The sequence below is a fragment of the Beta vulgaris genome, chromosome 6 (genome assembly GCF_026745355.1).
Source record: "Beta vulgaris subsp. vulgaris cultivar EL10 chromosome 6, EL10.2, whole genome shotgun sequence".
Taxonomy (NCBI): domain Eukaryota; kingdom Viridiplantae; phylum Streptophyta; class Magnoliopsida; order Caryophyllales; family Amaranthaceae; genus Beta; species Beta vulgaris.
In genome coordinates, this window is record NC_079207.1 from 59,642,248 (window position 1) to 59,695,935 (window position 53,688).

Genomic DNA, 53,688 nt, shown 5'->3' on the forward strand with positions numbered 1-53,688 from the left:
ACATTACAACTGCTATATGAACCTACGTTATCTCACATCCTTTAATCTTTCATTATTTGGCATCGAACGGGCACCGTCATCTTACTAGAATCATACGGGCTACTGAATCCTTAATAGACAACTTGGTCTATTAGATGAAATGCAAATACGGTTTTGTTCCGTCTCACACCCATCACCTTAGTATGCATACCCCCAAGATCGAACGGAACCTTCCGCCTACTTGAGTTATCAAAATATAAGGACACTACTGTCGTCACAGTAGGCCTGCGTAGGAGTGTAGGACAAGTCCACACTCCCCCCATTGTTCTATACTTGTAGGGAATCCAACTACAAGTATCGCCATGATCTTCTTTTATTACCAATCATTCTTTTATAACTTTAAGGAGTCATTTACATACTCTCTTAATTACCAAACTCAATCTTACCCTAGTAACACTCTTGTTACTCTATAGATCAGATTAATAATGCTGATGTTACACTACGATAGAACTTCGCATTTCAATGCAACATATTTCAATGCATCATATGATTTCACGTTATAACGTCTAACAAACAATCACAATCAAATGTTCCCTATCATGGTACTAGGTTCCAATAACATGAACTGCAACCTAAACATGATACTAAGCTTTGAAAGTAAACTGGTACGCGTACGTACCTTGTAGCGGAGAATTTTCGCTACTTAATAGAACGAGCCGCTTATGAAATTGGGACCTAAATCGTTAAAACAAAGCTTTAGTGTTACGTCCTTGATAACACTAACAACTACTACGTCTAAGACCATAACGATCTAACGATTCGAATTACGCAATAGTTAAAACCTTATTCCAGAACTTTCGTTATAATTCTAATCTAGTGAATTTAACGTCTTTTAGAAGTCAGAGTTAGTGAGTAACTAAGTTAATTAGTAACATTAGTCCACTGTTTTACCCATCCAAAATGTCATAAGTCCAGCCTGTCTTATGTCCAAAAGTCAAGTCATATGTCCAAAGTAAGTCATATGTCCAAGAGTAAGTCATATGTCCAAGAGTAAGTCATATGTCCAAAAGGTAAGTTCCATGTCCAAAAGTAAGTCAATAGTCCAAAAGGTAAGTTCCATAAATAAGTCACCATGAAACGATAATAATTGTAACTAATAATAGACACACTTTTCCTACTTTCACTTATTCCAATTACAAACCTAACCAGAATTTTACTTAAACAGAACAATAACTTAATAGTTAACAATCTAATAAATTACTAAACACTCTAATTATAATTATTAATTACAAACCTTTCTTAACTACGAAAACAGTAAATATAAGAATAATTAATAAACTGACATACTAAGTTAGGTACAAAATTATACCACTGACTTTCGCCGGCACAAAATTCCGGCGACGGAACTCCGGTGGCCTTCGCTCGCCACACAGCCCCACTCGAGGCCCTCTTTGGTTCGCTGGCGCGCACAGCAGCGACGCACCCTTCGCTCGCTCGCACAACAACACACGCACACGACCCACAACCACTCTTCGCAACACGGTTTCGCACGACACCTTCGGCTTTTCCGCACCGCTCGAACACCGCCCAGCACTCGCACACCCTCAGCTTTGTCGCGCGGCTACACTCGCACGACCCCGACCCTTCACGCACTCGAACCACGAACACTCTTCGCACCAAACTCGAACAAAACCTCGGTACACCCGCACACCTTTCGCACCAAAACCCTCGAACAAAACTCCTTCGTCAGAATACCAACACCGGCGACGAGAGGGAGGAGGCGAGAGTTTGAGAGAATCCGAGAGAGAGAGAGATCTGAGAGAGAGAGAAGAAAATTCGAAAGAGAGAGAAGGAGAGATATGAAAAATCGGCTAAGGAGAGAGAGTGAAAGGGAAGGTCGGCTGGGAGAGGGAGAAGAAGAGGGTTTAGGGTTTTCTGAAATTCCCTTCCTTTTCTTTTTATACTCCCTTCAAAAGATAGTCACCGTAGGTCAAGTGAAGATTAGTTTATTCTTTTAAAACTCCGAAAATTCCTAACAAATTCATACTAACAATAATTTATTCCTATAAATTTGTAAATAGATTAAAATACCACTTTATTAATTTTTTTATATTTTCTTAATTAGTACGAAATTAGTATTAAAAATACGGAGTATTACAAAATCCATTTATATATGTAGAGATATGTGGATTCAAAAAACTCAGTCTTATGTCATTTTCACAAGATTTCAAGTCACAAATAACAAAAAGGACTTTTAAAGCCAAAACTCTTTAACACAACGAAATTTGCCCTCTAGCCACAACATGAGTTCCACTCAAATTGATTGATTTGTTTGAATATTTGAAGAGAGAAATCAATGAAATTGATGTGTTGACTTGAAAATGCAAATATTGGAGCAATTATGTTAATAAGTAACTAGGTTTAATTTGTGTTGAGATTTTATTCTTTCAGCCGAGGCTTATATATGAGTACAAAAGATGCAGTCCATTAAGAAATTTAACAAGGAAATAATTAAGGCTAAGTTAGAGTTTCCTAAAATACATTGGTACCCCCCTTAAGTTAGAGCACGGGGATTATCAATGCCCAACTTGCTTAGAAGAGAGTTAAACTATAGGTTCCCAAGAGTTTAGTGAAGATGTCAGCAAGGTGGTCCGTAGTAGGAATGTAAGATGAAGCAATGAGTCCATTAGTTATGGCCTGGCATCATGAACAAAATGAAAGTTTACCTCAATATGTTTGGTACGATCATGAAATACAGGATTTTTGGCTATGTGTAAAGCAGACTGACTGTCACAAATGAGTTAGATATCTTGGGGGGGTAGTGCATACCCAAGCTGATGAGAAGACCTTTTAACCACTTCAACTAAAAATTGATAGCGGCCTTGGAGCGATATTGAAATATTTTAGGAAACTCTACCTTAGCCTTCTTTGTTTCATTGTTGAACTCCTTGATGCACTGCATTTCTTGCACCCATATATAAGCCGTGGCTAAGGGAATAAAATCTCAACACAAATTAAACCTAATTGCTTCTTCGCCTTCTTTGCGCTCCATAAATTGTTGTTTGATCACTTCTACTTGGCCTCTAGAAGTAACTATGTCTTCTACGTTGACATCATCTTTAGGACATGTTCCACATTCAAATTACTCCACTTCCATTGGAGCCTCGAATTCACTATAATTTGCAATTGAGCGCTCTCGTCCTTCTTGGGTTGTAAACTTAGTGTCAAGAAGCAATCAGGTTTATTTTGTTTTGAGATTTTATTCTTTCAGCCAAGGCTTAAATATGAGTATAAGAGATGCAGTCCATTAAGGACTTTAACAAGGAAACAAATAAGGCTAAGCTATTTACCTTAAATATCTCAATAAATTCCATTGTTGAGAATTCGAGACGAAAAATGGAATTCTTTTTTAGGGTTTATATGTGGACGAAAAAATAATAACAAAGAACAAAGATATATACATAATAAGTCCTAAGTTTTGAGAGAAGCACACAATTTGCATGATAGATGGCATCATCCCACCATTTACCTATTGGGGCATAGGTGTCGGATTCCTTCAAATAAGGTAACACGCATACTTTATCCACATAAGCACACATTCACATCATCACATTTAATTTTTTAATAAAATTCTTATAAATATATATATCGTTATTCCTTATTTTTGAAATCCAAAATACTTAATTATAAAGTTCTTAAAACGTTTGCTCTAACACTAAGTTAACAACCCTCCCTTAATAGCAGTTTAATCAGGTTTAACTATAATTAATTAAAGAGTTAAGCTGCTAATTAGAGATGATGTTAATACAGATTTCCAAAGTACCCTACCCTTGGGAGGTTAGGAAATCTGGAAGTATCCAAGCATATTTATGAAAACAACTTAATTATTTAATTATTACATCATAGTCTAAGTATTTAGATATTCGAGTTCAAAATATAAGTTACATAACATAATCCATTTTATACAATAAACACAACACAATGACGATACACAACACCAACATTCCAGACTAAGCTAATCTTTGATCTTTAGTTTATTCCTGCAAAACAGCTGATTCTGCCCCTACAAGGACATGTTCAAGAGAAAAAACATACAGTCAGCTTATGCTGGTACACAAGTTCCACCAGTTTCAAAATAGTAAGGTGGCTAAAAATTATATTTTTATTTTGAAGTAATAACATAATCGATTCCTCAAACACTGTTATTCGCTTAATGACAAAGTTTCTTCTTCCTTTTAATAAAGTAAAAATAATAACAACAACATAAACATATCGAGTATCTTTCTGTGAATAGCATTTATACTCTTTTCAGCATTTACTTAAACATTTTTATACAACACTCAAAATATTTCTAATTCTAGAAAGGAACACGAATGGAGGGCAAAGCCAAATCTCCAGACATTTGAGGGACCTTTCCCGACCTTTCTTAATTTCTGCTTGTAATACTTTCTAGGTCATGACCCTACAAAATGAAGCAATACCTGCTCCAAATACTTAAAGAGTAAACCCGCTATGCAAGTTTTTTCCATCATTGCTTGTGCAGCTACTTCCTTTCTAAGACTAGTCTTTTAATACTTAGAAAACCTATACTTAAATATACAAAAACTTTAGTCTTCAACCAGAATTTCCAAGGCTTTTAACTTGGGTTCCTTCCTCAGTTACATCATAATCCTTAATTATTCTTAGCTAAATTCCTCCAAAGTATATTATATACCTTAATGGAAGTATCTTTACTTAATTAATCTTTAATCTGACTTCCCCAAAAAACAAAATGATATCAATAACTTCTACAAATCTCATAACTCTGAATCGATACTTAACTTTTCTAACATAGTTTATGAATTACTCAATTACCACATAGCTCATGTCGTTATTAGTTAGGTAATAACACATAATATCCACATTGGCAATAAAATTCAAATAACAGTCATTTCAACTCTTAGATTTGAAAACGTAACGGTCACAACTAAATTAATCATCGTTAGCATAATGATTGTGGATTATCGATCTAATCTTAGCTTAATAAGTTAGGCTATTACAAAGCCGATAATAGATAGGCTCAAATCTGGCTTGAATTATTGTTTCATGTAAGATCCAACCCCATATTTATTATTAATTTGTTCAATCTCATCATGCCATGGAGTGTGATGTTAGGTATGAAAAGGAAGGAGAGTGAGATTGGTGACTTAGAAACACAAGGCTATCAAAAAGGAGTATTGGTCTGAACAACTGGATGGCTCTAGATCCCTAGGCAAAATAATACTATGCTTTGCTTTGTCCTGTTAACAATTTTCTTTTTCTTTTTCATTGGGGATATCCTATTAAGTATTATCACTTACAAATATGCTTTTATGAGCTTAATTTACCTTTTATGAACTTTTAATGATGGTAAAGACTACCATGAATTCCGATTTTCTGCTAATATTGACACTTAAGATAGATTAATTGCAATTTGTAGGTTAACCCAAATGAAATTGCAATATTTGCTGCTCAATATATTTTTGATAAAGTTTTTTAATTATCGTTCTTTATGATGAAGTTTATGGGTTTATATAGGCATCAATCATGTCTCCTATTTCCGCATAAAAAATTTAAAAATAATGATAAATATTGATCATTTCATCTTCGTGAGATATTAAAAAAAGTATTTTAAATGAACATGTTACTACTCATAGCAAGTTTTGAAACTACTCTTTATCCCAAGATAAGGATGCAAATGGATTTTCAAATTTATTATGAAGTTTTGGATGCAAATGAATTTTCAAGTTGAAAACAGACAAATGGAAACATTAGTGTTTTCAAAGCAAGGTTGGTGGCGAAAGGTTTCAAGCAAATTCATCATATTGACTATGATGAAACCTTCTCACCCGTAGCTATGCTAAAGTCTATTAGGATAATCCTTGCGACTGCTGCCTTTCATGACTATGAACTAGGCAGATGGATGTCAAAATTGCTTTCTAGAATGAGTTCTTGAAAGAGGATATGTACATGACACAATCTCAAGGGTTTGAAGATCTAGAAAATCTATGGAGGGTATGTTAGCTTAAGAAGTCCATTTATAGACTAAAGTAAGCATTAAGGAGTTGGAACCTCATATTTGATGAGGCAGTCAAGAAGTTTGGCTTTCTCAGAAATGAAGAGGAATATTGTGTATACAAGAAGTTAAGTGGGAGTAGTATCACTTTTCTTGTCTTGTATGTGGATGACATACTTTTCATAGGAAATGATAAAACCATGCTTGAGTCTGTCAAGAAATGACTTAAAAATTATCTCTCTATTAAAGACCTAGGAGAGGCAGAGTACATATTGGGAATAAAGATCTATATAGATAGATCGAAAAGGTTAAATGGGATCAGTCAAGAAACTTATATTGGTAAGGTTCTTGCAAGGTACAAGGTGGAAAAGTCCAAAAGAGGTTTCATTCCCATGCAACATGGCATTGCACTTAACAAGAGTCAGTGTCCTTCGAGTCATGATGAGGCCAAGCGAATGAGTTATATTCCATATGCTTTTGCAGTAGGATCCATTATGTATGTCATGATATGCACTCGATCGAATGTTCCATATGCTTTGAGTATATGCAGCAGATACTAGTCAAATCCAGGAGATGCGCAATACTGAATTGTAGCGAAAAACCTCCTTATGTACTTGCGAAGGACTAAGGATAATTTTTTAGTTATGGTAGAGATGATGAGTTGTTTGTTACTGGATACACCGATGCAAGCTTCTAGAGTGACAATAAAGGTTGAGTATATTGCAGCGGTTGATGCAACAAAGGAAGATGTTTGGATCAAAAAGTTCATCAATGAACTTGGTGTGTTTCCTAGTATAATAATGGCATTGAGTTGTATTGTGACAATAATGGTGCTAGTTATCAATCCAAGGAACCTAGACCGCACCAGAGATCCAAACATGTGCTCAAGAAATTCCATCTTATTCGAGAGATCGTTGCAAGAGAGGATGTGAAAGAAAGCAAGGTTTATACCCAGGATAATGTAGCAGATCCTCTCACTAAACCGCTTGCTCAACCTAAGGATGAGTGTCATACTAGGTCTATGGGAATTAAGCATATGGAGAATGGCTTTAGGTTGTTTACTTCATGTTTACAATAGTAAATACATTTATTATGTTGTGAATGTTTATCAAGAAAATTCTATTTCTTATTTAATTGTTTGGTTTAGTATTAAATAAATGTCCAAATAATTTATGTTTTTAAATAGGATTCTCGAAAACGTTTTGATAATTGAACCCTATAAAGTGAACTGAAATCACAATTTATTTGAAGTCCCTTATATAATTGCCCTTGATATATGATGTACTAGCGTGAGTCTCTTTTTTCTGCCTTTGCAATTGTCTGGTCGTCGGGCATCAATATTGAAAGAATTTCATAGGTTTTTCCTGACTTTGTTCGTGTCAACAAACAATTCCAAATACCTCGACTTTCTTAGAACATGTTTGAGTCAAATAGCAATGATCCGAAGCACTTGTTTTTACACTATTTCGGAACCCAAAGGACTCAATCGATCATATGGATATGGAAAATACAGGATTTCCAATACTAGCAGGAAAAGGAGGGAATAATATCAAGCAACACCCGGATTTGAACTAGGGAACAAGGATTTGAAGTCCTCCGCCTTACCACTCGGCCATGCCGCCAAAACGATATATCACTAAATTGGATATCCGTGATTTATTTAATAGACTGATGTATAATTAATTGATAGCGTAGTTCCATGGGCCTTAAGGACATAGAGATGTATAATTGATTGTATGGATGTATATTTGATACATTGAGACTTATCTGATTAGATTCAAAAAGTAGAAGGAAACTACTATATTTAGGGGATTCCATAGACATGAGTATGTCATAATAACCAGAATATGACTAGTTTAACCTTGACTCTGTTAAATATTGTGCCGTAAAAGGAGGTTATTAAGGCAGTGATCATGTGGGTTAAGAATTAAGTAGGAGTTATGTTCATACGAGAGTGGATAAGTCCTCCTATTAAATAGGAATGGTGTATGGGCCTCTTGATGAGTGAGAACTGGAAAAATACATGGCCACGCAGAATAGAATTAAAGTTGTTAATCCTTGTTTGAATAGTTCGACCTCAGCAATCAACGAACAAAATTTGAAAATGACATCGAGTTAAAGGAATATGTCCTTAGACATTTCCCCAATCACTAAATATAAAAGGAATTATAATAGAGATAATAAATTATGTTAGTTTACTAATCACATTTACTTGCTAGAGAATAGATATTGGTTAGTGGGATAATATTGATTGAACCTACAACTATGTTAACCTAATCCTATGAGGTCACACATTGTAGTAACTAATTGAAGTAAGAAAACCGACTAATAGGAGAAATTAGGGTTAAATTAGCTCTCTCTCTAAACCTATTCTTCTATTATTATAAAAGGTCATAATATGAGAGTGGAATAGAGCGTACCTTTTGTCAATAACTTTCAAACTCAAAAAGAGAGAAACAAATCCTATTATTTACCTTTGGAAAATCCGGCCACCCTCCTTATTATATATAGGTGCAAGAGAGTGACATTTGTTCATCCTCTTCCGTTCTAGCAAATGTGGGAATTCAATTGGTGCTCGTGAACTAAGTAGAGCGAGGGACATCAATTGATGTTATTTGATCTCTAACACTTGCAATCCGGTGAAAAACACGCTACAAAGTTTACATTCTTTTTCTTATAATATGATTCATATTTATGTTATGCATGCGATCTTGTGATAGATGTTAGGAAATTTGTTTCCTGAAGTCCATATATGTCATCGATATTCCACGTACACTATCTGCTTGTCGTACTTTCTGAGTTTTTTCTGCTGGTCAACAACGCCTAAGGCCTAGGTTTACCGAAAAGGAGGTGGAGGCGGCGCCGTTGGCTAAATGATAAGGAGAGTGAGTAGTTTACAAAAAGGGAGAGTGAGGGTGCAAGGGAGGAGGAGGAGCGGTGGTTTCTTAATGGTTTGGTTGTTTCGGATTGGGTCCACCGCGACCCAGACTCGTTTATTTTTTACAGACCCAAACCCGCCCCAGATCCGTTGGGTATAGATTTTTCAGATCTAGACCGAGATCCGCTAAGTCTATCGGGTTCACGGGTCATAAATGAGCCCTTATTAGTTTTAAGTGTTCATCACATTTTTGAATATATGTATAAAAAATTTCTACCATATTATATATAGGTCATGCATCTATGGTTAAAGCTAGAGGTGGAAAACAGGTCAGCTACGGGTCGGGTCATAACGAGTAGGGTCATTTTCAGGTCAATTTTGTGTCCAGGTTATGTTTGAGTCGGGTTCCATCGAGTAAGAGTTCATCTCGAGTCCATGAAATTTCTGGACATATGGGGTCGGGCAAAAACGGATTTGGTTGGATCGTGTCGGGTTAAATCGGGTTTTCATTCTCGCAAATAAATGAAACACATGTAAGACTAATGAGAGTAATTAAAATAATTAATGGACAATGGCTAAATTTTATATAGTATTTGATGACAATTTTTTCCTTTTAAATTTGTATTAAAAGTAACTAATATGACAACTTTCGGGTCGGGTTCGGATTCGAGTCATCATTATCGAGTAAATTCGGGTCGGGTCACTTTCGAGTCGGCTAAATTTAGGTTCACGTCATATTGGGGTCTATTTTACTTTCGGGTCGGGTTATTATAAGTTTCGGTTCTATTTCGGGTCATTATTTTTCGGGTGGGAAACGGGTCTCATTCGGATATTTCGGGTAAGGTCAACGGCTAGAGGTCTATTTTGCCGGCTATACTTAAGCCATTATCTAAGCAAAATTTTAAAATTAACTCATAGAATTTGAAATGTTACAACTTACAAAGTTACAAGTCTTAGAAAGAGTTACAACACTAGCAAGTTTACAAAATCACAACTCATGTAAATATTGGGTTTAGGTAAAAGAAAATTTCTATTATGTAAATGGTTCTGCGGGTCGGGTCTAGGTCTAGCATATGTAGACCCGGACCCAGTCTCGAATCATTCTCTTCGGGATGCAGACGCGATCTGGACCCATTGGCGCTAAAATATGTGGGTCCAAACCCTTTACATGGGTCGGGTCCTAGCGGGTTTGGGATGGGTCCAAGATCCATTGCCATCTCTAATTGTTCCTGATAAGTTATGGTGTAACTGTTGCACTCAATAATATTTATACTTATTAACCTCTTCCTTTTTATACTAGTGACATATTACCGTTTCTAAAAAGCTGTTGTTCCTTAATTTGAGAAAATTCAATTCAACAACTTTTCAATATCATTGATCATGATCGGCGGTCTATAATTGTCAAGAAGAATGGATAGGGAATATATGGGATATCATATAAAATTGATAGGCGTGCTTGTTTTCATACTTTGAGAATCAACGAAGTTATGTGCTGAAAAATGATGCCAAGTAGCCAAACACTTAGACGCAAAGTCACTATGCATGCTACTGTGTCGACTCTATTCTTATTGTGATGAAGATATGAATTTAACATCTGTAAGTTAGATGTATTAAAACTGAAACTAGCCAACACTTATAATTGGATATTTGGATAAAATGAAACTGCCAGAACAATTATCTACAAGTTCCATGGATGTGCATGTCAATAAAAAATATTCGAATAATACCCGACTTAAGGGGTCAATATCGTTCATATCAATACATATGAAGAATACAAGTAAAGAATAACTGTCCTGACCTAACATTTGACCCTCGCTTAAGAGATACTCATCAAATAGTATTCACTATTTGAATCTCATAACTGTCATTCGGAGATTGGACCATTGAGGAGTAACTTCCATTTGTTGATTTTGAGTTCATATTTGATGAATCTGTACTTGAAACTAAATTATCCTGCAAATGACCAAATGGATTAGGTGGTGAATCAATCTCAACCTCTCCTTCCAACATCTTGATGATAGAACACATTGGAGGTCTTGAATTAGGCAAGTATTGAACACACCAAAGAGCCACTTTCACCATTATATCTGCTTTTTTCTTATCTTCCTCATGAACACCAACAAGCGACATCATCTCCGTTAACTCTCCTTTGTCGAACCTCTCATATGCCCACCTTGGAAGCCACTCTTGGCTTTTCCCACTAAGATTAATGTCATGGTTTCGTCTTCTCCCTACAATCTCGAATAAAAGCATTCCAAAGCTGTAAACATCACTCTTGTAAGTTACCGGGTATGGGGACCATAGCTCTGGAGCCGCGTACCCTGGTGTTCCTCGACATCCTGACATAACAATGTGCGTAATATCTCGATGACATAGCTTCGCTAGCCCAAAATCGGCTACCTTTGGATTTAATCTTGCATCTAATAGCACATTTCCAGGCTTAATGTCATAGTGAATGATTCTTTGTTCGCACTCTTCATGCAAATATGCTATGCCTCTTGCAGTCCCAATTGCAATTTCATGTAGCTTTTCAAATGGGATTGAGGGATTGTTTTGTTGGCCGAATAATAATTGATCAAGAGATCCTTTCTCCATGTATTCATAAACCAGAGCTCGCATTGCTGGATCGAAACAAAAACCATAAAGTCTCACCAGATTAATATGATATGTTTTACACATTGTGCTAACTTCTGCCATGAACTGTTCTTCAACCCTTTTACTAATATCCCCTTTTAGCACTTTCACCGCAACATGAATTCCATTTGGAAACTCTCCTTTGTACACCACACCAAATCCACCAGATCCTAACACCTGCTCAAAATATTAATAACATTTATCAATTCTCTCCCCTTACGTTTCGTGAGAATATGTTAGTTAGAATATAGTTCCTTGCATACACTAAGAAAAATGTCCCACAATTAATTATTCACAAAAGTACTATTCCCTTCACCAAATAATCAACTGTTCCATTTGCAGGAAAAACAATCAACAGTTTCCTTTCGGGTGAAAACAATGAACTGACTGTAGCAAAATGGTTTTGAGGAATGGAGATTGACTACAAAATGTATTAGAAAGATCAACTATGAATACCTTGGAAAAGTTGTTCGTAGATTGAGCTAACTCGTTCGGTGAGAACCGTATAGGCTTCTCTCGCGCAATGTCACTAAGAAATCGCTCCATGGTAGCCTTGGGCATGTTTGGGTTATTTATCATTTCATGAGATTGCATATGATTTATAGTGTATTTTTGTTGATCAATAGAGTTATTGCTTCCAAGGGTTATATGAGCTTCTGCATATCCTGGTATTGCGTCCCCTGTCCTTTTTAAGCAGTAGATTATTGCAATCACTATTGCTATTGTAGCAATGACACTCACAACGATCGAGACTGCAATTGTTTGAAGATTCAATTTAGGTACATATATATATACACATGTAGCATAACACCATATAGTTCTTTGAAATATATATCCTTTATACTTTGATGGAGTCTAATAAATATTCTCTAACAAATTTCCAGTTTTACACTTCATGTACTCTCTCAAATCCTTTTTTGACCCGTTGAGATTTTTTTCTATAGATAGACGAGCGAATAATAGGGGAGTCGTATTTTAGGAGAACAAATAATCCCCAAACATAAGCAATTACACTCGAGAAACGTTGCCTTAACTCAATGCTTTTTTTTCCGGTGAAGATAGAGTCATATTTACTTATTTAGCATTATTATTTTAGTTGTAATAATATTTTTCAATCATCTCAAAACTTAACAATCAATTCCAAATGGGAATCCGACATGTGTGGACCTGGTTCACAGTATAATAAGTGTGCACCAAGCTCACGCACGTAACTCGAGACACACACTACTATAATACCACATAAACTCACTATATCATAAACAAATACATTATATAAGATATGAATACACTATATCATAAACAAATACAATATAACACAAAGAAACACTATAGCACACAAAAACACACTATACCACATACAAACACACTATATAGAAACTGATAATATTAACCATATCTTCTATAAGAGGTTCAATTGTACAACCAACTATAATACACATAAACACATTATATCACAAACAGATACACTATATCAGAAAGAAATATACTATATAACAAACAAAATATAGCACAAAGAAATACTATCACAATTAAACACACTATATATAGTATAGAGAGATACATTATACCACACCCAAGCACACTATATCGAAATCGATGATATAATCTTAATTTTCTATAATGGGTTCAATTGTACAATCAATTATATGACAAAACCTGAAAATTAGAGTAAGAACTTAAAGAGGGAGAAAATGAAGTAATTATGAGAGAGAAAGACAAATAGTAGAAGTTATAATCATTACAACTTATATAACATCTATTGGGTGCACAATAATTAGTGCGCACCGATTTCATACGAGCTTTTTTTTGGGCCAACAATTGTTGTGTTTTATTATGTCTCATTGTCTAAAAGACTAAAACTTAATGGCAATGTTATTGGATGTTATCATTGTTAATTTAGATTTGTGATTTGTGAATGTAATGTGAGTTAATCTAGCAGCTGGAAAAAGCAAGTTGTTACAGATGGAATATTATTCTTAATAGCCAGTAACTCTAATATCTTTGATTTTAATTAGAGCCGATCATTTTGGCCCGGCCTGCGGGCTCGGCCCGATTTTGGATCGGGTTTTGGGCAGAATTTTTCGGTCCGCGGTGGGGCCTGGCCCGAATCTATTTTGGCTTTGGGCGGGCTTTGGGCAAGCCAAAAACGACTTTTTAGTCTTTTTTTTTTTACCCGGCCCGATTTTGGCCCGAAAAGCCCGCTAATTTTAGCCCAACCAATGGGCAATTTTTTTTTGCCGCGGCCCGGCCCATAATCACCTCTAATTTTAATTCAAGTTATTTGATGAAACAACTGTTTGGGAGTAGATATATGATTCCTAGTACTAGCAGTAGCTGGAGTGTGGGATACCATTACTCCCTCCGTTTAAAAATATAAGACACGCACGATATTCTAGGTCGAACTTTAATCGTTAATTACTCTCATTATGTTGATAGAAAATTTTTAAAATCATGTTATTATAGTATTTTTCAAGACGAATCCAAGGGTATAATTTTTTTTAATTTTTATTTATCGTATTTGAGATATTTGTAATCAAAGCAAATTTTCGTAAAGCGTGAATGTCTTATGTTTGAAACAGGTGGAGTATATGATTAGTTTATATATATACTAGCAATTTTTGCACGCGATGAAAATAAATTCTACTTTTTTTAGCATTAGCAAGGGTAAAATTTGAACATTAGATATTCTTGTTTTTTTGGCTAGCTAGATTTCATTGGTTAATCCTATATCACTTAACCTGTTAACCCGTCTTTTATTTTTTTATTTTACTTATACTTTCTTTAAGGTTTTAAAATTTAAAAGTGATGAGCAATAAAACAATGTTACCTAGATTTATTTAGGATTTCTTACATTTTTATCGACAAAGTATTAGTTAAATCGTTTCACTTTGCTAATTAATTGTATTTTTTTTAATGTAATACTTGATTGTGTATTGATTGATCAAATATTTGATTGATATAATTTTCTTTTTTACTTTTTTCAGCAAGAATATATTAAGTCTTGTGCCTCGTCCAAAAAACTGTACTAATTCTTGTGCTTAATTTTTTTTGTGGCTTAATTATAACTTGGTTGCATCCAACATTTTAGTTACTTTTTTTTTTATATATTTGAGTTTGACTTTCTTTTATCCTTTTATTGGTAGAGTAGCTGATTTACTAATAATCTAATGGGCAATTACATAAATTTATAGAAAAACAACATATCTTATCCCTTCCTTAATATAATAGAGATAATTGTATTTCCGACAGTTGTTTTTTGAAGTCGCGTTTCGGTTGAAATTGGTCGTGTAATTTTGAAAGAGAAGGGGGTAAAACAGTTTATTCAAATGGGGACACCATATCTACCCCTTTCCCTTATATAATAGACATAGTCCTTAAATATGATAATAATTTATGATATAATAAGTACATCCAAGAATTTATGTCAAGGTGTTCTAATATTTAGGGAGATATTAACTTAATAATGACTGATAGTTATAAAGTAAAGAAAGATCATGTTTAATAAGGAAAGCAAAACTTGTGCTTCTATCATGCTGTATACTATGAACACATTGCTATGCAGATTTATACTTTTGGGTTTGGGCTTTGGGCTATGAATTTTGGGCTTTGGGCTGGTTTCGTCATGAACATATTCCTTTATTGCATGTTTTACTTGGGTCCATGATGCTTAATTGCATAGGCCCGTATATTTGATGTATTATCATATTTTTGAATTAAGCATTTGGGCTAACTCTTTGGACCAGGCCTAAGTTTCAGTACTTCTTTTAGATTATTTGATGGGCTTTTGGCACCAAAAAAAAGGCGGGTTTTAGGTTGTTAGTTTTTAAACAAAGTGTGGGTAATTCGTTTACGCTTTAGGAAGTCCCATATCAGACATAAACCGACGAGAAAAAGAATTGCACTTAAATATAAAAAATTGGCAATAAATCAATCTTATTTTATAGGAAGATATAAAATTTACATTAAAAATACAAATTAAATATAAATTCAATTACTCAATCACTTTTCTTGTAAGTATACAAATTTATTGTAATTAATTTGTGCATTTGCAATTTCTATCAAATTCTTGAAACCAAATTTAGTTATGATGTCTAGTAAACACTCTCATAGAGAAAACTTTTGATACAATAAGCATCCAACCAAAAAGAATATTTCTAAATACAGATACGCCATAAGTCCAATAAGAATAGATGTTTTTCACATATTCCTCTTCATGAAGCACTTTTTTCATAAACTACCAACCAATTTGATAAGAAGTGAATTATTCTTGTACATGTTTTTGGGATGGGGAAGTAACAAAAACAGCAAATGTACAATAAAGTTCAAATTTTACCAATTGCTGCTGTGCTGATGGAGCTAGCTGCGTTATTGAAACTGCTACTACCGTGGTCAAATGAAGGAGTTGAGCTCATCTCTACTGCTTTTTTTGATCAGAAGTTTTATCAAAAATCTGTAAGAAGAAATGGAGAATGAGGAGGGAATGGTAATTATATAATATCAATGTGCTCTATTCTCTTGTATTGCTGACTTCGCAATATATTTCATACTTTGAAGAATGAACCAAGTTGCGTGTACAAGAATGAGTCAAGTAGCCATATTAAAACAAGTCACAACTTATAAATTCGAAATAAAATGAATTCAAGCTGTTATTAAGCTCAAAGTTTCTTCTCGAGATAATATATTAAACTGGAAATTGACACTTTATTATTATATCACCTAAAAAGAAAAAACTTTATTATTATTTAGTAGATTAGCTATTGAGTATTTCTCTTAGTCAAAAGTCCAACATAAGAAGTTTGACATTAAATATATAATCACACGCCCACATGATTTTGCATTATAAAACTAACTGGTGCGTGATATATTATACTAGTACAAGAAAACATAACTGTAACATTCCTTGAATGCAAAAAGAAATAAAAGTAAAAAATCATGTAATTTGTACTTGATCTAGTGGTTTGGTTTGTATGTCACAATTTTGAGTTTGTGTGATCAAATCCCATTAAAGGCACTTTGGGGGTGGTGATTTCCCCTTACCATTCCCCCTTACTCACAAGGGGCCTTGCCTGCAAACCCGACCCGGGTTGACCTGAGCGAGGTTGCAATCCGATTAGTGATAATTATTTATCAAACTTATAATTTATCTTATTATGTTTTACTCACTTTACTTTACTCAAATGACTTTGGTGGAGAATCAACAAAAAAGTAGAAAAATATGAGAGGGAATATGAAAAGTGAAAGATAAAAATTAAAAAGTCGAGTATATTATAATTTTGGATGATGTCATGGATATAAAAAGAGGACAAAGTAAATGAGATATGTTACCAGTAATAAACAAGCAACAGTGTCGATTAAGAAGAAATGCATGGAGTATACTTGAAGTAGAATTAAACCTTATTTTTCCCTTGTTGTAAACATTATATTCCCTTCATATATTACCTAAAAAATTCCCTATTTTATGTTCAATTCTATAAAAAAAATATTTCTATATCTTTTTTTTTTTTTTGGCAATTCAAAGTTGTTATTGATAACCAAAAAAAATGTGGTACAATCTACTGCATTAGAGTAACAGACTACTCCAAATGCCACCAAAACACCAAAGCATTTGCTTACATCAAAAGCATTTGCTTTTGCTTCTCACTACATCTAACTGCTATTCTAAAGATTATACTTCTAACAGTTTGGTTCTGATTAACCTCTAGCCCTCTAAACACTTTAGCATTCCTCTGCAGCTAGATGGCATACAATGTTTCTGTGTACATCATAACAAACAACTTGCTTCTATCTTTGGTGCTGCGAGCTTTTTTAATGGCCAGCTCTAGTTCATTCTGAGCATCTACCTGAGGTTGAGTGTTCAAGTACCTCAGCATCTTGCTCCAGATTTCGTTGCTATATAAGCAGTTGAAAAACAGGTGTTGTATTGTTTCAATCTCATTGCCACACATTTTGCAGAGGGGACTTATATCCCTATTCCATTTACTCACTCTTTCTGCTGTAGCTAGTCTATTAAGCATAGCTAGCCATAGTATAAAGTGGCTTTTTGGTGTAGTTTGGTTATTGCAAAGTAGCCTTTTCCAGACCACATTCTCAAAATCTTCTTGAAGGAGCTTGTAAGTTTTCTTGATGCTAAATTTCCTTTGATTGCTCACTGTCTCCCATCCTCCAGTTCTTGCCAACAATTTCCTAGCTTCCAATATTTTCCTCAGTATCCATGAGGTGTTACTGCTAACAGTAACATTTTCAATGTTTTGCCTCTTGATGTAGTAGGCATTCACCCATCTAACCCACAATTTATCCTGCTTGAAAGCTAGAGCCCAAAGAAGCTTCAGAATTGCTGCTTTGTTCCATAGAACCATGTTGGTAATATTTAGACCACCAGTACTCTTTGGTTGTTGCAAAAAATTCCATGTCACAGGAGCCTTAGAGCTAGTATCCACTGTTCCAGTCCATAGAAATTTTCTACAGATTGTTTCAACAGCCTTTATCAATTTCTTAGGCAATGGAAAAATTTGACCCCAATAATTTTGCATACTGCTGAGGATGGTTTTCACCAACTGCAATCTTCCAGCATAAGTTAGCAAATGAGCTACCCAACCTTGAGCCCTAGCTATAATCTCATCAATGAGAGGTTTACATTGAGAAAAATTAAGCTTCTTTGATGCAAGAGGGACACCAAGGTACCTAAATGGCAGGGTACCAATAGGCATATGGATTCTCTCAGCCAATTGAATTGCTTCTTCGACAAACACCCCCAAAATATATGCAGCTTTTCTCAATGCTTGCCTGAAGATCTGAAGCCTTTGAGAATAAGTTGAAGGCTGACATGATCTTGGTGATGGAGCTTGCATCAGCTCTTGCAAACATTAGTAAATCATCCGCAAACATGAGATGAGTCAGCTTGATTCTCTCACATTTTGGATGGAAGTTAAATTCAGGATCCTTGCACATATCACCCATACACCTACTCAGATATTCCATACTTAAAGCAAATAAGAAAGGAGATAAGGGGTCTCCTTGTCTCAGACCTTTCTTAGCATCAAAAGGAATAGATGGGACACCATTTAAGAGGATAGAATAGGACACTGTCTTTACACAGGCCATTATCCATCTAATAAACACACTAGGGAAGCCTAACTCTTTGAGCATGCTTTCAAGAAACACCCACTCTACTAAGTCATATGGTTTTCTAATATCCACTTTGATCACACACCTAGGAGAGACATGTCTTCTATTGTATCCTCTTATAAGCTCAGTGGCTAAGAGAATGTTATCACCAATGTGTCTCTCTGGTATGAATCCTGTCTGAGCACTATCCACCACCTCAGTGATCACATCATGCAATCTCTTTGTTAAGATTTTAGAGATTATTTTGTATAGAGTGGAGCAGCAGGCAATGGGCCTATAATCTTTAGCATGTTTTGCTTCACCAATTTTTGGAATCATTGTTACAACAGTGCAATTGATAGGCTTGTGCATAAAACCATTATCAAAGAAATCCAGTATACCTTCATATATCTCGTGTTTAATAACTAGCCAACTCTTCTTAAAGAACACTGAGTTAAACCCATCCAAACCTGGAGCTTTTGCATCATCTATAGCAGCTAGTGCTTGATCTATCTCTTGAATAGTGATAGGCTGTACTAGATACTCACAAGTAATAACACTTAACTTAGCCCCAGCTCTCACAACATTCAAATCTATTGCTTCCAGCGGACTTGAACATGTCCCCAGCAACCCCTTACAAAAATTGCATATTTCATTTTGAATTTCAGAATTTCCTGTCAGCTGATCTCCTCTATCATTCTGCAGTAACACAATTTTGTTCCTAGCTTTTCTCACTTTTACTGCAGTGAAAAAGAACTTGGAATTTGAGTCTCCTAGTGCCAACCACTGAATTCTTGCTTTTTGTTTCAGTATACTTTCATCTATATTGGACCACTTTCTCAGCTGTGCAATCAGATTCTTTTCTTCCTCTTGCAACTCACTTAATTGTGTCACTTCTGGCAAAGCTTGAACAACAGCTAATTTTCTTCTTAACTCTTCCACCTAACAGTGAGCTTTAGAGAAATTTTTTGAGTGAAAGCTTTTCAAAGCTCTTTTAACTGCTTGTAATCTCACCCAAATATTTTTCATTTTAAATCTATGATTCTCTGAGCCCCAAGCCTCCTTCACCACTTCAATAAAACCATTTTGGTCAGCAAGAAAGTTCAGAAACTTGAATGGTCTACCACCTTCATCATGCTGCGTAGCTATACTGAAAATATTTCTATATCATTACTTTATTCCTTATTTAATAAAGGTCTCTTCTCTTTCAACCCAACCTTACCCCATTTATTGGACCAACTAGTTATTAGGTCCGGGATATGCCCCGAGTAAGAAAAAATTTCATTTATTAATATAATACTTTATGATATTACTAAATACAACTTAGCCTAGTGGTTAAAATTTTAGTATATGTACTTGAGGTATCGGGATCAAATCCTATACTATGCAATTTCTTAATTTTTTTTATTGTACATGGATTACATGAACTAAAACTCCCTAGCTAGGGAGAGTGCCACGTGGCCGGCATGCAGTTTCTTATTTTTGCATGCCTTTTAATATATTTGTACTAGAATTTTTTGCACGCGATGCGTGCTTGAATTTTTTTTTTCGAAACAGAAACTCGATTTTTTTTGGCATAAGAGTCAAAATTTGAACATTAGACATACGAAGTATAATTGTTTTTAGTTGTAATATTTGATTGGTTTAGTTTTTGTCACTTAAGTCTCTCACCATTCTTTTCTTTTTTTCTTTTTTAACTTTTCAAAGTTAAATTCTATGAACAAAATAGACATTTTATTGAATTTATTTATGATTTCTAATATTATAACTTTTTAGTTGATTTTTGAATTAAGTATAGTACTTCATAAATTGTAAAGAAAGTGGACACTTTGATTTCAAGTCAATTTTTTCATAGGTTGTAGTTTGTGAGTGATTGTTATAATTATATTTTTGGTATTTTTGTTTGAAGCCACCTTTGATTTGTAAGTAAATTTGTAATTTAGAATGGGAAGGGGGTAACATAGTATCTTCATTCGGGGACACCATAGCTCCCCCCTTCCCTTATATAATAGAGATATGTTGTACTTTAATTCTTGAATGATATTTTACATAAACCTTTTTACCTTGATAATTAATCGCTATTATATAATAGAAAAAGATATATCCAAATATATGTAAAAGTTTTATTATATATAGGAAACACTATAAAAAAAAAGTAATAATTTTTTTCCTTGTCTAACTTCTAAATTATGATTTCACTACAAATACACCTCTATTTTTTTTTATCATGGCCCACCATTAATTGTGAGTGGTTCTTGAGAATAGTGATTTGTAAGTAAATTTTTGTAAATGGTTTTGTATGTATTCACGTTCTAGGTTATTAGTTTTAGTTTGTATGTTAGTTTTAAGTTTTAATAAAATTTCCTGATTATTTGAGTGATTTGTGTGATTGTTATAACGTGATTTTCTCAATTGTATGAGTGATTTGTAAATAAAGTTTATTCTTTTAAGTGATTTAATTTCTGAGTGAGTGCTGTAAATTAATTTGCGGTAGTTTTCTTTGAGTGTCGATTTTGATTTTGACATTCCTTTTGTAATTTAGAAAAGGAAGGGGGGCAAAATAGGCATTTCAAAATAGGACACCATTACTCTCCCTTCCGTTATATAATAGAGATAGATATAATTTTACACTATCTCCAACCACATTTTGTCTTATGTTTAAATAAATAAAATGACCAACTTTCATATCTCGCTCCTACTTCATTTAATAAAGGGAGTATATCTAATTTAAATGTTTAATCATTATCAAGTCTCAATCTCTTTATACCATATAAAATTAATAACATGACAATTAATTTATACATATTAACTTATGGGAACATATAGTTATTGATAAAAATTTAGAGAAAATAACTTTAGATGGAAGAGTATTTCCTTAAATTACATTTACCTACTCCAATTGTTTATGTCGTTATGAGCTTAAGATGAATTACAAAATCTGATTTCATAAGACTTTCTAGGCTGGCTTGGCTTCGATGTCAATACCCTCAAAAAAAATATTATGATTGATGCGGATGCATAGTAACAAGAAAAGAATTTTGGCAAATTGAAAAAGCAGAAAACAAAGCAATAATAAAAAACACACAATATAAAATAGAAAATCTCTCCCTTGATAATTAAACTTGAATCGTAATCGAGTTGGACTCGGATAAATATATATACTTCCTGAGTTCGGATTTTCTAGAGTTTTCGTGAAACTCTACAAGGTAGAGTTGTATATGAGCTATACATTTTAAAATCGAGGGCTCATATTGGTGGAATGGAAAGATTTTGGGGTGGATTTTTATGAGATAAAATAGGGGGGATTTTGGAAAGAAAATATATGAGCCATTGATTTTTTATTCAATGGTTGATATTGCTTAAACTCTACCTTGTAGAGTTATTTTACAACTCTAGAGGATCCAAACACATACTTCATCCGTTTCTAAATAAGTGCAACATTTATTGTTTTCACGTTTGCCAATGCATTAATTTAACTATTAATATCTTCAATTATCAATAAGTAAAGATTATAAAAAGTTGATATAAAAAAATTCACATTCAGACGAATCTAACAAGATCCCACATGACTATGTTTTTCCTAAAATGTAAATCACCAAAGCTAATTAAAGTTCAAACTGTGAATAGTAAACATTATGCAAATGTTGCACTTATTTAGAAACGGAGGAAGTATATTGGAAGAAGTGGGGGATACCCAAAAAAAAAAAAAAAAAAAAAAGCTTATTTCCTTACAAAGAAGGACATGGTCTTACTAAACAACATCTTTTTGCGCTTCTCTCGAATGAAACGCTCAGCCTCACAGTCGACATCCCCTGCACATCCTTTGTTAGTGGAGCTATTCATCAGTGATTGATTCCTGCGCTTTTCTTGCATAAAAATGTCGGCTTTCGAATCAACATCATCATTCTTGATTGAACGTTCTACCTTGTAGTTGTTACATAGAGGTTGATTACGTTGGATATGCTTATTTTTGTTCTTGCTCTTCTTAAAAGATGAAAATATGAACCCGAAATAACTTTCTCGCTCGTTCATTTCGGTTACTAGTATTGAAGTTGTAACCGGTTTGTGGTTGCCTCATGTTAACCACTTCCATCTCTCGCTCGATGAAGGACTTGTATTTTCTCTTTGTATGTTGAGATAAGGGAAATGCATGTATGGTTTTGGGATAATTAAGAAATAAGAATTATAATGAAGCACTGTTATAGAGACACGCGGTTTAGTATGCGAGCATATGGTGAATACACTCGTGAGTGTATTTCTGTTGGTTAAAAATTGAAAGCAAAGAATACGATGCACCTAGCTAGACTTTTAACGAGTGCATGATATAAAAACTAGTTATTGCAAAAGCTTGCTAGAGTGATTTTGGTAGAGAAGCATCATACATTGTTGGCTTTGCTTTATCTATTTAATTTTGAATGACACAAGTATATAAAAATTATATGTCATTGTTGCACTCAGCCACTCACAAACAAGTGCTGCATTTTTCATCAAAAGCTTTCCATGGAAAAAGATCGATACTCTTACAAGATTTGTCAAATTTACGTGTATCTAGCTCGTTACTTTTCTTTTTTTGAAGGAATAGGAAAGGATGGTTTTATTAAATAAAATGCATCCAGCACTTACAATCATCTCCTAAGATCTAAGCTATCAAGTATTATATTATTACCCTTGTACTAATAGCATCATTTCTAATATGCTTAACCTACATAATTTTAGATGTCTTTGCATCAGTTTTTTTGAAGTGCCATTGATATATATTAGTTAATCTTATAAGACATGGCCAATCCTTTAGATTCGCAAATTTGAAAGAAACCTATAAGGGAAATATATTAAAGCTGCAACCCTAAAGCATTAAATGTGCATATCTACGACTTTGCAAAAATGAATTTTCATAATTTACCTTATATTAGGTATACCACTAACCCCTCTATGAGGGTATTAAATGTGATTACCATATTAATGGTAATCTTTTGATTAGAAATTGAAATAAAAAAAGAAATTGCAGGGTAATCACATTGCTCTCTCACTATCAATGTGATTACCAAATTTCCCTTGCTCTCTCACTCTGACTCAAACGAAAACCTCACCCCTCCCTCTCACTCTCTCGCTCACCGGAGAACCGCACCATCATCAGAGCATCGCACCATCTCTTCGCTTCTCATCTCACCTCATCTCTTCTCATCTCTTCTCGTCTTTTCACCGGGTTGATTTTAGTGGGTTTAGGACAGCGCCGCCACCACCACGCAGCGCCACTACACATTAACGTGCAACCACCACGCATCGTTTCTTCTCTTTCTCTCTCCTCTTCCGGTAATTCCCCTCACTCACTCACTCTCTCTCTCTTTTTCATTTCTTTGCAACTGTCCATTGCATAATTTTTTCATTTCTTCTAATTAATTTTTGGACAGATTAATTTATGGTTATATTTTTGTTTGAATAATGAAAGTTTGATAGGTTTGAAAGTTTGGCTCTTTTTTGGTTGTTTTATTAATTTTTTTTTGCTAAGTAAATAAGATGTATTATAACCAACCAATTACTTTACAACCAAAACAACCTAAAACAGGCCAAAAAAAGAGAAGCTAATAACTCTTGAAACCACCTCTTATCTCTTTGAGATATCTTATCAGGCAAAACAACCAACACTCTACTTTTAATTAGAAATTTAATATCTCTAATTTCTCTAGGTATAAGAGGAACCTTGTCAAGCCAAAAACTTTCATTTCTACTCTGCCAGATCTTGTAAATGAGAGCTGCAACAGCAGTATAGAGCACCTTCTTTTTGAACTGAGACTACTTATAATTCTTAATCCACCTTAGATCCTTCCCAAATCAGTGGTAGCACACTGAATATTCAACCAGCTCTTAACAGCCTGCAGACACCTCTTATTGCAATGGCACTCAAAGAATAAGTGAGCATGACTTTTTGAGGTGCTTCCACATAGCAGACAATTGTCCGTCACACTAAGACCAATCCTGACCAGCTTCTAAGTAGTTTGAAGCTTAATCTGTATAGCAAGCCAATAAATAAAACGATCCTTTGGCAAGCTAAGTCTATTCCAGATGCTCCAATTCACTTGATGTTGCTGTTGAACTAGTTTGTTATAAACCATATTAACAGAATATGCAGGCATTGCTTTGAATTCATCTACTGTAAACTCAACTTTCAGTTTATCCACTAGTGGAAAAATGAAGAAGGGCTGCGCTAAAAAAGGCATGTAGGGCTGCGCTTTTTGACTGCAGCCCTTTCAGTAGCAGCCCTTCACTTTTTAAGTAGGGCTGCGCTAGAAAAGCGCAGCCCTTAAGCTAGAAGGGCTGCGCTAGTTAGGAAAAAGCGCAGCCCTTCTAGCCCAGAAGGGCTGCGCTAGTTAGGAAAAAGCGCAGCCCTTCTGGGCTAGAAGGGCTGCGCTTTTTCCTAACTAGCGCAGCCCTTCCTACCAAAAAAAAAAAATAAAAAAAAAAAATTTTTTTTTGTCATTTTTTTACTCATAATCTCACATTTTCTGAAATTAAACATAAGAGAAGAGAAACGAAACGAAAATACTAAATCCAAAACAATAAAAAGAATGAAACGAAAATGAAAAAAAGGAACAAAAACTAATATACAAAGAGAAGTATACAATAATATACAAGAAGTATACAAGAACATTAATCAAAATAAACAAAGAGAAGTATACAAGAATAACATTAATCAAAATAAACAAAGAGAAGTATACAAGATAACATTCAAAACAAAGAGAAGTATACAAGAACATTAATCAAAACAAAGAGAAGTATACAAGCAAGAACATTAATCAAAACAAAGAGAAGTATACAAGCAAGAACATTAATCAAAACAAAGAGAAGTATACAGCAAGAACATTAATCAAAACAAAGAGAAGTATACAAGAACATTATAGATCTGAAAAAATACAAGAACTACAACCTAATAATGTTTAAATACATAAAACAAAACCCAAATACATAATTTAAAGGAAAAAAAAAATTCGGAAAAACTTAAAATGGCTATTTGGAGGCTTAAACGAACTCGGATGGCTTAAAAAGCCTAAACATCACGCAAAGCAGTGAGTTTGACTTGTTGGCTCGTTCCGCTTCCGAAAAGGTATAAATAGGCAATCGGACTCCGTCGTCATATTTAGTGCAAATCGAAAAAACTTAAAAGGGTTTTTGAGACAAATGTTTATGGGAGTTTTTGAGAGAGAAGAGAAGATGAGAGAGAAGAGAGGGTGAGAGATAAGGAGGAAAGGAATAATGAGGGACGTGAGAGAGGAGAGAGAATGAGGGATAATATATTTGACGAATCCCCGTCAATATTTCAAAGCGCGCGATTCCGAAATTTCAAAATTTTTCAGGAAGGGCTGCGCTTTTTCAAAAAAGCGCAGCCCTACTAAGCAGAAGGGCTGCGCTTTTTAAAAAAGCGCAGCCCTTCACTAAGTAGGGCTGCGCTTTTCAAAAAGGCGCAGCCCTTCTTACCTACAGAAGGGCTGCGCTTTTTTGAAAAAGCGCAGCCCTACTAGTGAAGGGCTGCGCCTTTTTTAAAAAGCGCAGCCCTTCTTCTTAGTAGGGCTGCGCTTTTTTAAAAAAGCGCAGCCCTTCACTAGTAGGGCTGCGCTTTTACGAAAAGCGCAGCCCTTCCTGCGCAGCCCTTTATGTTTTTTCCCCTAGTGATCCCTTCTCTCACAGATCTTCTTCCAGGACCGTGAAGCCCCTTGTTTAGGCACACACTGCCACCCGTTAGAGCTCTGAATATACACAACATCAACCCATCTAATCCAGGCACTATCTTTTTTTCATTATAATTGCCCACACATATATACCCATGTAGGCTATATTCCACAAAAATATGTATCTAAAGCCTAAGCCTCCAAATTTATTTTCATATCAGAGGTTATTCTAGGCAGTTAACCCAGGCTTTTGAGAGTAAACTTGCCCACTCCAGAGGAATGATCAACAAATCTTCACAATTTCATACAAAATTTTGTTAGGTAAAATGTATACATGTGGCCAATATTGATTAAGGCTTAACTAAACAGAATTTATGAGCTGCACTCTAGCCATATAGGAAAGATTTCTAGAACTCCAAACCTTAATCCTGCTAGTCATTTTCTCAATCAGCATATCACACTGAGCAGAAGTAATTTTCCTAGAGCAGATAGGCACACCCAGATACCTAAATGGCAGTGAGCATCTAGGAAAATCAGAAATATCTTTCACCCTCTGAACATCAACCCTCATACCCCAGCAACAGAAAGCAGAATTCTGAATGTTAGCTTTGAGACCAGAAGCATCAGAGAAAAGCTTGAAAGCTTGCAACATGATGTAGATGGAGTTAAAATTCCCCTTACATGACACTATGAGATCATCCGCAAAACATAAGTGAGTAAGCTTAACAGCCTTACAACGAGGATGGAACTTGAATTGAGATAGCTCCCCAACATTTATTCTTGATAAGTATTCCATACTTATAACAAATAGGAGAGTAGAGATGGGATCTCCTTGCCTCAAGCCTCTTTTTGAAGAGGGGTGGCCATGAAGAGAAGCATTGATCATTAGAGAGAAAAAAGGAGTTATCACACATGTCATCACCAATTGAGTAAATCTCTCAGGGAAACCAAGATATTGTAACATTTCTTTTAAATAGTCCCAATCAATAATATCATATACCTTTTGTAATTATATTTTCATCAAGCAACTAGGACTAACATTTTTCTTCCATAGTGCTTAACAATATCCTGGATTATCATAATATTATGCACTATATATTTACCTTGAACAAAGCCTCCTTAGTTATCATTAATGATATCAGGTAGTATACTACTCAATTTGTTGCTCAAGACTTTTGTGATACACTTGTACAAAACATTACAGCAAGAGATTGGTCTAAAGTCACCAACGTAACATGAGTAGGGCACTTGTTTTTAGGTATTAGAGTGATTGAAGTTGAATTAACTTCCTTGAGTAACTTACCAGAGGTGAAAAAATCTAATACAACATGGATCACATCCTCTTCAACTATGCTCCAAGAATCTTTATAGAAGTAAGCACGAAAGCCATCAAGGCCTAGTGCTTTTGCGCCATCTATAGACTTCAAGGAAGCTTTGATCTCAGCAACAGTATAACTACTATTGAGTATAGCTTTGTGAGCCTTAGTGAGAAGAGGGCCACTTTGAACAATTTGCTGGACCACTAGTCTCCTGTTTGGGCTGGTACTCCCTAGTAAACCTTGATAAAAATCAAGGAAAGCTTGAGTCACTCCTTCTTCTCTATCTTGCCAAATACCATCCTTATCATAGATAACATACACTTGATTTTGGATTCTTCGAGCCTTACTATTTTGATGACAGAGGGAACTGTTTTCATCACCATGTCTAATCCACTCCAGCTTAGCTTTATGTCTCAAGAATTCAGTACAGATCATATACTTCAATTTCTAATCAGTAATTGCTTATAGTTCTGCATCAGCAAGCTCTACTTGCCCTGGGTTAGCATGCATCATGCTTTGAGCTTGTTGCATATCTTGGAAGGCCTTGGCATCAGCAGCCTGAACCTCATTGAACCCAAGCCTATTCAATTCTTTCAATTCTTTTTTTTAACTATTTTCAGCCTCTAAACAAAAGAGAACATCTTAGTGCCTCTTACTGAAGTTTGCCATGCTGCAGCCACTCTTGGAAGGAATAACTCATTATGCCTCCATATAGTGAAATAACGAAAAGGCTTTCTTCCTGAATTTGCTCTGGGATACACTGTCAACAAAGTTAGAGAATGATCGAAAGAGCCTTCATTCATAAAGCCCACCTCATCATTACAATATTGAGTCTGCCAAGCTAGATTTGCCATCACTCTATTAATGTTAGAAAAGACTCGAGCCTCTCTTTGCTGTTTATTGTTCCAAGTGAAAAGATTCCCAGTAGCTTTAACATCTTCCACTTTGCACTCATGCATACACTGATTGATATCTTCTAATTCATGTCTTCTCACTGGAGCCCCAATTCATTCATGCACATTCATCACACAATTCATGTCCTCACCAATTATCCATGAATCATTTGTACTATGTTACTTGAAAAATTGCCACAATTCTCTTCTTCTAGAATTTTCATTGAACCCATATATGAAGGTACAATAAAAAAGAAGGTAATCCATTTATAGGACTAACCTGACAATGAATAGCTTGACTAGTTCCCTGTAGGATGTTAACAGAGAACACAGCTGGTTTCCAGGCTAGAATTATTCTCCCACAATCATGGAATGCAGAATTAGAGCTAAAAAACCATCCTCCAAAAACTTTCTGATAAAGGCTCCCTAGATTGGAGGCATTTACCTTTGTTTCCAAGAGCTCCACAAGTCCCATAACATGATGTTGAATAAAATTCCTAACATCTAACTACTTCTTAGGACCATTGAGCCTCCGGACATTCCAAATTAAGATTCTATCCATTGTTGGTGGAAGAGCTCCCTCTTCACACAACACATTCAAGTGGCACATCATACTCACCAAAAACCTATTCTTGCACTTCACATGGTTCCCCTTTTTCCCGAAATTCACCCTCTGCTACGTTCAATAGAATATCAAATGCATTATTTATGCTTGTAGTTGCAGTATTTGTAGTCTTCAATTATATTGGCCTAAGAGCCATCTGAAAGCCCTCTGCATCTACTAGAGATTAAGAAGGTTTTTGATTCTCTAGTGCCACAGACTTCACAACAACTGCCTTCACAATAGCCTCATGAGTAGATTTTTGGACCCAAACTTGCTTTTTCTTTTTGATCCTACACTCCAGAGTATCATGGCCAAATTTCAAACAATTCTTACGTTGTTTGGGCTTCCATTTATACTGCACAGAACGCTCTTGCTTCCCACCATTTTCATCCAAGAAGGTTACAGAACTAGGAAAAGTTTGATCGAGTTTTACTCGAACTCAGACCCTAGCATATTGCACTTTATCTCTCTTGAGTGTAGCATCATCACACTGCCCTGGCTGGCTAATTTGAGCTAAAATTTTAAAAAGTGATTTCTCACCCCAATATTTCAGACCAATTCTAATCTGCACACATATAGGAAAGGATCTAAGTTCATCTTTCTCAAAATCCATGTCCCGAGACCAAAGTTTCATTATGACTGGCTTATGATCAAAGAAATATGTGCCTCCTTACACCCTATCTCTCGAATCCATAGCATGAAACCTCACTATAAACATACCTTTTTTTTTTTATCATAACTACATTATCTATGTTAAAAGTTTTCCAGATCCTCCTAAAAAATCCATCCATCACTTGAATAGGTGGATTCGTACCAAGGACATAACAAATAATTGATGAATTCTAGAAATCAATTTTTGATGAATTCTAGAAATCAATTTCATCCTGAATATCAGTCACATCAATTTTCACCAAAGATTAGTTCGCATTTTCATTCATTTGCATTGTTAAAACAGAATCGATGTTATTCACACCCAAATTCGCATTCTTAGATCGTTCTTCATTTAAATCAGATGCCACCTCTTCAAATTGTTGAAAGATAGGAATCATACCTCGAGATTTATGATCCTTATTCTTCTCCTTGGATCGGTGAATCGATTCAAGCCAGTCACTAAAAGTGTGTCGAATTTTTGATTGTTGTTTTAATTGCATCAACGAAGATTTAGGAGTCAAAATTTCTTCCTGAAAATCGAAATTAATTGCTTCCACTCTCAAGATTTCATCCATCGATTTAGTTTTCAGTGCTTGAGAATCCGAATTTGGACCTCTAGGCCTCGCACTCTTTCTCCCACATCCATATTTTCTGGCCATGGCTACGGTTTACATGAGAAACCGAGAGAAAATTAGGAGAGAGAAAAAGCGCGAGAGAATTTCAATCTCACGTTTTTTTAATGGTTACTATCTATTTTATTTATTTTGCTTTATTATACTTGTTAAATCCTAGCTTTCTTATTTTTGTGCTCTTGATGCTGCTACAATACAGTGCTAACGAGGGCTGGGGATTGTGGGGGAGGGTTGGTAGGGGGTGGAGGGAGGGCTTGTAGGGGGTGAGGAGGGTGTGTGTATAGTGAGAGGAGAGATGACAGGGTGGGGGAGGGCTAGTAGGGGAGGGTGGGGGAGGCCAGGCAGGGGGGGGGAGGACTGGGGAGGCTGAACAAGGGGTAGAGGAGGGCTGGTAAGAGTTAAATGTTTCCGTGATCCAAACTTTCATGAGCTAATACATAATAAGTATATGAACACACACACGCACACACACACACACACACACACACACACACACACACACACACACACACACACACACACACACAACTGTTTTGAACTCAACTTCCATAATAAGTAAGTTTACTTTTAATCAATATGATTTCTCAAGTTATTATACAATAAATTGCTTGGAACTTGAAGTCAGTCAATAATGTTTGGCTGGTTATGTCCAAACATAATACGAGATGACTATTGCTTAAAAAAACAAAGTTGAAGTGAAAGAGTACATCGATATGAGTTTCAAAGCATCATCTTGTTTAGGAGTTCATCAGATCATCCCTTGTCCTGTATATTAAAAATTATGTTTGTTAAACCCGTTTTAATTCTATTATTCAATAATTAAGTTCACCTAATAATTATTCTATGATTAACAACTATATTTCCTTATTGTTGTTGCTTTCATTGGACATTAATTGCGATATGTTTGTCAAGTAACCAAGTCTACCACTTTGATTATTTGCATCGACAACCACCACGGTCATTAATAATCAAAGCATTGTTAAACAGGTAGTCTAATCGAACCGAAATTAATATGTACTTCATAATTTTACACATTATTCATATATATATGTGTGTGTGTGTGTGTGTGTGTGTGTGTGTGTGTGTGTGTGTGTGTGTGTTGTGTTGTGTGTGTGGTGTGTGTGTGTGTGTGTGTTGTGTGTGTGTGTGGTGTGTGTGTGGTGTGTTGTGTGTTGTGTGTGTGTGTGTGTGTGTGGTGTGTGTGTGTGTGTGTGTGTGTGTGTGTTGTGTGTGTGTGTGTGTGTGTGTGTGTGTGTGTGTGTGTGTGTGTGTGTGTGTGTGTGTGTGTATGTGTGTGTGTGTATGTATATAGATTTGGGCTCATGTGAGAACACCCAACTTATATGAGAAGCTATAGTTATGTGAGAATTTTTCTTACCCCTTGATATTAGTAGATCTAAGGGTTGGTGTTTTGCCACGTTTTTTAACCCCCTCCAAACTTTTAAGCCTTCCACATTTTCATTCATTCTTCGACAATAATAACTTGAGTTGGTTTTACTACTCAATTATGATTCCGTGATTTTCGATGAAATCAGTTACAAGCAGCCATTTGATCTTCCAAATTTATGTATATTATCTACTACTTTTTCTTCCATCTCATCAAATTTTGGTCGTGATTTTGTACGAAAGCTCGCCATTTTCGTCCACAATTGAAGCTTCAACAACATTCAAATCTAGCAATTTGTCCTCAATAAAAGCTCGAACTAGATTCAATGTTCTCCATTAAAGCTTGCAGAAGATTTAAAGTGGTAATTTTTCAGATTTTTTCAGCTTAATTTTGTAGTTATTTGTTGGATCTTAGGGTTTTATTTTCGTAACTTGTAGGTGGGCATATGGTTGTTAACTGAACAACTAAAATTGGAGAAAATGAAAATTCCATGGTCACCAAAGCAGAGGTTAGGTTTTATATTTTGAGATAGGATTAATCTTATTATGTTAAATTTACTGAAAATCAAATTGGAATTTTGGTATTATCTGTGATGGATTTGACGATTTGTGTTTTGCTTGTATATCAATAAATCATAGTTAAATGTTGTACTTATAAAAAAAAAATCATCCATGAACGTTATGTGTTTTCCATTAGTTTTTTCTTACTCTCATTAATTTAGTAGTGAGCTAGTTAGATATTTAGTTAACATTTCCATAATATTCCTACTATTTCGTATTTAACTTTGATTTTAGTATTTTTTTTTTTTGGATTTTGGTATCATTAGCTATAAGCTGGTAAAGTTGTTCATTTTTTTTCCAGCTTGAACTACTATACTTCATAACCTCTACTGTGGGAAATATTTTTTTCTTATGATTTATATGTATGAGATTTATGTACATGTACCTGTAGTGTGCCGGTGATGTACATGTAGTAGATTTCTAATGTACATTCAGTTTCACTTACTTTGTCAATGTGGTGGTTACTCTAATCACAACATAAGTGATGGACTTACATAGGCGTTTTGTGTCCCCAGGCCAATAATATTTCATAGAAATCAAGCTTCTTGTAAAAAAATCATAATACTTCGGGATTATAAGAAGAGTCATGGAATCACAAGCTACAATGTATCACTCACTCACAGACCATGCATTACTCTCCATATAAATTTTGTACCTACAATAGGTTAATCAGTCAAATGTATGCCTAGTAATTGAAGAAACACACATGAAGTATCTGTATGAGATGTAATGTACCTGTAGTGTGCCGGTGATGTACTTGTAGTATATTTCTCAAAGGATGTGCGCATTCGTGACCCTGCACACCATGACATATATCCCCTCTATGACCTATCTTAATACCTGCTTTCTAGCTTTCTCCATGTGATCTTGTCTCTACTTTCTAAGCAAAAAAAACCTTAATATTTTACCCAACTCCAATAGTTATTGTGATGTACTTTTATGCCATTAGTGATGTACTTTTAGGTCGCCATTGATGTACTTTTGAGCTATGTACATCTAATTCTTCTATAAGAGGCCCATTACCTACTTCAGGTTATAGTTTCTCTATCCTTAACTAAACTTCAGCCTAATTGGTATCATTCAAAGTTAAGGATTTTAATCACTCAAAACTATTAGTAATGGGTATTGATTCCACTATTGACCTTAACTTCTTATATGGTCGAAGTTCTTTCAACTCCACCACATTTAGGTGCTTCAGTGAACCAAGGGACTTCATTAAAGTTGTTGGACAACCACCTAATTACATCACTGCCCCTAAACATGTAGGAGCATATCTTGAATTCCTTAATACCATTTTCCAAATGCTAAACACATATTCTAACAATTTTATGAGTTCAAGCTCTCTAAGATTTTGCCAAGTTCCTTCTTAATTATGTTGGTGCAACCCAAGCAACAATGGTTAATATGGATGATAAAACCCCAAGATTAGGCCTAAGCTTGGATATTGACTACTGTTATAATCAAAGCTTGAACAAGTAATGTGCTATGTATGAATTTAATCCCTTCCTTGGCTTAGCTCTGTTCTTCACTATAGAAGATCTACCTAACACATATTTTGTTCACACTAATTTCAATATTTTAGCGTCAGGTGATGATCAAAGAGCCGGAAAGGTAATGAAATTTCGACCTAAAGCTAATCAAAATGTGTTGGAGATTGGAGATCATATGAGCATGTTGATATTGAGCATGGTGGTATTTATGCGATGATGTACTCGAAAATGTTTATGGGGCAAGGAACTTCTTCATAGGATTCTAGCCTAATAAAAGATCTTCAAGGATGAGTTTGGATGGTCAAACAAATAACGTTGCAAGAATGATAAGGTGATGGTGAGCGAGTGACTTGAACACCTTCATGTATTTGGGAGATATTTGCCAAATCTTTTGTGAAGAAGGGGAAAAATGTAGACTTTTACAATTTTAGAATCTCTAGATTATACATAATGAGAATTTCATGTATATAGGGTGTTTTTTTTTTATTTAGTTGTGCTTGAGATTCTAGATCGAAAAATTTCCTTCTTGTAGTTGTATTTATCAAACTTTGTTGTTGCTATTGCTCCATGTGCTTGTTTCAGATTCTAGAACTAAAGATTTGTAATTAGTGATATACTTTTAAGACAAATGAAAAAAATAATTATGAAATTGATTGAGTAGGTTGTAATAGAGTTGAGATCTAACATAGATTAATGTCTTGATATTTAATGTACTTGTAGTGTTACACTGATATGCATGTAGTAAACATATGATGAACATGTCCTCTTACCTATTTTTATTGTTCAAAAATGCACACAATGATGCAACTACGTTATGTACGTACACTCCAACAAATAATAAGAACCTTAATAAGTTCTACCATTAGTCATTATAGCACATACTAAATTTAAAAACATCAACTATGATTTCTAGATCAAAGACAAGAAAGCAGCATAACTATTTTGAACAAGATGTTATGCACTTATGCCTTTCCTAGAAAATAAAATAGCAGCTCAACAACAACAACTAGCAACAACTAGCAACACACAGACAACCAACAACAACAACAACCAGCAAGCAATTCAGTCCTGTTCTAGTAGTGCATCAACAACAGTAACCATTCAACGGTAGCAACCAGCAACCAAACTTAGCAGAGTACTACTGCACCAACAACCGATTGATTCACATATGCATATTCACGAATCACGAATGTAATAGTTGAAAATTAGCATTTGACCGGCCAAGTTATGAAGAGTAATGCTCTTACATCTTTCTGTTTTATCCCACAAATCCTAAAACGACAATCAACATTCTCAAGCGACCCACTATATAATCAATTCCAAAAAAAAAAACAATAAAAGAAGAACACACATATTTTACTTAATTTTATTTTAATTTTTGTTTTTAGCTAATCTTCCAAACCCCCCAAATTACCAAATCTCTAATCTCAATAGAACAAACAAGAAAATGTCCAGTAAAATACTCTTAGCATAAATCACATGTTAATGATTTCCAAATTTGTCCACTCCTATTTTCCACACACACCCACAAAAAGGAACTCCAAAAATTCTGAAAACCCATTATTAACATAATAATTTCAAGATAAACCCAGAAAATAATGAATCATTCAACTGCAAACTCCAACAAATAGAGGAGAGAGAAAACCAAAAAAAATGAAGAATAAAACATACCCCAGGATATTAACCTTCAAATTGATGCTCAACTCCACAAAAAGCTCACACATCTAACTATATGCATATTCAAGAATCACGAATGTAATAGTTGAAAATTAGCATATGACCTGCCAATTTATGAAGATTAATTGCTAGTTATTTCTCAATCACGATACTAGCAATTCGTAAGCTAATCTCACAATCAAGCAACTTCATAAAATTTGCATCAATAATGTAACAATAAATTAATCCTCCAAAAACACAATCCACACATTAAATTCATAAAAAACAAATGATACAAAATCAAAACTAAAAATAAGAAAATTACTCAATATAGAGTGAAAAAAGAACAATATGAACAGGAAGACCTAATTTTTGAGTAAACTTATCGAAAGCAAGTACATCAATTTCAAAAAATTCGAATTGCATGAATTAGGTATAGACTTCGTACCTGATGAATGATGATGAATTTTTGCTGGAAAATTTTCCATCAGAACAGAAAATATCAGATTTTCATTTGTAGTCAATCGTAGATGATGAGAGGATGAAGTTTCGATTTGTTTTCGTCAGTGAAAAGCATTGTTCACTCTTCAAGTTGCCGCTAAAAGACTTCGATTTTGCTATTGGTGCTTGGGGAAATCGCAGCTTTAGGTTTCTTTTTAATCAAACGGATGGAGTTTATTCTCATATACTCATCTATTCTCACATGACTATTCATTCTCACCGAATCCCGACTCTATGTTATATATATATATATATATATATATATATATATATATATATATATATATATATATATATCTACTAGTGAATATATCTTTATGTTTAAAGAACTAGTCCAAGTTATATTCTAGTTAGAACTTACAACTAACCATCTTTGCAGGCCTAAATCAAACTAGTTACCACTTGTTGTTATACAATTTAGACTAGGCTAAATCACATAACTAGCAAAAATCTCAACTTTATACCTAATAAGATAGCAAATTTAGTGTACAATCCAAATTTAAACATTACAACCAAACATAACTTGAGTATCCAATTACAAACAATCTTCAATTCAACTCAACATTTAACACCACAATCCAAATATACTTCAAACCTATTAAAACTCGATTCAATATCACAATTCATTCATAATTCAATATCACACTCCAAATTTCATTCAAATATCACAATCCAATTCTCAAAACAAACCACAAATTTTAATAACACAGACCAATTCAATTCAAATAATACAATCCAAACATACTATGAAATTCAAAAGTATAATCCAGAAATTTTGAAACTAAATTGAAAGTACAAGAGAAAGAGAGAAGAACTTATGATTATCGCGAAGATTCGCATTCGGGTTTCGAATTTCGCACCTACGTCCAAGATTGAATCTCACCCCCACCGGTTGTGTGCTAGGACTCCAACCAAAGGTTGTCTTCTTCGTTGAACTCGAGCGTCCTAATTTAGCCGCAATATCTCACGCGATTTTCTCACTAAAATTATGTGGAATTTCTTGCATACATTTTCGTGACCTCAATGGGGGTATTTATACCCAAATTTGCGCCGCCCAATTCGCATTTTCGGACCAATTGGAGATGAGGATTAGCCTCCGAAATTCGGCCCTAAAAACGACCTCCTATTTCTTCTACTTTGCGGTGCGAATTGCGGCCTTGCTTCATAATTGGTCGACTGATGCAAGTTGCCAGTTTTTTATTGTATTTGGAGGAAGGAGATGGAGGTTGTGCAATTGGTGGAGATGATGTGGAGCGTCGAAGAGAAGAAAAGTGTCGAAGAAGATGAGCGAAGCATCATTCCTTGTTCTGTTTTCTTTCTTCATTTATTTTCTTTTGATTTTTTTTCTTCTTTGATTCTATTTAATTGAAGTTGGGTTGATCTTAACAAGAGGAATTGGGGTTGCCTTCTTGTAATTCTTGAGCTGAGATTTGACCATGTATTTGGGCTTGACTTGTAATTCTTGGACAAAAGTGTTTCATTATCAAATATCATTATAACTAAGCAAAATTAATAATAAAACATAAAGTTATATATATAAACTTAATATAAGTATATAAAATCTATATAATAATAATATAAACATACTTATACTACTAAAATAAGGGAATACAAATATGTAATTTTGCGCACTTATTAGTTGACATGGAATTTTATGAGAGTTGTGTTTATGGCAAGTAGAGAAAGGTTAGTTTCACAAAAAAAAAAAGAGTTGAAATCTGAGAAACTAGAATTGGTACACCCTGACTTGTGGGGTCCTTCCCTAGTCAGATCACTTGGAAGCTCAAGGCAATGACCACAGTAGGAAGGTATGGTCTACTTCATGAAGAACAAAATCTGAGCTTCATAAAACCTTTAAGAAGTGGAAAGCTGAGGTTGAGAATCAGTTTAGATAGAAGATTAAGTGTATTAAGTCTGATAATGGAGGTGAGTATGAATTGGCAGAGTATACAAAACTCTGTGAGGTGAACGACATCATTCTAAAGACGACAGTTCCAGGGAAACCTCGACGGAATGGAGTCGCAGAGATAATGAACAGAACACTGACTGAGAGGGCTAGAAGTATGAAGTTGCATGTAGGGCTACCTAAGACGTTTGGGGCACTTTCAGTTAGTACAACAACTTATCTGATCAATAGAAGACCATCAGTTCCATTGAAGTTTAGGTTGCCAAGGAGGTTTGGAGTGGAATGGAGGTAAATCTTTCTTTTCTAAAACTATTTGGTTGTGTTGCTTATGTTCAGTCTGAAAAACGTGACAAGTTAGACCCAAAAGCTGTTAAATGTTATTTTATTGGGTATGGATCTGAGAAGTATGGGTGCCGATGTTGGGAACCTAAAGGTAGGAAGATTTTAAGACACTGTGATGTCATTAATGATGAGACTAAGCTATATAAGGATGTATATGGTGATAAATCTAAGATTACTGAGATAGTGGGAGTTCTAGAGAAGGAGTTTGTAGAGATTGGAGGCATTGATGGAAGGGATGTCATTGTTCCAGAACGGGTTTAGCAACATAGAGATGAAGCTCACACTCGTAGGGTTTGATTCAAATGAGTCAGATATCTCACAGCCCAGTAATTCAGAGGGTGCTATTATTGTCCAACCAAGAGGCTCCAGTTCTAGTACAAGGAGAATAGTCTCTCAAGTTGACTTGAGAAAATCCGCAAGGGTGTCCAAAACACCTATTCGATATTCACCTTCTATGTTTTATTTTCTACTAATTGATTCACGTGAACCAGAATCATAAACGGAAGCAATAAACTCGACTGACTCATTTAAGTGGTAGATAGCAATGAAAGATGAGATGCAGTCCCTGGAAAAGAATTAGACATGAGAGTTGCCTGCATTGCATGCAAGTATGACAACACTTAGCAACAAGTGGATCTTCAGATTGAAGAAAGAACCTGATGGAAGTGTAAGGTATAAGGTGAGATTGGAAGTAAACGGGTTCCTACAAAAGAAGGGCATAGATTATAATGAAATATTTGATCCTGTTGTGAAGTTGACTACCATTCGTATCTTGTTAGCTATTATTGCAGTTGAAAATTTGTTCTTGGAACAGATGGATGTTAAGACCGCGTTTCTACATGGTGATGTGGATGAAGAGATCTATATGAAGCAACCGGATAGCTTCAAAGTTCAGGGTAAAGAGAACTTGGTGTGCAAGCTCAAGAGGAGCTTATATAGATTAAAGCAGGCTCCTAGACAGTGGTAGATAAAGTTTGATACTTTCATGTGTAGCAGTGGGTTCAAAAGAGCATATAATGATCATTGTTATTATTTTTAGAGTTATGTAAATTATTATGTTTACTTACTTATGTATGTTGATGATATGCGAATTGCTGGTACGAGCATAGAGGTGATAAATAGTGTGAAGGGAAAGCTGTTACAGGTATTTGAGATGAATGATTTGGGTGAATCTACACAAATCTTAGGCATGAAGATTTTTAGAGACAAGTCTACTGGTATATTGAAGTTGTCTCAGGAGGATTTATTCTTAAGGTGCTGAAGATGGTTAATGTAGGAGATGCTAACCCAGAAACTCGCCGCTTCCTAGCGATCTCAAATTGACAAGGGAGCATTCACCAACTACAAAAGCAGAAAAGGAGCGGATGGCCACTGTTCCCTATGCTTCAGCTGTTGGTAACTTAGTGTATGCCATGATGTGCACATAGCCAGACATTGCTTTTGCAGTGGGAGTTGTTAGTAGGTTTATTTCTAATCCAAGTAACAAACATTGAGATGCTGTAAAGTGGTTACTAAGGTACTTGAATTGCACTTCAAGTATGAGGCTTTGTTTCTGCTAGAAGGGATTAAAGCTTGAAGGTTATGTTGATGCTGATCTCAGTGGAGATATCGATACAGGAAAAAGTACGTCTGAATATGTCTCTACTGTAGGAGGTACTGCAGTGAGTTGGATGTCCAAGTTACAAAAGTGTATCTCTTTGTCTACTACAGAGTCTGAGTATGTGGCTATGTCGGAGGCAGGTAAGCAGATGGTATGTCTTATCGGTTTTCTTGGGGAGATGGGCTTTAAACAAGAAAAGGTGATACTTTATAGTGATATTCAAAGTTCAGTGCATTTGGCTAAGAATCCCATGCATCATTGTAGGACTAAGCACATTCGTAGGTGCTTTCACTACATCAGGAGTTTAGTGGAGGAGAATGAGTTGAGTCTAGAGAAAGTGTTAGGTGCTAAGAATCTAGCGGATATGCTCACTAAGAGTGTGAGTTGTGATAGACTAAAGTTGTGCAGGACCTTAGTTGGCCTTCGTTGATTGTTAGCGAAGGTGGTGCATTAGGAGTTGGGATGAATGAGACAATCATGAAGGTATGAAGTTTTCTTCACTTACACCTATCTCCAAGTGGGAGATTGTTGGGTATATGACATCATATGGAGCTCATGGAGGTGTATGGATGTGGAGATGAGGTTACGTAGAAGGAAAAGCGACAAAAATAGGCTGCATAAGAGTTCTCCCAATCGGGTCGAGCAAAGCCGCCCGATCGCGTCGAGCATAGCCGCTCGATCGGACCCACAGCGATTTTTGCAGGAGGTTAGATTGAGCTACGCCCGATGTCATCGGGCCTCTTCGCCCGATCAGGCCATGGTAGCGAACAACGACGCAGGCAATGATCGCTCGTTCGGGCCTGCATATAATTGTGACTTCGGCTTTAGTGCCTGATCGGGTGGGTCTCGCCCAGCCCGATCGGGCGGTTGGTAATTTTGTCCGGTTTTGGTTCCGAAAACGCGTTTTTCCCCGAGGGGTATAAATAGGATGCCCTAATACTTCATTAATTGTATCATTCATCATTATTCACCGAATTAAGAGAGAGAAAGCTATAGGGAAAGTTCTTGGAGCGCATTTGTAATCTTTCTTGAATGTTCATCGATTCGTAGTGCATATTCGTGGTTATTCTCCCAGTTCTTGGGTTTCCACGTAAAAGTTCTTGTGTATTCTTTCTTGCTTTGTTATTTGTTATTCTAGTATGGTTTGCTATTACTTGCTAGATTGATAGTAAATAGAACTTACACGTACTTGTTTTGTTTGACTTTGCAATACTTTTCATACTTTGAGAATCAACGAAGTTGCGTGCCGAAAAATGATGCCAAGTAGCCACATACTCCAACACGAAGTCACTATGCATGCTTTTGTGTCGACTCTATCCTTATTGTGATGAAGATATGAATTTAACATCTGTAAGTTAGATGTATTAAAACTGAAAGTCAGGACTTATAATTGGATAAAATGAAGGAAAAATTGATGATAGAGGTCTCAACTTTCGGTGATAATTTTTAAAAGGTCTGAACTATTGATTAACATGTGTAGGTCCCAACTTTACGAGGTATTAACTTTTAGCGGGCCTTAATGCCTTGAAACTGACTTAATAGGTCATAACTTGTCAAACATGGGGTCACACTAGAAGGGTTAATTGAGGGAGGGAAGTAGGAACTAGGTGAGATTTTTAAAAAAAATCGTCATTTTTAAGTCATCGAGGCCCGCTAAAAGTTAAGACCACCTAAAGTTGGGACCTACACAGGTTAATCAATAGTTCACAAGACCTCTATTGTCAATTTTTCCTAAAATTAAACTACCAGAAAAATTATTCATAATTCTATGGACAGTGGCGGATTTACTTAGGGTCACTGTTGGTCACAAGACCAATTATTATTTCCGAAGCAAAAAAAAAATCATTTGAAGCGTTTTCTCACACACCGAACACGAACTGACCACTTCACGAAAAACCCTAAGTACTAACTAGCAGCGAGCAACGCCGCGACTGGTAGATCTTGCCGCCTTGCCGGTGAGTTTGCCGGTGAGTAGATCTTCAGACACGACAACAACGCAGTTCAGTCGAATGCATTGGAGCACAGTAGCAGCGGAGCAGCCGACTCGCAGTCGCCGGTGAGTTTGTTATTTTGTTTGATTTTGTTTGATTTTGTTCGATGAGTAGATTTTGTTTTGTTTGATTTTGTTAGGGTTTTGTTTTGTCTCAGAGAATCTGATTTGTCTGATTTGTGTAATTATGTGGTTTGATTTGCGACTGTCACTTCTTCACTGTCAGCGGGCGGCAGCAGGCGGCAGGGGATGCAAACTTCAGGTATTCTTCTAATTCAACCTTCTTAATATTCACTTAATCACTTCTTCAATTATTCTTCATTGAACCATTGTTGGGTTGTTGCTGAGAATTGATGTGTATTTGTGTATTTTTGTCGATTGGATTTCATTAGGATTTCATTACAATTGTGTTGTGATTTGGGAATTAGATTAGGAAGCCAAATTGACAAATGATTGTGTATTTTTGTCAATTGGATTTCATTACGATTGTGCTGTGATTTAGGAGTTATATTAGGATGCTAAATTGACAAATGATTATGTATTTTTGTCAATTGGATTTCATTACGATTGTGTTGTGATTTAGGAATTAGATTAGAATGCGAAATTTACAAATGGTTGTGTTGTGAATTTTTGATTTAGGAATTATGTTACTAAGGTTAGGAATTAGAATGTTTTAGAAATCATTTTTGAATGATGTATCATGTATTATGTGCTTGATTGTATTGTGTTGGCTTTTCAATCGACTTATTTAATCTCATTCAAAGTATTAATTTAATTTTCAGAATGAAAAGGAAAAAAACGAAGGATATTTCAAGTTTTTTTGTTAAAAGAACGCCAACTCAAAATCCACCTCCACCTTCTCCTCCTTCATCTTGTCCACCTTCACCTGCTCCAAATCTTTCACCACCTCAAGAAAATGAACAAAATCTTCCTCCTCCATCTCAATAAATGAACAAAATCCTTCCATCAACAAAGTGAACAACATTCTTCTCCATCACACAATTCCAAAACCCATCTTATTCCCAGATTGAGCGAATTTGAAAATTGCTAATCTTCCACAAGATCCTGGGAAAAGGAGAAAGATGAGTGATTTTCATCCTGATGATAAAAGCATAGTAAAAGAACATACCTTGATAGAAAACCTTGCCAACCTAAAAATTTTGTGTTTCCTCAAACACTTATCGGGCCGAAAAATCGTCGATTTAATGTGGATTGGTTTGACACTTGGCCTTGGCTAGAATATAGTGTTGAAAAGGATGCTGCATTTTGTTTTGCTTGCTATTTATTCAAGGAGGACAACTCCTATGGAAGATATGCTTTTACTTGCAATGGTTTTAAGTATTGGAATAGATTGGATGTAATAAAAAAGCATGTTGGTAGTCATAAGAGTATACATAGTAATGCTATGATTGCTATGGAACTTTTCAAGAACCAAAAGAGTAGCATTATTACTGGTTTATCAAAACAAACAAAAGAAACCATGAGTGCTTATCGAACGCATTAGAAGCTTCTGTTGAAACTATCAGGAGGATTTTTCTCCAAGGGTTGCTTTTTCGTGGTCATGATGAAAAATAAAGTTCATTGAGTAGAGGTAATTTTGTTTCATTACTTACTCTTCTTTCACAACATGATCCTGAGTATTCCAAAGTTGTTTTCAAACTGGCACCTGGAAATTGTCAACTCACTTGTCCCGTTGTCCAAAAAGATATCATTAATGCTTGTGCAAAAGAGACAACGAAAGCAATACTTGAAGATATGAATGGTGGTTTTTTTGCTCTTCTTGCTGATGAGTCCGCCGATGTTTCTGATAAGGAACAAATGGCTCTTTGCTTGAGATACGTTAATAAAAAGGGAGAAGTATGTGAGCGTTTTATTGGTGTTGTGCATGTTCCCAATACTACTTCTTTAACTCTTAAATGTGGTATTGAGTCATTACTCATGGAGTACTCTTTGACTTTCTCACAAGTTCGAGGCAAGGTTATGATGGTGCAAGCAATATGCAAGGTTCAATTAATGGACTAAAAGCTTTGATATTAGAAGAATGTCCTCAAGCATACTTTGTGCATTATTTTGCACATCAACTTCAGTTGACACAAGTTGCACTTGCTAAAAGAATTCAGATTGTGGTTGGCTTTTTGTTGATGTACTTGCACCTTCTTGAATTTTTGGGTAGTTCATCCAAAAGGAAAGAATTTATTCGAGAGAAACAAGCTCAACGAGTTGTGGAAGCACTATCCTTAGGTGAACGTAAATCGGGAACGGGTTCAAATCAAGAACGTGGCTTAGGTGGACCTTGTGACACTCGTTGGGGGTCCTACTTTAAAACAATTTTGAATGTGCTTGATTTGTATCGTCACTCGAGAAAATTGGTAAAGTTTCTGATGCAATTGATTCAAATAAAGCACAAGCTCTTAGACACTTGTTGATGTCATTTGATTTTGTGCTTGTGGCACACTTGATGGTTTCTATATTAGGAATCACAAATGCATTGAATGTGGCTTTGAAAAACGTGATCAAGAATTGTAAATGCTATGCCATGGTTGATGTAACCAAGATCAATCTACAAAAGATGAGAGATGAAGGATGGGATTCTCATATGGAAAAAGTCACTTCTTTTATGGCTAAATATGACATCGAGATTCCAAACATGGAGGAGAGATATCATGTTCCGGGGAGAAGGATGTTTAGAGGTAAGAGCCCACAAGTTACAATATTCATCATTTTCGGTTGAAGTTTTCTTAAGTGTCATTGACCTTGAATTGCAAGAACTTGATAATCGGTTTCCGGAGATAAGTAAGGAACTACTTGTGTGTATGTCTTGTTTTAATCCTACTAACCGATTTTCTTCCTTTGACAAAAGAAAATTGATTCAACTTGCCAAGTTCTATCCCAATGAGTTTTCAAGTACCGAAATGATATTTTTTGATTGGTCACTTGAAAATTTCATTGTTGATGTTAGGGAGATGATAGATTTTGGAATTTAAAGAGTCTTCACGAGCTTTCAATGAAACTTGTTGAGACGGGAAAGTCCGAAACTCATGATCGGGTCTACTTGCTTTTGAAATTGGTGTTGGTTCTTCCTGTTGCAACTGCAAGTGTAGAATTAGTATTTTCTAGTATGACGCAAGTGAAAGATAAATTGCGTAATAGCATGGGAGATCAAATGTTGAATGATTGCTTGATTACTTATGTGGAGAAAGAAATGTTTTTGAAGGTTAGCAAGGATGATATTATAAATCTATATCAAAATATGAAAACTCGTCGAGAACAATTGTAATGTTTTCTCAGTACTATTTGGTTGTAATAAGTACTATTGTTAGGTACTATTTTATTGTAATATGAACTATTATTAGTCATAAATTGATGTTATTCGAAGTAGTTTTCTTTAAATTCATGGATTATCTTATATGGATACGCGTATCCGAACCCGTACCCATAGCTGTATCCATCTCTGTGCAGCCTAGTCGGTAGTGACCAACTATTCATAAATTCCTGGATCCGCCACTATCTATGGATGTGCATATCAATAAAAAATATTCGAATAATACCAAGACTTATGGGGCTAATATCGTTCATATCAATACACATGGAGGTCTCCTATATTATATACAAGTAAAGAATAACCGTCCTAACCTAACATCTGACACTCTCTTGAGAGATACTCATCAAATAGTATTCACTATTTGAATATCATATTTGTCATTATGAGATTGAACCATTGAGGAGTGACTTCCATTTGTTGATTTTGAGTTCATAATTGATGAATCTGTACTTAAAACCAAATTATCCTCCAAATGACCAAATGGATTAGGTGGTGAATCAATCTCCACCCCTCCTTCCAACATCTTTACGACAGAACTCATTGTAGGTCTTGAATTAGGCAAGTATTGAACACACCAAAGAGCCACCTTCACCATTATGTCTGCTTTTTTCTTATCTTCCTCATGAACACCAACAAGCGACAGCATCTCCCCCAACTCTCTTTTTTCGAACCTCTCATATGCCCACCTTGGAAGCCACTCTTGGCTTTTGCCACTAAGATTAATGTCATGGTTTCGTCTTCTCCCTACAACCTCGAATAAAAGCATTCCAAAGCTGTAAACATCACACTTGTGAGTTACCGGGTATGGGGACCATAGCTCTGGAGCCGCGTACCCTGGTGTTCCTCGACATCCTGACATAACAATGTGTGTACTATCTCGATGACATAGCTTTGCTAGCCCAAAATCTGCTACCTTTGGATTTAATCTTGCATCTAATAGCACATTTCCGGGCTTAATGTCATAATGAATGATCCTTTGTTCACACTCTTCATGCAAATATGCTATGCCTCTTGCAGTCCCAATTGCAATTTCATGTAGCTTTTCAAATGTGATTGAGGGATTGTTTTGTTGGCCGAATAATAATTGATCAAGAGATCCTTTCTCCATGTATTCATAAACCAAAGCTCGCATTGCTGGATCGAAACAAAAACCATAAAGCCTCACCAGATTAATATGATATGTTTTACACATTGTGCTAACTTCCGCCATGAACTGTTCTTCAACCCTTTTACTAATATCCCCTTTTAGGACTTTCACCGCAACATGAATTCCATTTGGAAACTCTCCTTTGTACACCACACCAAATCCACCAGATCCTAACACCTGCTCAAAACATTAATAAACATTTATTAATTCTCTCCCCTTATGTTTCGTGAGAATATGTTAAGTCAGAATATAGTTTCTTGCATTCACAAAATAAAGTACTATTCCCTTCACCAAACAATCAACTCATCCGTTTGCGGGAAAAACAATCAACAATTTCCTTTCGGGTGAAAACAATCAACAGGCTGTAGCAAAATGGTTTTGAGGAACCGAGATTAACTACAAAATGTATATTCCATGACTGGAGTAAAGAAGCATTAGAAAGATCAACTATGAATACCTTGGAAAAGTTGTTAGTAGATTGAGCTAACTCATTCGGTGAGAACCGTGTAGGCTTCTCTCGCGCAATGTCACTAAGAAATCGCTCCATGGTAGCCTTGGGCATGTTTGGGTTATTTATCATATCATGAGATTGCATATGATTTACAGTGTATTTTTGTTGATCACTAGAGTTATTACCTCCAAGGGTTATATGAGCTTGTGCATATCCTGGTATTGCATCCCCTGTCCTTTTTAAGCAGTAGATTATTGCAATAACTATTGCTATTGTAGCAATGACACTCACAACGATCGAAACTGCAATGGTTTAAAGATTAAATTTAGGTACATATATACATATATACACATGCAGCATAACACCATATAGTTCTTTGAAATATATATTCCTTCATACTTTAATGGAGTATAATAAATATTCTATATAACAACTTTTCAGTTTTTCACTTCAGGTATGTTGTCTTCACTGTTTTAATGATAGACAAATAATATATTATTGAGTCTAGAATTAGCTGTTTTACTTAGGATTTATTTATAGACTTAGATTTTCTTACGTTTTAATCTTTGTATATAAATTAGTTCATAGTCTTTTGTGAATGAAAAATTTTAACTTGTAGAGAAATGGTTATGAGTTTACCATAATCAAGTTATTTAAATTAATCATTGCATGCACTCGAATTTTATATGTTATAAATGGCTTTGAATTAACCTAATAACATGGAATATTATTTTGAATAAAATAAAAAATTCCATGATATTAGTTGGAGTATTTGTTTGTTGTTGTTCTAGGTTGAATGATCTAAATTGTTGAAGTAACGCAATAACAAACCGGGCTATGAAGAAGGAAACGGAATTCAAGCTGCAATTCCTGAATTCTAGGGAGATTGAAAACTGACTGGCCAGTCAGTTCAAAGAATTCAGGAGATCTAACTAACTACCAAACACTAGTAGAAAAACGACGATTTGCGTCCCCTGATTTGCGTCGCATTGAAACGGAAATGACGCAAAAGGGTCATTTGCGTCGCACGCGAAGAAGAGTGCGACGCACATCATATGTAAGTGAACATCAGTATGAGCTATATGCGTCGCATATACCATATGTGCGTTGCAAGAAACCAGTGTGCGTCGGACCTGCAGGCACATACGACGCAAATCAAGAACCCATTTTGCGTCGGACATCATGACCCGTCCGACGCAGATCCGCGGCCCATCAACCCGCCACTCTCACTCACTACCTACTAAACCTAAAAACCTCACTCCTCTCAGCCGCTTCTTTCATTTAATCTAACCCTAAATCCCGCGGTGCTCTCTCTCTCCCCCCCCCCACCCCCTCACTCACTCCATTAACGCGCGGCTCTTGATCTTCTCTCTCTTCTCTCTCTCCCTCCCTCCCTCACTCCATTTCAGGGTTCCATTTCCTCCGTTAAATTTCGTTCATTCAGCATTCCTTTTTTATTTCGTTAAATTTCGTTCGTGAATTACAATTGTTCGTTCTCCATTTTAGTTCATTTCGTTCATTCGCACTCCATTTCAGTTGTTCGTTCGTGAATTACAATTACGGATTTCGTTCTTCGCACTTCAAGATGAAGGTAACTTGTTTATTTTTCGTTTTTCTTCTTTTTTGCATGTTTTAATTTTTAGTTATTTGACATTTTTTTCAGATCTGTTTGAAGACCGTATTTTTTTCGACATTTCTTCGCTTTTCCAGTTCGAATTTCCAGAAATTTCACAAAGAACAACTGAGGAAGAGCCATAAATTCCAGAAATTTTGTTGTTGTATTATGAGCACCAAGAAGCCAGAATGAGCGATTCAATTTTTAGAGTATATTTTAGGGTTTTTAGAGTATTTTTTTATTGGATTAACAGATTGTTGCTTCAATTTTTCATTGTATTTCATATTCTTTCAGATCTGTACTTTTTTTTTAATTTCTTTGTTGTTTTTAGTTCTTGATTTTGTACATATTTTTTCTAATTTCGCGATGTGTTCGCTTCTTGATTTTGTTTTTAGTTCTTAAAATCTTTGTTGTTTTTAGTTCTTGATCTTTAGTTGTGTTCGCTTCTTGATTTGTTGTTTTTAGTTCCTGATTAATGCACTCGAAAAACACAGCAGTATTCTTGACGCTCCTCTTCCCAATTTTTGAGTTGTTGTATCTCTGTTGTTGTACCATTCCAAGGTTTTTTAATTTAAAAAAATTTTTTTTTTTTTTAAAAAATCGTAATTTGCGTCGCACGTAGCCCTATGTGCGACGCAAATCACTCACGTTTGAGCTTGGTGTTGGGCTGGGTAGCCATCTGCGTCGCACCGTATACAACGTGCGACGCAAATGGCTAACTAATCTGCGTCGTTTCCACATACGACGCAGATCGTTTTGAGTCATTTGCGTCGAGGGCTTTGGCGTCGCACCATAGTCCGACGCAAATAGGCGCCTCACATCCGACGCAAATTGCCTTTTCTGTACTAGTGAAACAATCAGCCTCAACAACTAACTTTACGCTGTTATTATAGAGTGATGGTTGACTGTACGTGGACTTAGTGAGAGAACTTCATTAAGATAACGGCTACATCAACGGATTGATCATGAGCCACTTCTAACACCCATGTCTATGTAGTGGAGCAAACATAGGAGCAGCTGAAGTCTTCTATATATAGCTCAACCAAAACCAGAATAAACAAACAATTGTCCAAATTTACATGTCTTATATAATAGAAAGTTTATTTTGGTTTTTATACTCTTCAAAGCAATAATTCTTGTATTATTTTCGAGTGTTGGGTGAGTGAGATTTAGATAACAAAATCTTCGTAATCAGAGCAAAAAGAGAAAGAGAAAGAGAAGACTTTGAGTAAAGTCAAGTGGGTAAAGTTACGTGTTCAGGGGGAACAAGGTGACTCGGAACTGGTTCCTCGAGGAAGAGAGTGAGGATTGATTTATAATAATTTGAAATAACTATTATAAATAAAAGAGCAGGGTTTCTTCCTAAAGAATTGTGGAAGAGAACCTTATTAAAAGTATCTTCTTGTGTTCTCCTTTACTTTCTATTCTCTTTATTACCTTTAAATTTTTTATTACCCACAAAAAAGTTCGAAAATCTCAACAACTATAATTTACCCCCCCCCCCCTTTTGTAGTTGATCTAGTGTTTAACTAGACTAACAAGGTACTCTGTCAATTCCTTTTTTGACCCGTTGAGACGAGCAAATAATAGGGGAGTCGTATTTTAGAAGAACAAATAATCCTCAAACACAAGCAATTACACTTTAGAAACAATGCCTTGACCCAATGCCTTTTTTCCGGTGAAGATAGAGTCATATTTAGCACTACTATTTTAGTTGTAACACAATATTTTTCAATCATCTCACAACTTAGCATAATAATCAATTTCAAATTGCAATCCGACTTGTGTGGACCTAGTTCACAGTAACGTCAGTATGCACGAAGCTCACGCACGTAAATCGGGACACACACTATTATAAGTCATAAACTCACTATATCACAAATAGATACACTATATAAGATATAAATACACTATATCACAAACAAATACACTATAACACAAAGAAACACTATAGCTCTTGCAAAAAATACTATAGTATACAGAAACACACTATACCACATACAAACACACTATATCGAAACGGATAATATTATCTTAATCGTATATAACATGTTTCATTGTACAATCAAATATAATACATAAAAATACATTATATCACCAACAGATACACTATATCATAAAGAAATACACTATACTACAAACACAATATAACACAAAGAAACACTATCACAAATAAACACACAATAGCACAGAGAGAAACATTATACCACGCATAAACACACTATATCGAAACCGACAATATAATCCTTATGCTCTATAATGGATTCAATTGTACAATCAACTATATCACAAAAACTAAAAAATTGATAAGAACTTGAAGAGGGAGAAAATGAAGCAATTATGAGAAAGAAACTGAAAAGGCAAGGAAATATGAAAAGAGAGAAAGACAAAATAGTAAAAGTTCTAATTATTACAACCTATATAACATCTATTGGGTGCACAATATATAATTAGTGTGCACCGAGTTCATACAAGTTGTTTTATCCAAATTGAACTACCATAGTTTCGGCAAACGATTATTGTGTTTTATATGTCTCAATGTTCTAAAAGACTAAAACTTAATGGCAATGTTATTGGATGTTATCATTGTTAATTTAACTTTGTGATTAGTGAATGTTAACTGAGTTAATCTAGCAGCTAGAAAAAGCAAGTTGTTAGAGATGGGGTATTATTTCTTCATAGCCAGTAGCTCTAATATCTTTGATTTTAATTCAAGTTAGTTGATGAAACATCTTTTTGGGAGTAGATTTAGGATTTCTAGTACTAGCAGTAGTAGTAGTGTGGAACACCATTACTCCCTCTATTTCAAAATATAAGGTACGCACGATGTTCGAGGTCGAACTTTGATCGTTAATTACTTTTAATTTATGTTGATAGAAATTTTTTAAAAATGATGTTATTATAGTATTTTTCAAGACAAAGCCAACGGTATAATTTTTATTTATTGTATTTGAGAGATATTTGAGGTCAAAACAAATTTTCGTAAAACGTGAATGTCTTATCTTTTGAACAGATAGAGTATATGATTAGTTTACACAAAATCTTGATATATGATAATAATTTATGGTGTAACGAGTACATCCAAGAATTTATGTCAAGGTATGCTAATCTTAATAATGAGTGATAGTTAAATAATAAAGAAATATCATGTTTACTAAGGAAACCAAAACTTGTGCTTCTATCATGCGTATACTATGAACACATTGTTATGCAGATTTATACTTTTTGGGTCTGGACTTTGCGCTATGAGCTTTGGGCTTTGGGCTCGATTATTCATGAACATATTCCCTTATTTCATGTTTTACTTGGGTCCATGATGCTTAATTGCATAGGCCCGTTATATTTGACGTATTATCATTTTTTTTTTTTGGTAAGCAAGTAAGATTATATTCACCAAAAAAACACCAAAGCACACCCTACATCCTCATAAGGACAGTTACACCCACAAGGCCATTCTGGCCCAGAATACCTCATCTAATTACAAAGCATCAATCCATTCTATATCTCTACTACTCCACTTTTCTTATAAGTGTACAGATTTATTGTAATTAATTTGTTCATTTCCAATTTCTATCAAATTCTTGAAACCAAATTTAGTCATGATGTCTAATAAGCACCCTCATAGAGAAAACTTTTGATACAACAATCATCCAACCCAAAATAATATTTCTAAATACAGATACCTCATAAGTCAAATAAGAATAGATGTTTTTCACATATTCCTCTTCATGAAGCACTTTTTTCATAAACTACCAACCAATTTGATCAGAAGTGCAATACTCTGGTACATGTTTTTGGGATAAATTTACAAAAACATATAAAGTTAAAATTTTACCAATTGCTGCTGTGCTGATGGAACTAGCTGCGTTATTGAAACTGCTACTACCGTCGTCAAATGAAGTAGTGGTGCTCATCTCTACTGCTTTTTTAGATAAGAAGTTTAATCGAAAATTTGTAAGAAGAATGAAGAGGGAATGACAATTATATAAAATTAATTTGCTCTAATCTCTTGGATCGTTGACTTAGTTTGAAGAGGAAGAATCAAGAGGCATTCATAATTTGAAGAATCAACCTAGTTGCGTGTAGAAGAATGAGTCAACTAGCCATACTATGACCTAAATCCTCCCGTTGCGTGTGGGTTATGACTATGTCCACTATTAAAGGAAATGTCCATGTATCTTAACGAGATAGGTACTAATCAAATTAAAACAAGTCACAATTTATAAATTCGAAATAAAATGAATTCAAGCTGTTATTAAGCTCAAATTTTCTTCTCGAGATAATATATTAAATTTGAGTATTATTATATCACCTCAAAAGAAAAAGCTTTATTATTATTTGATAGATTAGCTATAGTATTTCTCTTGGTCAAAAGTCCAACATAAGAAGTTTGACATTCAATACATAATCACTCGCCCACATGATTTTGCATTATAAAACTAACTTGTGCATGATATGTTATACTTGCACAAGAAAATATAATTGTAACATTCCTTGAATGCTAAAAAAAAAAAAAAACTAAAAAACCAATTAGTATTTGGTCTAGTGGTTTGATTTGTATGTCACAACTTTGAAAATGTTGGATTAAATCCCACTAGTGGTTTTGTTTATACGTCACAACTTACAATTTCCCCTACTCACAAGGGGCCTTGCCTGCAAACCCGAGTCAAATTGACCTGAGCGAGGTTGTGATCCGATTAGTGTGCCTTCTCCTTACCTTTAAAAAAAAAAAAAAGAGAAAATTTGTCCATGGGTCGGGGGATAAATAATTTATTAATATTATAATTTATCTTATTATATTTTACTCCCTTTACTTTACTCAAATCGATCACTTTGGTGGAGAATCAACAAGAAAGTAGAAAAGTATGAGAGGGAAACTGAAAAGTGAGGGACAGAAATTAAAAAATCGGGGAATATATTGAAATTTGGATGATGACATGGGTGTAAAAAGAGGACAAAGTAAATGGAAAATGTTACCAGTAATTTAATAATAACAGTGTGTAGATTAAGAAAAAACATACCCAAAAAAAGTGTATGTGTAGATTAAAAAGAAACGCAAAGTCTTATAAAAGACGGTATCACGTTACCTTAACGTTAGACCGTCCAAGTTCAACATTTCAGTAGTAGCGACGCAAAGATAACGGAGGAGAGAGAAAGATGCAACCACAGTACGAACAGCTCGAGAAGACCAACTATATCAGCAACAAAGCGGTAAAAAATAGCATAATAGGTAGATATGACCCAACCATGGCGACCACCGCAAATGCAGCCGCGACATCACTACATAGCATCGCAGCAGGATAGAGACATACAAAAGAAAAAAACAGGGACC

The 53,688-nt window shown here is 35.2% G+C and overlaps 3 protein-coding genes and 1 long non-coding RNA gene across 4 annotated transcripts; 1 reads left to right on the forward strand and 3 right to left on the reverse strand.

The window, feature by feature from the left end:
* Positions 1–10,593: 10,593 nt before the first annotated feature.
* LOC104897164 (rust resistance kinase Lr10) lies at positions 10,594–16,143 on the reverse strand. Its single transcript, XM_010683989.4, has 3 exons — positions 15,859–16,143; positions 11,982–12,277; positions 10,594–11,702 (listed from the first exon to the last, which is right to left on the reverse strand). The coding sequence occupies exons 1-3, from the start codon at positions 15,935–15,937 to the stop codon at positions 10,722–10,724; spliced, it is 1,356 nt and encodes a 451-aa protein (XP_010682291.2). The 5' UTR covers positions 15,938–16,143; the 3' UTR covers positions 10,594–10,721.
* An 11,313-nt stretch (positions 16,144–27,456) lies between these two features.
* LOC125498526 (uncharacterized) lies at positions 27,457–28,044 on the reverse strand. Its single transcript, XM_048646750.1, has one exon. The coding sequence runs from the start codon at positions 28,042–28,044 to the stop codon at positions 27,457–27,459; it is 588 nt and encodes a 195-aa protein (XP_048502707.1).
* Positions 28,045–45,344: 17,300 nt separating this feature from the next.
* Positions 45,345–52,476, reverse strand: LOC104897133 (rust resistance kinase Lr10). Its single transcript, XM_010683956.3, has 3 exons — positions 52,192–52,476; positions 46,748–47,043; positions 45,345–46,467 (listed from the first exon to the last, which is right to left on the reverse strand). Exons 1-3 carry the CDS (start codon positions 52,268–52,270, stop codon positions 45,487–45,489), a joined length of 1,356 nt encoding a protein of 451 aa, XP_010682258.2. The 5' UTR covers positions 52,271–52,476; the 3' UTR covers positions 45,345–45,486.
* On the forward strand, positions 47,960–48,739 carry LOC125498958 (uncharacterized). The gene is made up of 2 exons (XR_007275590.2): positions 47,960–48,151; positions 48,248–48,739. It is a non-coding gene; the product is annotated as an uncharacterized LOC125498958 (long non-coding RNA).
* Positions 52,477–53,688: the final 1,212 nt, after the last annotated feature.

Coding starts and splice junctions, on each gene's coding strand:
- LOC104897164 (XM_010683989.4), bottom strand. CDS start 15,937: ATGAGCTCAACTCCTTCATTTGACCACGGTAGTAGCAGTTTCAATAAC. Junction 12,278..15,858: donor CATCAGCACAGCAGCAATTG/GTAAAATTTGAA, acceptor AAACAATTGCAG/TCTCGATCGTTGTGAGTGTC. Junction 11,703..11,981: donor CTACGAACAACTTTTCCAAG/GTATTCATAGTT, acceptor TATTTTGAGCAG/GTGTTAGGATCTGGTGGATT.
- LOC125498526 (XM_048646750.1), bottom strand. CDS start 28,044: ATGATCTGTACTGAATTCTTGAGACATAAAGCTAAGCTGGAGTGGATT.
- LOC104897133 (XM_010683956.3), bottom strand. CDS start 52,270: ATGAGCACCACTACTTCATTTGACGACGGTAGTAGCAGTTTCAATAAC. Junction 47,044..52,191: donor CATCAGCACAGCAGCAATTG/GTAAAATTTTAA, acceptor AAACCATTGCAG/TTTCGATCGTTGTGAGTGTC. Junction 46,468..46,747: donor CTACTAACAACTTTTCCAAG/GTATTCATAGTT, acceptor TGTTTTGAGCAG/GTGTTAGGATCTGGTGGATT.